At 32.1% G+C, this 69,456-nt stretch overlaps 1 protein-coding gene across 1 annotated transcript; it reads right to left on the reverse strand.

The window, feature by feature from the left end:
• Positions 1-1,662: 1,662 nt before the first annotated feature.
• LOC139523392 (HEAT repeat-containing protein 3-like) lies at positions 1,663-25,508 on the reverse strand. Its single transcript, XM_071317406.1, has 17 exons — positions 25,231-25,508; positions 20,231-20,403; positions 19,729-19,816; positions 16,996-17,096; positions 16,266-16,375; positions 15,323-15,466; positions 14,781-14,914; positions 14,167-14,223; positions 12,639-12,732; positions 11,699-11,787; positions 10,955-11,014; positions 10,455-10,531; positions 9,583-9,719; positions 7,861-7,946; positions 5,518-5,667; positions 4,393-4,566; positions 1,663-1,829 (listed from the first exon to the last, which is right to left on the reverse strand). The coding sequence occupies exons 1-17, from the start codon at positions 25,369-25,371 to the stop codon at positions 1,728-1,730; spliced, it is 1,917 nt and encodes a 638-aa protein (XP_071173507.1). The 5' UTR covers positions 25,372-25,508; the 3' UTR covers positions 1,663-1,727.
• Between the last annotated feature and the right edge of the window lie 43,948 nt (positions 25,509-69,456).

Below are 69,456 nucleotides of genomic sequence, written 5' to 3' on the forward strand. Positions count from 1 at the left end.
AGTTATAATAAGCCAAAAACTGCATTTAACCCCATGTTCTATTTTTAGCCATGGTGGCCATCTTGGTTTGATGGCTGGCTCACCGGACACATTTTTCCAACAACTAACCCAAAAGATGATTGTGGCCAAGTTTGGATTAATTTGGCCCAGTAGTTTCAGAGGAGAAGATTTTTGTAAAATATTACTAAGATTTACCAAAAAATGGTTAAAAATTGACTATAAAGGGCAATAACTCCTAAAGGGGTCAACTGACCATTTCAGTCATGCTGACTTATTTGTAAATCTTACTTTGCTGAACATTATTGCTGTTTACTGTTTATCTCTATCTATAATAATATTCAAGATAATAACCAAAAACAGCAAAATTTCCTTAAAATTACTAATTCAGGGGCAGCAACCCAACAACGGGTTATCCGATTCATCTGAAAATTTCAGGGCAGATAGATCTTCACCTGTGTAACAATTCTACCCCCCTGTCAGATTTGCTCTAAATGCTTTGGTTTTTGAGTTATAAGCCAAAAACTGCATTTTACCCCTATGTTCTATTTTTAGCCATTGCGGCCATTTTGGATGGTTGGCCGGGTCACCGGACACATTTTTAAAACTAGATACCCCAATGATGATTGTGTCCAAGTTTGGTTTAATTTGGCCCAGTAGTTTCAGAGGAGAAGATTTTTGTAAAAGTTAACGACGACGATGATGGACAACGGGCGACGATGGACGCCGGACGCCAAGTGATGAGAAAAGCTCACTTGGCCTTTTAGGCCAGGTGAGCTAAAAAAGGAAGTTATATTTTTTTCTCCAATTTTCAGGGTGGATACATCTTATCCTGTGAATCATTTTTTGCATTCACTTTTTTTTTTACAGTTTATAATCATTTCATACCCAAAATATTGTTGACAAATTCAATTGCTAATAGACCACAAAACTTAAACCTTGATCACTGATCCATGAAATTATGTGGAGGTTGGGTGAACCCTGTTTGATGGACATGGAGACTTTGATGAAATCCATATACCAAATATAGATGTATCATTACCTATAATAAGTGAGAAATCAAATGACAAAACAATGCTGTTATCACAGAGATATACTTAGTCTTTAGATTTCTGTGTTTTGTCTCGTGTATTATCATTTGTCTGGTTGTCATTTTCTTTTTTTGCCATGGTGTTGTCAGTACATTTTGGATCTATGAGTTTACCCTCTAGTATCTTTCATTCCTCTTTTACAGTAAAAAAATATATACGCTCCTTTAAATTCTATTGAGCTAATCTATTCATGAAGCAAAAACATGAAACTGAGCTTTTTGACCATGCTTGCTCTATGGAAAGTAAAATGATATTGATAGGGTAGATAACTGTTCTTAACATGCCTTCTTGTTTGCAGATCATGTTTTAAAAAAAAAATCTTGGTTGCAACGCCAAAAAAAAAGAAGGCAAAGCTGACTTAAGATAGGTTTATCAAATCTTTCTAAATCCCTTTGAGTTATACAGCTTCTATCTTATTTTCACATCTTGTGTAGTAAAAAGTTAATGAAGGTTGATCCAGTCAAGACAGCAAACAAATCAAGAACCTTTTACTTACCAATCAGTTAACTATCAATGTATAAAGAGCAAAACTTCTATAATAATTCACTTTGCAAAACAAAATGAAACCAACTAATAAGCTTGTAAAATAATATATTTGTATAACATTTGCACTATAAAACATTCCATAAAAGAACTATTTTAAGATGACTGTGTTTTGTACTTGATAAACCTGATCAAGTTTATACGAGCTGTAGAAATAACCGGGTAATGTTCACCAAGACTCTTCTTCTTATTCTGGATCTGTGAATATATAAAACATAAATCTTGATACTAGGTAATGAATGTTCTATATTATGAACTATACAATATATTTAATCTTTCAATTTGCGCTCATCACTTTTCTTAACTGACCAATCAGATATTTAGATTTTATCATTGAGAAAATTCTACATTTTAAACTGTTATGAAATTGGTAAAGAGGAAGTTTAGAACCTTTCTGTATCTTGACATCTCATTCAAAAATTCAAGATATCAAATTATTTAGGACTATTCCATTAAAATGTATGTGGGAGGGTAGGAAGGGACTTTCAAAATATCCCTATTACCAGGAACCATTTTTTTTATAATTTTGCATAACGGTAATAGATGCATACTGAAATAAGACCCATGATAAACATTCAATCATTAAACTTCCCTTCCTACCCTCCCACTTACTTTTAGTGGAATAGCCCTAGAATTGAAAAGGCCCATTGTGTTGTGAATACTTCAATGTTTTATCACCTGCAAGACTACAGAAACTTTTTAAATCAATCTAAAATCTTTAATCGCACTCTTCATAATAGAAGTGTTTATTTTTCATCGAAAAGTAAACAAACAAAATCCCTCAATGATAATGATATTGTCAATTCATAGATAAAGCATAAGTGTTGTTTATAAACATTTTAGTTTTCTTCGATATCCAGGTTTACTAATGGTTATTTTTTTTAAATAAAAGTTTTGCTCCTTTTAATAGCCATCTCTATTTGTATGTCTATTACTCTGGCTGCTCGTCAGATGTTTTATTTTTTATTTTTTTGAAATTGGAGAACAATTCTTTAATTTTCATTTTTTTATAAGTTTCAAATGTCAGCTGAAAGTAAACAAAGATCTACATTTTTAGTTTTTCAAATTTGAGGTCAGGGTTTCAATTTTTAGTTTGATAACAAAGTTGTATATGTACAATGCCCCCAAAATTATCAAAAATTAAAAAAATATGTTGTATATTAAACTTTTGTGACATTGTCTTTAGGTCAATGCCTTCTTATGAGGTAAAATTTAACTCGATACATTTAAATAACTTTGATTATTTTCTAATTTTCTTTAACGCAACATCAAAATCTTTGCATGGTTCACTACAAAAATGTAGCTTGGTGAATTAAAATAATAGAATGATCTTTTACTCATGTATTTTTTCTGTAGTACTATTCAATATTGTATTCTTAGTATTTAGGGTAATGTATAACCAAATGAACAATTGAGAAAATCCTCTCATACAGAATAATATGTCTTGCCATTGTCTCTACTCTATCAGAGTAAACCAGTAGTACAGGGTTTTATTATTTATTCTAATATGACGTGCTTCTCTCCCTTTATGAATAAACCCATGCTCTAAATCCAATAATTTTTTTTTTCACATGCAAAATATTGACTACTGCAGAATAATGAATTTCATCAAATTGGGATGCATTTAATATATTTCATTAACTTAAAACACTTTCAAACTCTTAAATGATGCACATGTTTTTTACAAATTCATTTTTTATGACTATAATGTGTTGCATTCCGAAACTGATATATTTGACCGAGATACGACAACCGTTCATACTGGCTGTTCAAAAACTCCTCCCTCTGAATAATCACAGTTCCAGCCGTTTGTTTCATAACAAACAAAAAAGGGAGGTTCATGGAAGAGCCTACACAATTGCTTTACCCTTATATACATCATACATAGAAATTACCTGAATTGTCCTAATCAGAATCGAAAATAATTGATGCAAGCTATACTTTATTGTAGTTTTGACATGGTTAGGCATTATACTCGTGTTATTTTAGCACTCACTATCGCTCGGGCACAAATAATCACGAATATAATGCCTACCCATGTTAAAACTACAATAAAGAATAGCTTGCATCACTTATTTCTTAAATACCCTGTCAGACTATAGATGTACCAAAAATGTTATCAAAATAATTGTTTCATTTAAAAAAAGTACTTTTTGCAATGTTTTTAAATCTACTAGTTTCAATAAAAAAGATTGTAGATAAACAGTAGAAATAACATTGAATTTCATTAAAATACTTTGAATAACAAAAAACTCTTAAACTAAACAGAAATGTTTTTATACTGTTGCAACAGTTGAAATAAACCCTATTTTGCAGTTAATCTTTAAATTTTTTGCAAGCAAATAGTCTCTTTCTTCAGTTATCTATCAATTTTCAGTACTAAATGATTTTGACTATTGTTTAAGGATGGCATGCATGGTGTCTGTTAAAACTTATAAACCTGCTGCATTTGTTTGCATCTGTCATAAGTCAGGAATCTGAAAATATGTTGTAATTTTTGTGACACTGTCTTTAGGTCAATATAAAAAAGAAGATGTGGTATGATTACCAATGAGACAACTATCTTCAAAAGACCAAAATAACGCTAGTCATTTTAGGCCATTTAGAGCTTGCTTTTTGATGTGAGCAACAGCTCCGTAGGGAATGCAATACTTTGACCTACAATGGATTACTTTAACAAATTGTGACTTGGATCGTGAGCTGTTTCATTGGCACACATACATCTGCTTATACCTTTAATATTAAAAGTAGATAGTCTCACCTGTGTTTTCAATGAAGGCAGCAATGTTTTAAGTTTTTCCACCATCTGTATTTCTCGCACTATAGGATCTAAATGATCTTCTCCAAAAACATCAAACATGGCATCTAAAGATTCTGCTATCACTCTCAGATCATTTTCTTTACAACATATCTCCAACAAAAACATACCTACATCCTACAAAGATAAATGAAACAGATGTTCACTGTAGAAAAATTTTAATCTTTCACAAAATTCTGAGACACAGGTCCATTGGTATTATATTTTGCATACCCATCCAGCCCTTAGTTTTCTGAGGCAGTCAAGATTTTCATATTATCCTTATCAACATCTCACAACAAACATGATTTATTGATTGTATTATTGGTATTATGAACATACATGAAATATTTGTTATAGATGTTTATAGTAAACAAATATATAGTGACTTGATAGCCCTTCTTTTTTTAACTTACAAGCATTTGCAAAAGTTATGAGTAAAAACATATCACATATTATTTAGTAAAAATTCAGACTATTTATAATATTGCACAGGGTGGTAGGCATGTTACATAGCAACATAACTTATCAACAATGATATCAAATAGAGAGACTAAATGAATAAAAAGTCCTTAGTTTTGCAGCAGTTGGCTTCTGTTTGGTAAGTCAATAAAGTGAATTTACTCCAATTTTTAAATAAGTTACCTTGTTTGGTCTTGTTTGCAAGCAGTTTATTGTCATAAGAAATTATTCACAAAGGGATTGATTCGGTGGCAATTGTCAGTGCAAGGATTAAGCAGACTTTTCTCAATAGTTTTGTCTGTGTGTTAATTGATCTATGTTTAGAGGCAGTGATTTTATTAGAGGGTTTTTGGTAACCAATCTTACTTTATATCACTCAAATATGTACCTACTGTGTTGGATAGTTGTTATGGTTTTCAACCATCCAACAAACCCAACAACCCACCATTTGCAAATGCTATCATGATTGTATTACTTCCCTTGGTAGGTTTCTGAGGAGATCATTATATAATTACATATTAACTGATAGCTTGAAAAATGAACACCTATTTAAACAATATGTGTTGGTCCAATTTGTATTGGCATAAAAAGGAAACCTTAAGTTTAATATAATAAAATGTTGATTACCTTAAGAAATGAATTAGGTTGAAGTTGTTTAGCAAACACACAACCAATGGTAGATACTATTCTAACAGCATTAACTTTAATGTCTGACTGTCCACACTGCTGTTCCATCTCATATAGAAACTGTAAATCCTGTGGTGAAACCTCCAACAGCTGAAAGAAGTATAATCTGATTACAGCTGATTGCATTGAGTTTGTAGGTAGAGGTAATATCTTTTGTTAGCTTGCTTGCTAGCTGAACAATGAAATCATTATTAGGTAAGGTAAACTACCCTCCTTGAGAAAACTAGCCCGACAGATAACCAAACTATCTGTCAGTAGGACTAGGCTACTTTAAAAGAAATAATGACTTCACCGTTCAGCTAGCAAATATATTACCTTTATCTACAAATTCAATGCAATCGGCTGTAATTTTAACAACACACTTTGTTCACTTCTAAAGATTGAAATAAACAAATAATTTCCCCTGAGGCGACAATGATAGCCTTTTTTAGATACAAACTTTAGAAAGTTAATTCTTTTAACGAAATCTTGCTAGAACTACAGAACAGTTATTCGGACAGTGTTTTTTGGTCCAAAAAAAATAGGTTTGCGTTGGTTTTCTTATCTTATTTTGTACTTATCTCCCATGCCTATAAATTTTGCACTAAAAAATTTGTGTCTCGTCCTAGCGTGAAAAGACATCTCATTTCCGTTAGGATTAAAAAAATAAAATTGTATGGCCTTTGGTATAATGCAGAATGCACAAAGTCTCTAATAATAAAAAAATAACAGGCGCACATATCAACCAATCAGGATTAGCCATTACTCTTAATTCTGAATCCATGTTATGTATGCGCCCATACAATCTAATGGTTTATTGTAATCTATAAGATTGTTGAGTTAACTCCCCTTGCAGAAAGTAATAATATAAATTAAACTTTGACATTTTTGTTAAAAGCATGAGCATTATTTTCAATGATCAGGATCTAAAATCTAAAATCATTAATTGTAATGATTTTCAGTATTCACATTTCATTTACAATTGCATTCACAAAATGTGTAATCTTTGCAAGTTTGCCCTCACTCTGACCCAGCCACGCTTTATGAAAATTAATATTTTACACTACCAAGTTTAATAACTATACTAGAGGCTCTCAAGAGCCTGTATCGCTCACCTGATTCTACTTGGGTTTTTGAAATCATATAAAAAAATATAAAATTTGGCTAAAAGTGACAATTCACAACCTCATTTATAAGGAAAGGAACATGTTTAATTTCATTCAAAAGTCCCCCACTGGCGGCCATCTTAGATGACGAATCGGCTACAAAGTAACAACACTTGGTCAGCACCTCATAAGGAACATTCATGCCATGTTTGGTTTTATTCCATTCAGTGGTTCTCTAAAAGAAGTCATTTGTATGCATTTCCCATAGGGTCCTATGTTAAACTAAGTCCCCCGCTGGCGGCCATCTTGGATGATGGATCGGCAACAAAGTAACAACACTTGGTCAGCACCCCATAAGGAACATTCATGCTATGTTTGGTTTTATTCCATTCAGTGGTTCTCTAAAAGAAGTCATTTGTATGCATTTCCCATAGGGTCCTATGTTAAACTAAGTCCCCCGCTGGCGGCCATCTTTGATGATGGATCGGCAACAAAGTAACAACACTTGGTCAGCACCACATAAGGAACATTCATGCCATGTTTGGTTTTATTCCATTTAGTGGTTCACTAGAAGAAGTCATTTGTATGCATTTCTAATAGGGTCCTATGTTAAACGAAGTCCCTACTGGCGGCCATCTTGGATAATGGATCGGCTACAAAGTAACAACACTTGGTCAGCACTCCATAAGGAACATTCATGCTATGTTTGGTTTCATTCCATTTAGTGGTTCTCTAGAAGAAGTCATTTGTATGTATTTCCCATAGGGTCCTATGTTAAACTAAGTCCCCCACTGGCGGCCATCTTGGATGATGGATCGGCTACAAAGTAACAACACTTGGTCAGCACCCCATAAGGAACATTCATGCTATGTTTGGTTTTATTCCATTCAGTGGTTCTCTAAAAGAAGTCATTTGTATGCATTTCCCATAGGGTCCTATGTTAAACTAAGTCCCCGGCTGGCGGCCATCTTGGATGATGGATCGGCAACAAAGTAACAACACTTGGTCAGCACCTCATAAGGAACATTCATGCCATGTTTGGTTTCATTCCATTCAGTGGTTCTCTAGAAGAAGTTCAAAATGTAAATTGTTAACGACGACGACGACGGACGACGGACGCCAAGTGGTGAGAAAAGCTCACTTGGCCCTTCGGGCCAGGTGAGCTAAAAAACAAGTTATATACTGAAGGTAATGTTACCTTAGGTGATTCCAGGTCGGCAAGTTTTTGGACAACAGCCCTCATACAACTAGTAACAGCTTCTAACAATTCAAGATTCTTCATCACTGAAACAAAGAAGTGAATGCTTTTAAAGCTACCCCAAAGGAACTTATATCCCCCCTTAAATCTAATACTGTCAAAAAGAGCCTTCACTTGTTCAAATGATACAACCAGAGTGATATCAGATATTTATAATATGGACCTTCAATTGGAAAGAAAATAAAAATGACGACCTTTTTATAAAACCCAAATCTCCAAACGATCTCAAAATTTAATTTCATCTTTATTATTCATGAGAGCGATGTTCATTTTGTTCAACCGCTAGCTTTATATCGAAAATCGACCAGAAGTAATGTGTAAATCCGAGTAATATTGTATCTGACTGACAAAAACAACATTGAAAACAATGCATGCCATAAACTGGAAATGAAGACAAATGCAATACAGGATCAGATTCCGGAGCGGATAAGGATAATTCCGAGTTTGCCGATCAAATACAATGAACAAATAATAATTCCAGGCAGTTGACAAAACACATCTATGATGATGAAATATAAATACTAGAATTAAAAACAAATAGATATATTGAAAATAACGAAAAAGCAGAAAATATTTTATAGAGAAACTCAAAATTACTTCTGTTCACAAATTTTGAATTACATGTCAAAATCCAATAAAATATGACAGTAATTTTCTTTAATCATTAATAAATGTTGATATTACTTGTAGATTTTTTTTATAGTGTAAACATTTTACTGCAATTTCAAGAGGTAATTTCTTCTCAGTTTTCAGAAGGGCCAATAAAAATCTGGAAGTTTCTTATTTTATTTTCACAGAGAAACTAATATAATAATATATCAACTAGATATGATCTGGGACTATTATATTATTAGTATAATAGTCCCAGATATGATACACTTAAACAGCTTTGAATTTGAACTGTATAAAATAATGGTACAATTAGTAATTAATTACCAATAGTTGAGACAACACACCCACCCACAGTGACACCCTCCCCACTACCAAAAAAAAAATATTTCAATTAATAATATACAACTACAAGACAATTACATTTATTATTAAACCTGTTATACAACAGTGGTTTTGACCATGAAGCAAGCTAAAACTAACCTAACATCAAAAGCACATTACTTTTGTATCTTACTTAGTTAGGAAATATTTCAAGTAAAAGTTGGACCTTTCAGTTAGGAGTGTTAAAGGTCCTGGACCTTCCAGTACCGAATGGTAATTTGAACCCCTGAGCTTAACTGGTAATTCATTTGTGATTTGCTAAATGGCAGGCATTGCTACAACTTATTGAAACTTAATTTTGTACATAGAATTAATGATTCATAAAGAAGAATTTATACTAAAAACATTCTAAATAGATTTGATGGAAAAAATGAAATGACAGAACTAAAACTTCATTTTGAACTTGACTGCATGGGAATATGTTCAGTAACTTAATTGTCATGACACAACATGGACAAATGTTTTGTAAATATCATATGAATTAATATTTGTTTCTCTCAACAAAGGGATATAACTCCAATTTTCAAGTCAATGGAGAAAGCCAATTTAACCATCAATTTTACCCAAATTTTACCAATCTATAAATAACATCCTACATAGTTTTAATCCAATTTGTGAGGATTCTAAATTAATTAAAAACACTTCAGGAAACCCAGGGAATGAACTTACCAATTTGCGATGATGACAATTTGACTAATCCACTCCAGACCGTGTGAAGATTATCCATTCCTCCAAGATGTGTGATCTCTAAAGAACTGACTAAGTTGTTACAACATAGCAATGCATAAATCTGTAACCTTTCAAAACTATAAAAGAAAATCAAAATGCAAAATATGAATAATTGGTATTCCTTTAATATATTGATCACCAAAAAACATGCACATATAAATCTGAAGGATTAGACAATGAATTATGTAGAATACATCATATGCCTTCAAAAGATATGCAGTCTAATTGGGACTAATCATATATTCATTCCTTTACTCTGTTGAATAATAGTTAATTCGTAAACCTCATGAAAGCAAAATTTGCATATTAAATCAAATTTAAATGTAGCTATGGTAGCTGTCCAAAGTGATTATTTTCTCATTTGTTGGTGATCTTTGTTAATCTCCTTTATATATGTGTGTCCTATACTCAATTTGATGCAATATGAATATGGTTGCAGTATGTGTCATTTCAAGGCTGGTGGTTGTCTAAAAATTGATGCAAGGTAGGATCATCACGGAAGACTTTTAAGTAACTGTCAAGATGGGGGACAGCAATAAAAGATCTGTTCCCTAAACACATAAATAGCAGTGTTTTCTGTTCACTGCAATTCAGAGCATGAAAAACAATGAGCTCTGATCAGCATGTATTGTGTGGCTATCAGAAATTGACCAAAGTGAGTTGGATGCAAAAACATTATTTTGATAGTGTTATGTTTACTTAGATTAAATTTATTCATATGAACTTGTAAAATTTTATCTTTGGAGTGTTGTTTCATGCACCTTTATCCCACAAAAACAGTAATTAGAGATAATAAGTCCATGTTACATTACCTTTTCAAAATATCAGCTTGTTTGTCTATATTCTGTAATAATGGCACAATTTCAACTGGCTCTATTTTCTGTAATACCTGTTAACAAATGGTGAAAAAGTTTAATTGGAGTCAATGCCTCTAGTTTATATTGTAAATAACTCTATTCCTCCCACTAACTTTTTTGTTAAATGATTTTTTTTAAAATACTCACAAATACTTGAAAAATAATTAATTGGAATTTGAAGGTGTGTATGTTTTGATTTGTAAGTGCAGAATTTTTTTGTTAAAATCCTAACTACTGTTTTTACCAATGCCTAAATAGTTTGTACTACTGGGACTAGCATTTTATAATAACACTGATGTTTCACTGTAAGTTAAGTTCTAAGAGCTGAGTTCATAAAAATTTCCATCATGATACAGAAGATAATTTTGTGTTTATGGCCATCTATATCTTGCTATATCCAACAAAGATATCTATATGTTATTTAAAGTAATATAATATGTGAAAACAGAACTTACTTTTGTAAATATATGGTTTGATGTTATAGCATTTTGCACTTCTGTTGGTACATCTGATGACTACAAAGAAAAATAAGTAAAAGTAGCCCATAGAGACAATATCTTTAAATTCATTCATAGACATTGCTTACTTCTTTATAACTCATCCAGTGAAAAAATTAGATGGTTAACATTTCACTTCACAGTTGTCTTTTATTGAAGACATTAAGTTGATTTCTAGATGGTTGTTTTGTTGGACCCCAATGACATACTGTATATTCAATCGATTTTGTAGATTGTGAAAAAAAGTCTTTTCATTGATACTTGAATCATGTTTTACAAATTCAATACACAAGTAAAAAGTAAATTAATCCATAGTCAATCAAATATTATTCATACTACATAGGGCTGTTAATTCTTTATCAGTGTTGCTTTATATTTGATTCATTTACATGTATATAAATTCTTACATTATCATGATTATATTCTTTTAAATACTTAAATCTTCATTAATATAAAGTGCACAGATTTACTTATCTAAACAAAAAAATGTATGCTTCATGGAACTGAGGAAAAAATTAAATATCAAGAGTAAATGTAATGCATATCTATCAAATTGGACAGACATTTAGTTTGAGATTAGAATGTCAAATGAGGGGCACAGATATTTTTTCAAAAGTATCTAATACCAACAAAACAAAGCACTAAATTCTACAATAAACAAAGCAGTAAGTTCTATCAAAACCAAATTAATATAATCCTTACTGAAAAATTGTCAGCTGTTTCCTCCATGTTAACGTCTACTGACATTTCATCAGAACTTGACTCACTGGTGTCAACCTCTTCCCAATCATCTAAAATAGCAACAATTTAACTTTATTTCTTTTCTGTGATTAAACATACTTTTAAGTGTATGATAATGAACAAAATATGATACAGTTGTATAACAAAAATATCTTAACATTTTGTTGAATAGTAAGTACTTTAATCAATCTATCTGTTTTATGTTAAACAAGTGAAACTGCGAGCTACTGCTCACTGACGATACCCCCGCCGCAAGTGGATAATATTAATAGTGTAAAAATATGCAAGTGTTCGGTAAACAGGAAGTTGTTGAGTGATGAATCTGAAAACGCATCACACGGTATAGCTGACTTATATAAATCCTGAAACCAAATTTTAAAAATCCTTGTATTGTAGTTCCTGAGAAAAATGTGACGAAAATTTTCAACTTGGCTATCATGTGTAAAATCATACAAGTGTTTGGTAAACAGGAAGTTGTCGAGTGATCAATCTGAAAACGCATCACACGATATAGCTGACTTAGATAAACCCTGAAACCAAATTTCAGAAATCCTTGTATTGTAGTTCCTGAGAAAAATGCGACGAAAAATATTCATGGGACGGACAGACGGACGGACTGACGGAAGGACAGACAGAGGTAAAACAGTATACCCCCCCTTTTTTAAAGCGGGGGTATAATTACAGAACAGGAAATTTGATCAGCATTGGTTGTGGTTGTTGCCGTACATAGATCAAATAAGTTATTTGTTTGTTCTTTTGTATTTAAATCAGACCTTTGGTTTTCTTGTTGAATTTCAATTTGTGTATAATTTTAGCTGAATGTGATTTTTTTTTTTTTCATTTTCATATTATATGCAAAATGTTTGGGTTATGCCACCAATCAAAAGATTACAGTATATACCTTCTGAACAGCAAATGTTAGTAATAATCTCCAGAGCAATCTGTTGTGCCTTCAGTATGTTTGTAACATTGTCAGTACTTCCTTTAGATTTCTTCTGTAATATATTAATGACATAGAAACATTGTTATTAATTTATTGATATTGACGAAGATACTAGTATACACATTTTTAGTAATCTTTATATTGGATCAAATAAGAAATCAAGTATACATATTAAAGTGAAAATCCCTTCCCCATAAACATAAAGTATATTTCTTTAAATCAACCCTGCTTTAATATGACAATAATGGGAAAAAATACATTTTTGCACCTGTCCCAAGTCAGGAGTGTCTTGCCTTTGTTATATCTTGTATGTTTTTTTAACTTTAGTTGATTTTTTTGTTTTCAAATTTAGAATGACGTCTATTTTCACTGAACAAGTGCACATTGTGTTTAAGGATTTTCTTGCTGTGTTGAAGACTTTTTTTTTTTTAATTTATCAAAATTGTTGAAGACTTATTGGTTGCTTCAGCTGTTTTCTGCTCTGGTTTGTTGGGTTGTTGTCTCTTTGACATATTCCCCATTTTAATTTCATAAAGAATATTGATACTTTTTTTTTTATAATAGAACAGATGTAAAGAGATCTAACCCGAGTGCTTTACCAAATATTGACTTTAGCTGTACTTGTTGATAAGCACAGAATATAATAAATACAAATTTTGTTTGTGTGTGGCATCTTAGAAAGAAATTGTACTTTCTTTGTCTTTCATGCACATTAAATTGCTCACTAATTCATATAGCATTAGAATGATAAATATATATATATGTTCCGGACCGTATGAGTATTTGGACCGTACACGTACGGTCTGATTAATATCATTAAGAAGTTGCTTAAGTTTATAAGTTACAAATGTAGTAAAGTTCATGTACAGATCAACATAACTTAACTCTCAAATTAATATGGAAAAGTTCAATTGTAATTGGAATAAAAGCTTTATTTGTTAACTAATAAAAAAATTCACGCTTATTAAATCTATTAATATCTTGTATTTAGTATGTCGATCAGTAATACATTAATTGAATTATGATCATAGATATTTACGATATCGGAAGTTAACATGATGTGGGACGACAATTTTAGAATATTAGAAACTTTACAAAAAAATGCAAATGCAAAGGAACATGAATGAAATGCAAACATGTAAATGTAAAAAATATATCATTAATTGTGGTAGTAAGTGTCACCTTGGGCGAGAGTACCAAAATAGTATTCAGATATACAATTAAATAAATATTTAATGTCAATTGTTCAATTGTTTATTTTATCCAACTAAAAGTAAATGTAATGATAACAATTTATAAAACTAAAAATAAAGATTGTGATAAATGGTTATCTCGTACTGGACCATACGCGTATACTCATACGGTCCAACCGTACGCGTATGGTCGGACCGTACGAGTATACGTATACGGTCCGGACCGTACATGTACGGTCCAAATACTCATATGGTCTGGAACATATATATATATACATCAATGAACTAAGTACCGTTGTCTTTTCTTTTTCTTTTTCCTGTTGTTTTTCAGCATGGCCATTTGTTGCTTCCTGTGGAAAATAAAATTATACTTTTCACCATAAGCTTTAAATTAATAAAAGATGTCAATTGAAGTTTTCTCTCCTATAAAAATGAATCTTCACACTTTAGTCAGTTGATATACCATGTAATACTATGAACTCGTTAAATACTTTACAAGGGAAGTAACCCTGAATAATCATTATCTTTAAAATATGTGGCCAGAAAGACTTGGAAATGGTTGCATTTTACAAACATACATGTATCCTGCATAATTCATTTGTTGTCTAAATGTCCATTCATAGCTGAAAAGGACTTTTATGTGGATTTAATACTTTCATATGATGTACAGAAAATATCATGGTTTTTAGTAGACTTGTTCATCAGAACAGATTAGTCTCTAATACATATGATATAGTACTAAAAAGACTAAATTTTTTAACAAGCACTTTCAAAATTTTGTATTGAAACAATTGTCTCCAGTCAATTATTGACTATAGACAATACTATAAACCTACTGTGAATGTTTTCCCAGAGAAAGACAAAAACGTCCCGATCACATTTAACCTTTTTAATCACAAACACTTACCTGACTATTTTCCTGTACATCATTTCTGAGAACTTCCACAGCATCAACCATTAATACATGTGATAAAGTTTGTACAACTACTGTCAGGAGGTTGTTGGAAGTAAAGTCATCATCACTTATATTGGTTATAATACCTGCAATCAAATCATGTTTATTTGTTGAATCGAGTAAAATATTTTCTAAAAGACAATAATTTTGTTGATGTAAGGAAACAAGTAAATATATTAAACAATCAACTTTTACAAGTAACAGATTAAAGCTACCAGACATCTAAAAGTCTAACAATTATCTTTTTTCTTTTTAGTTTCTCCCATGCACGAGTTTAACTCTAGTTGTCTATTCTCAGAATAGAAATCATAAATTTTACAGAAATTATTTCAAATTTATTTAAATTCAAAGGTTTTATTAAAAGTTTTGGGCATTTTCATTCCAATTCTATATATTTCATTTTCAACAATGCATATTGAGCTCAACGTTTATCATCAGCTAGTAACTTTTTATCAGCTATTAACTTATCATAGTCAACTAATCAACAACCTTACCAACAACTAAAGTTTTGAGCAATGCATGCTGGGAAGACAAGGCATCATCTGCTATAATACTCTCTAATAGACTAGCTTTGTCTGGTAATCTGCATAATGCAATCAGTTCTTTATTCTCCTCTGTCACGGTCTGCAGACACTGAGCTGTAATATGTAAAACACGTTTTATTTACTTTCGGTGCATGACAGGTTATAAGGTTGCTCCCTCGTTGTTTTAAACCATAATTTTCTTTTATATAAGGTACTTACTAAGTGATTATGTTAAATATTTGGTAATTGTGTAATAATGGATTCACTCTGAAATATTCATATAATTTCAGGCAGTTGACAAGTGGTTGAGTTTATGAATTAGAATGAAATTATTTTCTTCTGATATGTCTGCCCATAGACAAATAGATGGCATTTTAGGTTAAATGTTGTGTGATTTGGCAGTTAAATCATACTGCACAACAGGGTCTACTTGAAAGGTCACGTTAATTTTTATATCCATCCTATTTGATATTTTGTATCATGCATTTGTAATATGTATATGATAAATATTATTAAAAGGTTGATATCAAAACAGCAAGGGAGATTATATCAAGATAAGCCTGTGTGCACTATACCTATGGGTTCTAATACGAAACATAGCAAAAATTTGTTCAGTTCGTTTCTATGTGATGTTTTGCTAAACCTCATAATCTCAATTTGCTGAGATTTGTTTGCACATTCAATTTATACATTTTGTGTATGTTATCTATGTTATCTGTGTTGATAAGATTAAATAGAACACAACACAAAATGGTCATCATTCAATTGCAGTTTATTTAAAATTCACTTAAAATATGTAAGACTAGATTCTTATATTATTCACACATACTGTTTCTATAGTTCTACAGTGTGTGTTTTAAATGTATAATTGCTGTTTATTCATAGCTGGTGTATTAAACGATACCATTCTTACCAACAGCTATAGACAATTCATAGCCATATATTTTATACTGTAAACATGGCCACAACAAATGAACCAAATTTTCTTTGTTGAATATCTTCACTGCAGCCTCTGATGCTTCACTGAAAAATAATAAAAATTAGAACTTAAAACTCATACTGTCAGAGATCTTTCTTCTTTTAAAATTTCTTCCCTAACTTATTCTTATATTGCTCAACTTTCTGATATCAAGTACAGAAGTCAAATTGAGAACTGAACTGATAAGCTGAGAAAAAAATTTATTAGTGAACACCCATGTACCTGGTAAGTATGTGTCTAATAATGTGTTAGTAACCCTTCAACCTTTACCATAGAAACTTAAAGGCAACAACAATCAAATTGATTAAATATTATTTTTGAAGGGGAACAACTTCTACAAAGAGTCATGTCAATCCTGTATTGCTGATCATTTTGAGGTTTTAAGATTCTGTCTATCTATCAGCCAAGCCAACACCACCATACTATAACCAGTTTTTATGTTCAGTAACCTAGTCAAAAAAGCTAGAGATCTTTAAAACCATTGTTAATACTTTGAGTTTAATATGACTGCCACAGAAAATTGCTATACAGTATTTCATTAGTCTGTTGTATCTAAAACATTATCACAATACACTTTTCTATTTATACCCACATGAAATGGTTTTCACAATTAAGAAAACATTGATTTAGATTGCAAGTATTTGCTTTATATTATATACTGTACCATAAATTCCATAATATATGTGTTGCTTCTGTAAATATTTCTATTCTCAAATCCCGAAGCTTTTTCAAACTTATTTCATCAGGGTTCCAACCAACTTCAAACTGGAAAAGAAAAGAAGACTTAAGAAAGGGCCTTGATTTAACATTTCTGTATATTCTAAATAATCAATTCTCATGCAAACAAAGTAGCACAGTCATGTTCATGTGGTATGAATTTCTAAAAATCTGACTCCAGGTTTTTATTAAAGATATGTATTACCCCGGTACATAAATGTCAATTATCTTTAAATTCTGAGCACTTTTACAACCTCTCAGATGACAGACTATTTATAATTTTTTTAGTTGAAATCCAAGCAAACAGATGTTTACCAAATTTGTTAAGTTTTTACTGCAAAATTAACACAAAGAATAATCGAAATACACATGTAGCATACATGTTTAATACCAGTATGCATGTATCAACTTTTTGTTGCAATCCTTTCACAAAAGATGTTCCTCAAACTTACCTTGAAAATATTAACTTGAAATACTAGCACAAATAGATGTTTTGAAAACTTTGTTTGAAAGTGGTAAGATTACCCAAAAAGTAACAAAATACAAAGACAAGAGGCTGTCACAACGACAGCAAACCGGATTTATTAACATTTATTTGTGTCCTGGCAATATCACAAGAACCATTACTGATGAATGGTGAAAGTGAAAATCGTCAATATCAAATTTGACCTCCATTTTGTCATCAGTATCAACATATTAAAATTTGAAAAGCTTAGATTGAATGGTTCATGAGTAAATGCAATAAAGTGAATGGAAACGTCATTTTACGATCTTTCAAGAACCATAACTCCTGAACGGTAAAAGTCAAAATGGTCATTATTGAAGTTGAACTCTATTTTGTCATCAGTAACAACATATAAAAATTTCAAAAGCTTTGGTTGAATGGTTCATGAGAAAATGCACGGACACGACTGGAAACACCATTTTTCAATCTTTCAAGAACCATAACTCCTGAACGGTAAAAGTCAAAATCGTCATTATTGAACTTGACCTCCATTTTGTCATCAGTAACAACATATTAAAACTTGGGAAGCTTTGGTAGAACAGTTCATGTGTAAATACACGGACACGACTGGAAACTCCATTTTGCAATCTTTCAAGAATTATCACTCCTGAACGGTAAAAGTCAAAATCGTCATTATTGAACTTGACCTCCATTTTGTCATCAGTAACAACATATTAAAATTTGGGAAGCTTTGGTAGAATAGTTCATGCATAAATGCACGGACACGATTGGAAAAAACATTTTTCAATCTTTCAAGAACAATAACTCCTGAACGTTAAAAGTCAAAATCACCATTATTGAACTTGACCTTCATTTAGTTGTCAGTAACAACATATTAAAATTTTAAAAGCTTTGGTTGAACGGTTCATGAGTTAATGCACGGACAACATTTGATTGGCGCCGGCCCGCCGTACATCCCCAAATTAATAACCGACATTTTTGTCACAAAAATCCAGTTAAAAACAAATTAAGACAAATGATAAATTATGTATATTTGTACTTTCAAAGGTGGTTTTTTCTATAATTACTGTGCTTATCCAATAACCTTTGTGGTATTGAGTAACCTATTGCCTGCCCAGTTAAAAAAATTGTCAATACAATTCATCCATTTAAATTGTACAATAGGTATTGTGAGAGCTATTGTCAACAGATGGTCATTTAACTACCTGTAGATTTTCCTGGTTGTTTTTGACAGCTAATTTAAATGACTGAAAGCTAGCTTGCTTTCCTCATGCCAAATGTCCTGGATCGACTATTCTATTTAGGTATTGGACATTTTACATTTAATACACAATTTGTTCTTTCTAATACAGATATTTATTGTAAATTTATTCATTTTGCTAACAATCACAAATAAATCATTGCTGGAAAATCCCACTTTCATAATGAAGAATAAAGTACTGAATTTCTTTTCACTAAGCCATTTGTACTTCTTTTGATATATTGAAAATAAATTTTGAACAGTAATTCCAATTGAAGTAGATCCGAATATTAAATGAAACTTAGCATCACTACTATTCCATTTCAGGAATCGTAATATAACATGAAAGTATATCCCATTAGAAAACACCAAGCCACACATAATTCGTCTTGTAGAATTTTTCACAATTAGATGGGCTTTCCAAAAAATCCATTTCACAAACACTTAAATTCCATATCAGGAATCAGAAACTTAAAATATATCCCACATTAAAAATACCATGAAGCAAACATTATATATCTACTTTTTTCATAAACTGAATTCACTGATTGAAATTTCCATTTTGACTGTTGAGAGACACATAACAAATAGCTTAAGATGTCCCATATCTAAATAGAATAGTCTATTCAGGACATTGGTCATGATACATGAGAAAAGCAAGCTACATGTACATGTCATAGACTTTGAAGTTTTTTACTGGGTAGTTAAATGACCACCTGTTGATAACCTCACACAATACCTATTGTACAATTTAAATGGACAAATTGTGTTGACAATTTTTCATCCAGGTAACACTGTAGGTATTATAATACCACAAAGGTGACTGAATAGGCACAGTAAAATCCAGGTGTACTTATAATACCAACATATTCTAAAATATATAAATTTTTAACAAATTGTTCATTCATGTCTCTACAAAAAAAGATTGACCTGTAATGAGCCAATCAACATATTTTTAAAAGTAATAAACAAACCTGTGAAAACAAGGCCACAAGTGGTGTCAATACATCCTTCTTGACTAGAACTTCACATGCATCAATGCCGCCATCAACTGTTATATTCCTACAAAACAAGTTAATTCATTACAACAGATCTTGTGCAGAGATAGTTTCAGTATTATCAAGATTTAACCATGAATAATATCAATGAATATGATTTTTTTGATCAGGCATTATTGAGGATGATGAACCATAAAATGTAAATTTTGAAATGCAAGTAGTTTTTCAAAAAATTATATAATCCTGAGTCAAAAGTCGGTAATATGAAAACAGTCTATTGACCATGTTGACAATCAAAATTGACTAAATGCTGATTTTAATGCTTATTCTATTACCGTAAGGCATTTGAACTTTTTTTTTTTAATTATAAATAATGGCTATGCCATTTATTTACTGTTTTTAATATTGCTTTGATGTAATTTAATCGATTACATTATAAAGTAATTGACCCCATCCCTGTTTAATGACATGTAACTACCTAATTGCTCCTAATGCCTTTATGCTAACTTGAGGACTGGTATCTACAAATAATGGAGCCAATATCTTGATACAATCTTTCTGTAGCAGTATGTTTATATGAGCTGGGTTAGATACAAGGTTAGCTAGAGAAGCACAACCACATTCTCTGGTTTCCTCATTCACACTGGATAACTGAAAAATATACACAATTAGAAATCATAAAACTGAGGAAAACAGGAAGATTTACAATCAATTCAAATCTGCCAACATTCCCCATTTGGAATCACAAGAAAGGTCACTTATGTTGAATATAAAATATCAAACTCTTTTACATTTGATGGACCTGAATTTTTGGAACATTCAATTTACATTATCTGGAAATTCGGGTCTGTCAAATTTTACATCTGGCAAGGGTATTTTGATTTTTACTGGGACGCCTTCCTATGACGTCATAATTTTTTACGTCTGGACTTTGAGAGCAAATTTTGGAGGGAACTTTGCGACCTTATTTTGACATGAAATTTTCATTCACGGCTAGAAGTTTTTACGTAGTTACAAATTCCTACCTTTTTTGTGCTTATTGATGCAAAATATATCCAGAAATATCCAAAGGAAATGATAAAATAAGATAATATTCCATTTGAGGTGGACAAATATTTATTTTACTTTCAAAATGATATCCCAGAACTCCCAAGAAACTACACTTCCAGTGAATATAAAATAATGAACTTGGTCAAATTTAATAGACCTGAATTTCCGGAGCATTCTATTTACATGTACATTATCCAGAAATTCAGGGCTGTCAAATTTTACAAAGTTTAATATTTTACACTCTTTGAAAGTGACATATTTTCGTAGTTCTGGGATATCATGTTTAAAGCAAAATCAATATTTGTCCACCTCAAATGGAAATGTATCTTATTTTATCATTTTCTAAATGGATATTTCTGGATATATTTTGCATCAAGGTATAACTTTGTAACTATGTAAAAATTTCCAGCCGTCAATGATAATTTCATGTCAAACTTAGGTCGCAAAGTTCCCTCCCAAAATTTGCTCTCAAAGTCCAGACGTAAAAACTTGCTTCAGCGTTATGACGTCGTAGATAGGCATCCCAGAAAAAAAAATAGCCTTGCCAGACGTCATAATCATTTGGACTAGCTGAGATCAGTCTGATAATTTGTATAGACAGATGCGTAGCTGCCGTTAGGCACTTTAGGCACGTGCCTTCCCATAATTTTTTCACAAAATATTTATTTTTTTAATAAATAAAAAACGTTATCTGTAGATGAACGCCAGTGAAGTTGTCAAAACTTTTTAATTATCGAATGTCATGTGTACACTAGTCTCTCGTCCTTGGTGAATGGAATATTGGATAGAATTGAATGTTTTATATGATTTTACCTTATATCATGTATAGAATATATAGAAACTATAAACTAGAACTTTGGTTCAGACCATTTCACAAACTCACTTCTATCAACAAAAACTTGAATGAACCTCAACTAAGACACATGATTTTTTTAATTAGTTGTTGTTAGTTTTCAACTAGCTTTCCACTTTGTCTTCACCCGACCTACAATGAAACCCTTGCCAATGTTGGTCGTCCGTTTGGCTGTGCAGGATGTATAAATACGCAGTCACGTCTGGTCAGAATGGGGACATTATATCCGATGCCTAGTTGTTGAGAGAATGCCATTCTTTGAGGAGTTCGTAGTTGGTCTACTGAAAGGCAAAATGTCTGCTCCTATTCATTAATCCATCATTTTCCAATGCATGGCATTTTCAAATTTCCAGACCTTTGTCCTATACCACACCTATTACAGGACCTAGCTCCCTGTTGTATTTATTGTAAAAAAAAAAATTGTCCTGAACTTGCATAAATATTTGACACTGGGTGTTTAAAAATCAATCAATCAACTAGCTTGTAATGACCACAATTATTCAAATTCCTTAAAGCAGGTAGGGATTTTACAGTTGAGGATATTTCTTGAATTTTGTTACAATAGTATGAACAGAACAGAACTTTTGCATTAGGCATGTACATGTATGTGTTTATGTGGCTTGGATGAAGGTTTAAGAATCAAAAGATTGATGCTTGATGTCTAGCCAAAAGGATAGACTAGTTTTAATATATAGTAACATCAGTGTTAACGTGCCTAATTTTTTTTAATGAAGGATCGTCAATATTTACTATTCATTAAGTCAAAAGTATATAGCAGTCAGAACGGAATAGATAAGAAAATACCAAACCGGGTGTACTGCTTAATTAAAGGGATACACCAATCTACGCTGGGCAATGCATATTGTAAATGTTTTTTTTACATTTCCAATTGTACTGCGTTCTTTGATTCACCATTCACCAGTCAGATGTTATGGTAAATTATTTATAATTCTTCGAACTTTTCATCATGTATATTATAATTATCATGATTAAATAACCAGTAAATTTTATATTTTTGTACATAAAATTTTGCAGCAAAAACGCTAAAAAAAATTTCGTCGGGGGGCTTTTCCCCTCTGAACCCCCTATCAGGGCTCTGCCCTGGACCTGCTGGGGGCCTTAAGCGGCCCCAGACCCTCTGCTGATTAGTGCCTACAGTTGAATGAATACCTAGCTACGCCCCTGATAGACATTGTTATAAGTGAGGAGTCCCGCTAGTATAGAAAGTTCCTGGACAAACTGTGCTTTGCCTTTGGTCAGTATGGACTCCCAAGCTTGGGTAAGACAGTATTGTTATTTGGTGCTATTTACACCTAGCCTGTGCAGTGGATTGTCATGGATGAATTTATAGCCGAATACACAAGCTAACATCCTAAACGAACAATTTAAAAAGGCTTTTACTACCGAAGATACATCCTCTATGCCAAATAAAGGTACAAGTCCCCACCCCACTATGCCAGACATATTTATTAGTAATAATGGCTTATTAAAGTTACTTAAAAACTTAAATCCACATAAAGCCACTGGCCCTGATAATCTGCCAGCATATTTTTTACATAATTTTGCAGAAGAATTGTCTCCATTTTTGACATTCTTTTTCCAAAAATCTATTGATACTGGTAAAATCCCAAATGATTGGAAGCAGGCTAATGTTGTACCTATATTTAAAAAAGGTGACAAGCATAACGCTATTAATTATAGACCAGTTTCATTAACTGCAATATGTTGCAAAATTTTAGAACATATTTTAACAAGCAACATAAGGAAACACCTTACAACTAATAACATATTAAATGATAGTCAGCATGGGTTTAGAAGCAAAAGGTCTTGTGAGACCCAACTTATCATCAGCATACAAGATCTTGCTAAATCATTGGGATATGGTAACCAAATAGATGTCATACTTTTAGATTTTTCCAAAGCTTTCGATAAAGTCCCCCATAAAAGATTAGCCCAGAAATTAGAATTTTATGGTATTAGAAATCAAAATTTAAATTGGATAAATGACTTTTTAGCTGACAGGCAACAGCAAGTACTACTAAACGGTGTAAAATCTTCAAAATTAGCAGTTGATTCTGGTGTCCCTCAGGGAACAGTTTTAGGCCCAACATTATTTTTACTCTTTATAAATGACCTACCCGAACATGTAACTTGCAATGCAAGACTTTTTGCAGATGACTGTTTATTATATAGAAATGTAAATAATAGTTCTGATGCACAATTACTTCAAAAAGATTTGTCTAGTTTAGTAAAATGGGAAGAGGATTGGCAAATGAATTTTAATCCTGAGAAGTGTTATGTAATTCATATTTCTAAAAAAGTAAACCTTCCACTTTTGATTATATATTACATAATCATATTTTAGAAGCAGTAAAAGACAGTAAATATTTAGGCGTAACTATAAGCCATGATCTTGATTGGGGAACGCATATTAACAATATTACTTGTAAGGCAAATAAAACCTTAGGTTTTCTTCGTAGGAACTTAAAAAACTGCACACGTAAGGTTAAGAACCTTACGTACACATCACTTGTCCGTCCGGTCGTCGAATACTCTTCCCCTGTCTGGGATCCGTACAAAAAACAACACATCACTCAGGTTGAGCAGGTACAGCGTAAGGCAGCCAGGTTTGTCTTCAATGATTATAAAGACAGATCACCTGGAGCAGTTTCAAATTTAATAAAATCATTGGAATGGGAAAATTTAGAATTAAGAAGGAAAAAGGCTAGATTAACTATGCTGTATAAAATAAATTGGGGGTTAGTAGAAGTTCCTAAGGACAACTTAACAATTTCTGATAGACGCACTAGGGGGAAACATAAATTTAGGCAAATATCCACAAATAAAGATTTCTATAAATTTTCATTTTATCCTCGCACTATTTCGGACTGGAACTCACTACCTGAAGCAATAGGTATGTCTGACACCCTGGAATCCTTCAAAAGTGGCATATCCACTCTAACACTTGAAGGATCCACAGCAACTTATTAAACTTTAAAGCCACTGTACATAATGTATATATGTTATTGATAACGATTTTTCTTTGTCATATTATTTTTAAATTAAGTCCATATGTACATAGCACACAAGTTCCGGGAAGTTTTACACTCCTACCTAGGAGTCTACTCCCGTATTCGGAAGAAGAAGAAGAAGAAGAAGAAGAAGAAGAAGAAGAAGAAGAAGAAGAAGAAGAAGAAGAAGAAGAAGAAGAAGAAGAAGAAGAAGAAGAAGAAGAAGAAGAAGAAGAAGAAGAAGAAGAAGAAGAAGAAGAAGAAGAAGAAGAAGAAGAAGAAGAAGAAGAAGAAGAAGAAGAAGAAGAAGAAGAAGAAGAAGAAGAAGAAGAAGAAGAAGAAGAAGAAGAAGAAGAAGAAGAAGAAGAAGAAGAAGAAGAAGAAGAAGAAGAAGAAGAAGAAGAAGAAGAAGAAGAAGAAGAAGAAGAAGAAGAAGAAGAAGAAGATTGAAGAAGAAGAAGAAGAAGAAGAAGAAGAAGATTGAGAAGAAGATTGAAGAAGAAGAAGAAGAAGAAGAAGAAGAAGATTGAGTGAGTTTGAGAACATATAAAAATTATGTTAAACCTGTTCAATAATCGGTTGGAGAGAAAAGTTTGTTGTTGACGTTTCTTCAAATTCAATCTCAGTTTCAAAGTCTTTGACACTTGGAAGACCAGTTGGCTGTTGCTGCTTTGCTTTAAACTTCTTTTGTTTTGATTTTCCCATTGCATATTACTTTCATTTTGACATAAAAACCCTAAAATTAAATGATAACTTAACGAAATACAATTTTTTAGCGATTTGCATGTGGCCTGGAGAACTGGTTTTCGGTTACAAAATTCCAGTTCACTTCCGGTTGATATAAAAATAAAATATTGGATGTAAAAACACGAAATAATTCCGGAATTAAGTTAGAACATGTAAAAACAAACATGCAAAACTCAATACTACCTAATGATTTCAACGGTTGATTAGCCAAGCTATCTACATGCCGTATGCCACTTTTTGACACTCGATCTGTTTCAGTATTTGATTATATGCTTCAAGTTGACTCTGACGTCCAACGGCTGTTTTGCCAGACAAGCTGGGGCCGTGGGACGTCAGAGCTCGACCCATATCAAAAAGTGGATATTTGCCCGTCCAAAATAGATGCACTGCTTCGTCGCTTCTGGTGCCAACGGACGGCCTTGGATTTATATAAATCGGGTATCAAATTGTTCATTTTTCATTTATATTTCAAGTGAATATAAATTGAACGAATACATTTGATCTATGACACAATGTAAATACAAAATTAATAAAATAAGGGATGAGATAATACTCGGCCGCAATTTCCGAAAGCCAGTCAACCATTGCCTTGAACAAATTGCCTCCAAATAGAATCGGATGTACACAGGTAAATGAAAAAAATGTATACAGCTCCGAGAATTAAACAGTCGGAAACCAGGTTGAAATAGAACAAAAGAACCGAAGCTCTTTGTTAGAGAAGGCGATAAATGTTTACTGTATTATTTACTATAGTGACAATTTTTTTTAAAGTTAATAGAAACAAACAAAATTGCACTTGACCCATATATTTCATCTTTTAGTACTGTGATTTTTTTGTGTTATAAAGTCAATATTTCATCTTTTAGTACTGTGATTTTTTTGTGTTATAAAGTCAACTACTTTATAACACAAAAAAATCACAGTACTAAAAGATGAAATATATGGGTCAAGTGAAATACCTATCTGATGAGTCACAAAAACAGAGAAGGTGTGTTCGAATAGCTATTTTTTTACTGAAAGTACTTGACGACAGTCTTTAAAGTTGGATGATGAAAATGCATATATCTTCGAAAATTTCTATTTTTTGTGTGTGTGATAACTAGGGTTTATAGTCTTCATACACTAAAAAAATCTAGTCTGCCCTTCCACGAAATATTTAATTAGAATTTTTTTAAATGTTTATGAATTTTCGAAAATTCCACCTGACAACCGATCAGACAATAGTTTTATGTTGAATCAATGCAGACAAGATTTTTAACTGATGCTCATTAGCTAGTTGATACATTTTTCTTTTAAAATACAACTGACACATAAGGATCGATTCGTAATGGTGCAATGTGGATAAATTTATCGGTTTCCAAGAGCAAAATTGGTAGCCCGTCATCCCTACAATGGCTTCCATTTCTACGATTGTGAAAATGAACTGGCGTAATGAGGAGGTAATTTTGACGAAGTAGAATCCTGACTGTAAAGTCGTCTCAGTGTACAGTAATGCAGAACGGACATATGTTTAACAACATAAATAATTGTGTTGTCCATAGGGCGAGAACAGGAGTAACAAGTGAAACTGCGAGCTACTGCTCACTGATGATACCCCCGCCGCAAGTGGATAATATTAATAGTGTAAAAATATGCAAGTGTTCGGTAAACAGGAAGTTGTCGAGTGATGAATCTGAAAATGCATCACACGGTATAGCTGACTTATAAAAATCCTGAAACCAAATTTCAGAAATCCTTGTATTGTAGTTCCTGAGAAAAATGTGACGAAATTTTTTTACTTGGTTATCATGTGTAAAATCATACAAGTGTTCGGTAAACAGGAAGTTGTCGAGTGATGAATCTGAAAACGCATCACACGGTATAGCTGACTTATATAAATCCTGAAACCAAATTTCAGAAATCCTTGTATTGTAGTTCCTGAGAAAAATGTGACGAAAATTTTCAACTTGGCTATCATGTGTAAAATCATACAAGTGTTCGGTAAACAGGAAGTTGTCGAGTGATGAATCTGAAAACGCATCACACGGTATGGCTGACATATATAAATGTTGATACCAAATTACAGAAAGGGTGGATGTGTAGTTCCTGAGAAAAATGTGACGAAAGTTTCATGGGACGGACTGACTGACGGACTGACGGACTGATGGACGGACGGACTGACGGACGGACTGACAGACAGAGGTGAAACAGTATACCCCCCTTTTTTAAAGCGGGGGTATAAAAATGTATGGTCATATCTGGGACTATTATATATATGCGTGACTGTATTTATGCATCCCGTCATACTTTGAACGACAAAATTATTTCATGTCTACCTGTGCGAATTTCAAACGCGCAATTTTACACCAGTACCCATACCCTCCTTCCTTGATGGGTGCATTTTACATAGACAAATATAATCGTATAATATAATCAAAATGAGGATGTTAATTTGATGTATGCCTTTTTGTGCTTCTTCGTTACATTTGTTGTTTTTATAGTGATTAAGATGATAACACAATGTTGACTGCTGTACCCCTATTTTTGACATTTTTACCTATTATGTCTGTTTGTTTTGTTCACGCATCAGTGACTATATAATGGAATTTGATGCGACTGTCATACAAGTGAGAGGTTTAGCTAGCTATAAAACCAGGTTCAATCCACCATTTTCTACATTTGAAAATGCCTGTACCAAGTCAGGAATATGACAGTTCTTGTCCATTCGTTTTTGATGCGTTTTGTTATTTGATTTTGCCATGTGATTATGGACTTTCCGAATTGATTTTCCTCTGAGTTCAGTATTTTTGTGATTTTACTTTTTTTTTTATACTAACATAACTAAGTATAATAGTACTCACAGTTCATATCAATCAATTTTCAAAGCTAGCTAATACATTTTAAAAACAGAGAGACGTGATATAACTTTAAAGAAGTAAACATTAAAGGGGCACTAGCTACGAGATATATAAAAAATCTAAAGTTTGATTTTTTTTCTGTTCAATCAATAATGAAAGAGAAATAGTGAAATAACAATTCGCTTTTTGCAGCCAAAAAGGTTCAATTTTGTCAAATTACGCTAAGAAACATTGATAATTAGTTATTCACTTGCAAGTGAATAAGTCGACCTCTTTAAATCCGTATTCATGTGGTTATTTAAAGAAAAAGAATGTCAACCATGAAAGTGAAACTACGGTAAATCATTTGATTACTAATTCGATCCACATAAAATCATTCTTATACGGTTAAAAACAATGAGAAACATATATTTTTAATCTATAAAATAAAATCAAACCGACCTATAAAAATCCAATTGCACGTGTTGGTTTAATCTATTCATATCTTTAATTATGTTTACATCGCTTATATGGTCATCTAAGGTGAAATCGATAGTTAATTAGATGGCGTCTGGACTAAAATACACACGAAACGAACCTATATTTATACCCCATGCTTTGTAAACTTTTTATTTTAGATTTTTGATAGTTTGGATAAATGTTTTACATTGTTATAAATCAAATATGAGAATTTGAGTTAAATCGGTGAGCATGAATTTGACAGCTAGTGCCCCTTAAATAACAAAAAAAGATTATTACAAATTCTATCAACAGGTCAAATTATAACACGAAAGTACGATGTTAAAAACTCGCAGTCACTGAAATCTAGTTAAAAGCCAAAAACAAAGTCAATACGATGTTAGAGTACTCGCAAATGCTGAAATCTGGTTAAAAGCCAAAAACAATACGATGTTAGAGTACTCGCAAATGCTGAAATCTAGTTAAAAGCCAAAAACAATACGATGTTAGAGTACTCGCAGTTACTGAAATCTAGTTAAAAGCCAAAAACAATACGATGTTAGAGTACTTGCAGTTACTGAAATCTAGTTAGCCAAAAACAATACGATGTTAGAGTACTCGCAGTTACTAAAAGCTAGTTAAAAGCCAAAAACAACTAATAATAAAAATCATGCATCAGACACCAACATAAGTATATTTGATATGCTTTATTCTGAAAAAAATCCATACTTTTCAAACGTGTACAGAAAAATAAAGCATAAGAAAATAAAACACATGTACAAATATTAGGTAACAATCATGTATCATAAACAAATACAGCTAAATATGAACTATAGTGGAAACATAGTGGAAAATGTAGTAGTTGTTTTGATTTAATGATGCCCATTTATCCGTTAACCTTTAAGTAGATATAGGCATTGCAAACTTAATTTTTGGGATTGCGAATGGAACTTCAACATATCAAGTATAAAGTACCTGTTCAATCTCAAATTTTATTTTCTTCAAACGTGCTATCAATTTCAAAGGTCAGAATTAAAAGAAATTGAAATCGTTATCTATGCAGTGTCAGTTCTCTGTCAGAATCTTTCTCTCCTCCCAAATCACATAAGAAAGCCCCTTTTGTCGCGTTATTTTGAATTTTAAAGTAGATAAAGTAGATTATTTTTTCTAACATAAAAGTTTTCATTCAATAAAGTAGCAATCCCTAAAACATTCTTCATTTTTTACTTCAGTGTGTCATAATATATAATCCCAGTTTCGTCCACCATAGAACTAATTGCATAACAGTGTGGTCGACAGTAAAACGTTTGTAGGTTGTAACTTGTTTGTCAACGGCTATGATTTTATGCTCACCCAGTCTGTCAGAGGCCTTCCAGTGGGGATTGAAATATTCACTTGTTACACATTCCGATACATAAAATGAAACTTTCTTTTTACAAAGCTTGAAAGGAATTTGTTTTAAATATTTATTATAATCATCACATACAACCGTGTCATTTATAAGAATAATAATGTTCAGAGATGATATTATTTAATAATAATAAAAAAAAAATAGGTTTATCCATTGTAAAAAAAACTATTAAGTTGATGGGGTTAATTAACAAAATATCTCATTGATTAAGAGCACAACTACTTCTACGGTGTGATCATTTAAGAATGGCCTACTATTTATTCAATGCGTATACATATGGGTTTTGTTTGTGAAGAGTTCTGGATAATTAAAAAATCATTTGATTTCTTTGTTTAATACCATAAAACGATTCATTCTTTCAGATATTTGTCACTTTGCCTTATCTTCAAGTCCAACACAATTTCTCACGTTTCTTACAAAACTTATATTCTTGTGATGTATTCTTTTGTTGAAAAAAAAATGTATAGATATAGATAGATATAAGAAGATGTGGTATGAGTGCCAATGAGACAATAATACCCAATTTTACTATCCATACTAAGAAACTAGTATGGATAGTAAAATTGGGTATTTTCTCTGGGTCGTTTAAAACACTCGAAACTAGGTGAGACATGCACAGAAGTGATAGATATGTATTATAAATATAGAAAATTGAATATTTTAATCAGCAAAAAAAAAATCCCCCCAAAAAATCTGTATCATACACCCAAGCGCCTGTGACACCGAACAGCAAGTTATAGAGGGCCCCAAAACTACTAGTATAAAACCATTCAAACGGGAAAACCAACGAGAAACGAAAAACTCATATGAACTACATAAACAGACGACATCATGCATTGTAACTTTTAAAGCCAATTAAGTAAAAAAAATAATCTGAAAGAACGTGCGATATCATATTAGGAAAATTGATGTTCAAACCATAACAAAAAATCAAGTAAAGAATTTTAAGTATTCAATCTTTAGAGCTTGCTGTTCGGTGTGAGCCAAGACTCCGTGTTGAAGGCCATTTTTATTTATTTTTAAATTACAAAGGTTATTCCTGATTAGTATTTTTAATTATTTTATTTAGGCGTTTAGAACCTTTGGTGACCTCACAATTTAAATTTCTATGATAAGTACGTCGTGAGCAGTGGGCATTACAGACGAACGTTCACCTAATTTTCCCCAGTCAATGAATGGCCATAGCTACACTGTTATGAATTTCATACTAAATGCTAGACCATGTTTCACATAGGAATGGGACAAAACAGGGATTATATATACAACATGAATCTGTATATCATTCCGGTTTGTCCCTCCCTCTATTTTAGAAAAAAATAATTTCCATAAGGATGAAACGAAACCGTGGCTAGTTTTAAATAAGTGTCTTATATAGGGACGGGTTTCATGCTTATGCCGTTGATTCAACCGGGTTCACTGTATTCTATGTTCACTGTATTCTATTTTTGTGACAACTGTTGATCTCCAACATTTGAAGGCCAGACATATAAACGTAGGGTTTGCGACTCTGTTTATGTTTTATACATGCGTACACTTATAACCTATGTTGTTGTCTAGTTTGTGTATTATATGTACACTTGTTTTTTATCCCCCTTTTAGCATATCTTCTAAATTTGAAATATTTGTTGATCAAGTATTTCCACTATTACTGATTATTGCGGCGAACCAGTAACTTGTATCAAAGTATGCTAGTATTTAAAATCATGCGGAAGCAAAAAAAGCCAAATTATAAGAAAAAAGGATTCATCCCGTTTAGGATTTCAAATGCAGCCCAAATCCCCCCCCCCCCCCACCCCCCACCCCCCCCCCCAAAAAAAAAAAGGTGTGTTAAGGTTCATCATAAGGAATTGAAAAATATGGCCGTGTTTACACCTCCAAAATTATTATGAGTACAGACAAACTGGTACATCCAGGAAAGTTTTAATGCATGGCAGGAACTAGATATATAAAAGTTATATGAAGTCTACGTTTCAGAAAATTAAAAGCTTACCTGGATTTTGATGTTCATTTTTTTCCAGTCTGCAGAAGATAGCAAAATAAACAAACACCCGAGTTTCATTTGATACAATCCACTCAGTTACACAGTTTAAACCTGTTAAATCACCTATTGTTTACAGGTGTCTATTGTCCATCTATTGTCCATTTAAATCAATACTACTCACAACATTGATTATATGAGGGGAGCTTCTCAATCGTTTTCACTACTTAGTTTATTTTTGCACCTTCTGCGGGAACGAAAAAAAATGGATAGCAAAATCTAGAAAAGTGTTTAATTTTCTGAAACATAAAATGCATTTAAAATTTATATATCTAGTTCCTGCCATCCCTAAAAACTGTTGCAAGTGTATAGGTTAGTCTGTACTCAGAGTAAAATTTGGGGTGTAAATACGGCCATTTTAGCCAAAAGGTTATGATGAACCTTAAAAACAATTTGTTACTGAAATTTTATGACACTAAATGTAACAAAATAAACATAACTACGTACTTGTGTTTTGTGTTTACTAGTATATATAACATTACTGATTAGATAATTTATATAGATTAACACTGGACATTGTATTTTCCTATGTGAAATATTTTCGGCAAGTCATGTTTGTAAAGTTTTTAATTGTTTTTCATCTGGTTGTTACTGGAAATTGTTTTCTTTTGGACGGAACTCCAAATAATGGCGGACAAACACAAACAAACAACCAGTTCCTTACCTTGTCCGAATTTCTACAAGAAAAGAAGACGTTACAGCTGGAAACAGAAAGCTTACGTCATGATTTGGACAAAACTATTTCATTACTGACGAAGCAACTGAAACAAAAGTTTGACCTTTTGGATCACAAAGTGGAAGAAAATTCAAAGAAAAATGACACTTATCTTGATTATGTTCCTATGGACATGTATCTTGCTCTAGAACAGAAGTTTAATCAGCTTCAAAATGCAAACAGTGTACTGACAGGAGAAAATAATATGATGAAAAACGAACTGCGTTTGCTACAAAATGTGTCATTGAAACACGATCGAAAAATTCGAGATCTCCAACAGTTAGGGAACATCAAGCCGCTACAGGAAATAGGAACATTACAAAATGCTGTTCAGACTAATACTGCAACAATCCAGTCTTTATCTATGAACGAACGCGCTCGTAGTCAGGACTTTCTTGCACTATATAATTTAACTACGGAGTTTAAAAAAGATGTTATTAATCAGTTGTCGAGCATTCAGATCAATCATAACGTTACTATTGATGAAATAAGAAGCAAAATAGACACGTCAGAGAAGGAGTCAAACTCGTCAATTGCATTATTGAAAAAACGAATCGAGGAGAAAGTGGCTTTAACTTCTCACCCTACATCAGGTGGCACAGTGAAAGCTGGAAATATAATAAAATTTAACAACGTTAAATTCAGTGTAGGTATAAATAATTTGTCAACATATAAAAGCAGTGGAAAGTTTGTCTGTGAGTCGTCCGGACTGTATCTGATGTCCGTTTCCATTGCGTCATATAAGAATGGAAATCCAGAGTATGGTATCATCCTTAATGGTAACTTTATATCTCTAACAGAAGGTGGATATCAAAGCGGTGCTAACTGGCGTACAGCTACAAGTGTAGTATCTAGATATCTATATGTAAACGACACAATTTGGGTTTACGCTCGCACTGATATTTATATTGCAGCTTCAATTTGGTCACAATTTACAATTCTGAAAATAAATTAGAAACTGTCATCTTATTGGTCACACGATCAAATTTGCACACACAATTTATACTCACAATAATATTCTCTTCTGATTATTAAAACGACCGGAATAGGATCGTAAAATCCGCCGTGAATGAATTACACTTCTTCTGTAAGTTAATAATGAACGATGTAACTGTACTACAATCACCCAATCAATTAATCAATCAATCATCATACAATCAACCAATTAGCAGTAAATAAATCAGGTAGTGATTGTTCACATGTTTTCTAGAGTATTTGATATAAAAATAAAGAGATTTTTTTTTACATCAGGGGTATAATCAGCGTTCGGGACCATTGGCGTTTAGTTTTTCAATGTTTGTGTTTTTTTTAAATATTGTATGAAGATATTAGAATTGTCTAGTTTTCTTTGTAAAGCATTCCAGGTCTTAAAGCAGTATTTTTGAAGTGGTCACCTGTGAATATTTCAAGGTTTAGAAATTTTATGGAATGATTATTATATATATGTTATATTTGTCATTCTCGTGGGATTTTGTCTATATGTGTTACATTTTAGTGTTATGTCGTTGTTCTCCTCTTATATTTAATGCGTTTCCCTCGGTTTTAGTCTGTTATCCCGATTTAGTTTTTTGTCCATGGATTTATGAGTTTTGAACAGCGGTATACTACTGTTGCCTTTATTGCATACATAAGTAAACTTTAGCAGTTTTTGTTGTTTATCATTCTGCATTTTCAAACAGGATATCTGTTTCAGACACTTTTTCAACTAGTAGTTCGTCGATAGTTTATTTAATTTCTTTGAATTTTTCGAAAAACTAAGGATTTTCTTACCCCAGGAGTAGATTACCTTAGCCGTATTTGGCACAATTTTTTGGAATTTTGGGTCCTCAATGCTTTTCAACTTTGTATTTATTTGGCTTTTTGAACTATTTTGATCTGAGCGTCACTGATGAGTCTTATGTAGACGAAACGCGCGTCTGGCGTATAAAATTATAATCCTGGTACTTTTGATAGCTGTCTTCATGTCTATTCAGCGCTTTTTCTAAAGCTTTGTTTGAAGTCCTCAAATCTTAAATTGATATACCCGTCACAAGCAGATTACATTATTATCAAATATATAATAGTTTTTTTTAACATTTCGGATAAAGTTCCCTATGTCAGAAATGTACTTTTTTGTGTTTTTACTCAGGGTAGTAATAATCTAAATATGTTCCTATCCTTTCATTTTATTGGGTCAATTTGATTTCTATGAAGTTGTTTCTCGATAATGTGATGAAACACGTAATCATTGGTCAATTTGATTTCTATGAAGTTGTTTCTCGATAATGTGATGAAACACGTAATCATTACGTGTTTCATCACATTATCGAGAAACTACGGAAGCGTATTAGGGACATAGAAAAAATAAAATTGGCAGTGAACTTTTTTTTCAAAGTCGAAATTTTGACTTTTCAAATCTCGAAATTTTGACTTTAACTTGAAATTTTGACTTTTCAAATCCCGAAATTTTGACAGAAACTTGAAATTTTGACTTTCAAAAATCTTGAAATTTCGACTTTTTGAAAAGTCGAAATATTGACTTTTTTGAAACTCGAAATTTCGACTTGTTAAAAGTCGAAATTTTCACTTTAAACTCGAAATTTCGACTTTTTTAAACTCAAAATTTCGACTTTTTTAAACTCAAAATTTCGACTTTTATAAAACTCAAAATTTCGACTTATTTTAAACTCGAAATTTCAACTTATTTTAAATTCAAAATTTCGACTTTTTGTAAACTCAAAATTTCGACTTTTTTAAAACTCGAAATTTTGACTTATTTTAAACTCGAAATTTCAACTTATTTTAAACTCAAAATTTCGACTTTTTGTAAACTCAAAATTTCGATTTTTTTTTACAATCGAAATTTCGACTTTGATCTCTTTTAAAACTTTGGTGTTAGTATTCAAACACAGTTATTACAATTTTAGAAGGAGTAGACATGGACGCAAATTATTAAAGCGTCATCAACACATTTTGGTAATTTATATTTTGAAATAGGTTTTGTTCCATGTTTTAGTTCCCACGACACTGTCATAGAATCGTCATATCTGAGAACATATAGCATCGCAGTTTCAAAGGCCTGTTTGGTTTCCCAGTAGCAAGTCACTGACTTTGCCTTGTCTAAACAATGGTAAATCAAGTAGCCAAAAATGCCATGCATATTCAGGACGACAAATGAGCTGCTCGGTTTTCTAGTTTTGGAATTTTGAAATAAATAAATGGTTCTTTTTTCTGGAATATTGATTCAACTCTACAAGTTGACATTCTTATTACACAACTATTAACCATTGTCTTTATATATCAGACTGTTGAATAAAAGTATGTCGTAACATGGGTGTATCGGAATAACGGGGTTGTCTTGATACACATATCTGAAGTCCAGACTTGAAATATGTATTTGAACGTGAAGCATGTTTTATTTATTCTTCGGCAAGAACAAGATTTTCTATCTAAAATAACCTCTTTAAAATGGTTTAGTTTATAAAAATGTGCTTATTAAGTTTATGATGTATATGGCTCTCCGCTTGCTGATATAAATGACTGTGAATGTGGTAATCGCAAACGTATAAATACTTAGGAAAATTCGAAATTTTGAGTTTAAAACAAGTCAAAATTTTGAGTTCAAAACAAGTCGAAATTTTGAAGAACTCTTTGAAAAGTCGAAATTTCAAGATTTTAGAAAGTCAAAATTTCAAGATAAGAAAAGTTAAAATTTCGAGTTAAAGTCGAAATTTTAAGATTTGAAATGTCAAAATTTCGACTTAGAAAAAAAAGTTCACTACTACTTTTATTTTTTCTATGTCCCTAATACGCTTCCGTAAGAAACAACTTCATAGAAATCAAATTGACCCAATATACATGCATTCATTTTGGTGCGAATCATATCTCTGGACTTATATGTCAACAACTTCGAGGACAAAAGCACGACCATCAATTTGTATTTGTTTTTATTTGGAAACACATCAAACTATTCAGAATTAAAACGCAACATATCAACGAAGATATTCTAGATACAGTTTAGTCACAGGTAGTTTGTCCATCTATGTTATACTGTAAAACTATATATATTATTCCTGTAAAAATTGCTCTGCTGAAAAATACTTTTGTTTAATTGTTAAATAATCAATGTAATCAATATGTAATCACTTATATGAAATTGAACTTAAGGGCATACGATACAGTTACAGGGGAGGTAATGACGTTGCTAACGTTCGCGACGTCAAAACTGTGACATATCGGGAAAAGATGCATTTTTCGACTGATTTTTATCATTCAAACTGATTTAATTTGAAAACGAGTGCATGGACCCCTATTTTTTAAAACGACACTTTGTTTAATTTTGCCGGGAGGTTATGTGGACCAAATTCTATAAAACTGTAAATAGTGCAATTTTTTTAATTTTGATAAATATGTATACAGTAAACAATGACGTTTTTTCTCAATTCATGACCATTTGATAAATATGAGTTATTTCTGAATAAAAATGCATAAATTTTTAGGATACTTATAAAATCACAGAAATTACAAATCATTTAACAAAAAAAAATTTGTGATTATCTTTTAAAACAAAAAGGTTATGTCTTCCTATCGAAAGGGAAAATACGGCCACAAATCCGAATTTTGAGCAAATATACCAAATTTCGACCTCATTTAACTCAAAAAGTAGCACATGAAGGTATATTTTTTATTGCATATTTGATTGAATCAGACAAAAAATAGCCTATATGGAAATTTTCATCAAACTTTAAATACGGGATCAAAACGGTATCGTATGCCCTTAATTGTACTGCTCAAATTATTCGGCGTCATAATTGACAATAAAAAAAACTTTGTATTGTTGTATTGTATGGCTACGCAACTTCTCAACAGTAACCCTCTGCTTCATCTTTTTCTATATCGTTTTCATAACTCCATTAATAGGTACGCTCGGGCATTTTCGCACTATACGAACTTTATTAAAAGGGTGACTGTGTTACTTCCACAAAAACGACCCCAACAGAGTTATTACTGGGAAACATATGTTGATGACCGTACGGTGACGTATAGTTGTAAGTATCTTTGTCATTTTGTCTCTTGATGATTGTTGACTCATTGGCAATCATACCACATCTTCTTATTTTACTAGCATTCACATATTTTTATTTTCTTTTGTTTTATATTCTAACATCAAATTTTTTTGTTTTTTTTGTTTTCTATTCTAACATCATATTTTTGTTTTCTTTTGTTTCCTATTCTAAAATCATATTTTTGTTTTCTTTTGTTTCATATTCTAACATCATACTAAGTATTTTTGTTTTCTTTTATTTCATATTCTAACATCGGACTCGGATTTCTCCTAAACTGAGTTTTACTGTGCGTATTGTTGTGCGTTTGTTTTTTCTACATTTACTAGAATTATAAGGGGAGGGTTGAGATCTATAATAAACCATGTTTTACCCCGCTGCAATTTTGCGCCTGTCCCAAGTCATGAGCCTCTGGCCTTTGTTAGTCTTGTATGATTTTTAATTTTATTTTCTTGTGTACAATTCGGAATTAAATATGACGTCCTTTACCACAGAACAAGTATACATATTTGTTTAGGGACCAGCTGAAGGACGCCTCTGTATGTGGGAGTTTCTCGCTACATTGAAGACCCATTGGTGACCTTCGGCTGTTGTCTGCTATATGGTCGGGTTGTTGTCGCTTTGACACATTCCCCATTTCCATTCCCAATTTTATAGGTCAAAACTTTACTTAAAAAATATAAACAACAACTTGAAAGGTCTGAAGCGCTTTTCTGGATTTATCTTCAGTAGGCAAGCTAAAAGCTGAACAATTGAAGGGTAAGCAGATTCTGCTCCACATGTTGCACTCGTCGTGTTGCTCACTCGTGAAAGTGATCCTTCAGGGATAGGGAAAAATAAGCTGACGTTGGCTTACACTTTACATCTTTAAAGATAATTTACAACAAATATATCCCAATGAGCCAGTTCCAGGCGAAACTAAATATGAAGAATCTATAAAAACAAGTCTGCTTTGATTAGCAATCATGAGCAGTTACACCAAATAACAAACCAGAATAGAAGTTTGAAACTTCGTCTGCTGTAACTATTAGGATTTTTACGCATCACATTACCAATTAAGTCAAAATTAAAAACCAATTCTTCAGAGAACAATTGAAAGTCTTTCCACATCAAAGAAATTTTGATAAGAAGATAGTTTCTTCATACTGATGCGATAAATAATGGATTAATTATATTTTTGAGTGATTATATGCTACTTCCGGTGAAATTAATGTCACTTCCGGTCTCATATGATAGCTTCTTTCACACTGATTAAAAAAATATATAGTTTCTATATACTTTTGTATGTAGAATGGGAGATAATTGGTCACTTCCGGTTTGTTGGAAGTAATTTTTAGTCTTCAGTAATCAGTTTATGTATCTATATGACAAAATATATGGATTCTGAGTACTTTTATATGCAAAAAGGCTACTTCCAGTTTTCTCAAGGTCACTTCCTGTAGTCATTTTTCAAGGTCATTTGTCACCTAGCCTTTTGTACAAGGTCAAATGCTTTTATAATAAACTTAGTTGAAGTTATAATCAAATAACCTCATATCAAGACATTTCAGGGGCACCAACTCCTATAAGATGCCATTAAATTGTATCAGACTAAATGTAGCACATCTTCATTACAATAAAGCAGACATTTTGCACTTGTTCTTTTATATGTATCTTTCAAAGTGTCGGAAAAAATGCAAAAACAAGCAAAAGTCACAAAAGAGGGACGAAAGATACCAAAAGGACAGTCAAACTCAGAAATCTAAAATAAACTGACAACGCCATGGCTAAAAATGAAAAAGACAAACAGACAAACAGACAAACAATAGTACACATGACACAACATAGAAAACTAAAGAATAAACAACACGAACCCCACCAAAAACTAAGGATGATCTCAGGTGCTCAGGGAGGGTAATCAGATCCTGCTCCACATGTGGCACCCGTCGTGTTGCTTATGTTAGAATTGAGAACTTGACCTTGACCTTTGACCTTGACCTCATTTTCTAAGTTAGGACCTAGGTATTTCAAATAAAAACATTCCAAGGTTATACGGTTAACTGTTTAGGAGTTAAAAAAACATACCGACAAATTTATTTTGTAAAGGTAGATAACTCCTATAAAATTTCATCGAATCGCAACAGAAAAGTGGAAAGACTTAATTAAATTTCCCATGTTTACTAATTATTTCCCTTTACCGGTATTATTGATAATGTATTTACTTGTTTCCATGATAGATATAGAAATCAATTCATACTTTCGCTAGTTGCAGTAAAAAGCACATACGGTGAAAACTTTATTATATTGTGTTTTAAACAGTTATTACATTTTCAGCCTTAACGATTGAATGAATGTTGACTTTCTGTCCAGAGTAAAATTAAACATTACAATTATGACTGGAAAACTCTCAATGATTTACTGAATAATTAAAACTAGAAAGCTTTTTTTCTGCAAACATATTAAATTCTTCATCGACGTATGGACATGAAAAACACTAAACAATATAGTTTATATATATAACCCATCGCACTTCAGCATAACTACCAACGTACTTCGACGAAGCTATTATCAACATTGCGTCACAATGCCACTATCGCAGTTTAGCGTAAATTATAACATACTTCATCATCAATCCATCGTATTTCAATGTGACCATAGCAGTTCGAAGTACCATAGCGGTTCAGAGTCCAACATATATATCATTTATTCTTATAAAAACCAATACTAATTATAAAGTAAAATACAAAATGAGAAAGTAACAAATAAAATTGCAACCAATTACAGTAAATTATGAATTGAAATGAGAAGTAAAATAATACTTGAACGCCAAGGACAACGCCAAGGAAATTTCAAATTAATGGAAATTCCCTTATCAAATACAAAATAAAAACCATAATGTACATCTCGGCCTATAGTAAGATTTCTAAAACTTACCTGTCAGTGCGTTTAACTAGATCTTACTATCAAAGAAATAAACTTACTTAGTATTAAAGTTACAAGGATTGAACGTGACGCTCGAATCCTAAACAGTTTAAGAGACCAAATAGATTACGAAGTCGAAAAGCATTGATGACCAAAACTTCCTTAATGTTTTACAAAAAACATCTAAGGTAATCTATACTACTGCAACTGACCCCGAAAAAGATGCTTTGTTAATGAGTTTAATATTTCTGAGTAACACACGGCTCCAAATTGATTTAAATGATAGAATAATATCTATATCTAATTTCCGTTTGGTTGTAAAAAGTTTCTTTGGTCACATTTTTGTATTTTAGTCCTTTAATGGGGGTACCCCTAAAATTACGTTTTTTTTTAGTTAACTTAAAATTCCAAAACAAAACAATATTGTTAAATTTCCGGCTATTTTCATAAATATTTTCGATGCACATATCATCAAGGATCATTGAAATTTTTCTTTGAAAACGAGAAAACAGGATGATTCAAAAACAGTTATTCACATTGAGGGAACGAAATATATTATTGCGATAACTGCCTGCAAATTTTGTTTAGAAAATTCCGCGTCTTTAAATTAGAAACAACAGAAAGCCAAATATGTGATCAATCGTATCCACATGTATCCTCACACTCAATGTTAAGACTTTCAGAATTACACCAAGGAGTGTCCGAAGATGTCAAGGATACATTAAAGCTTTTTTATAAGGGTCATGGCCGACTTTGACTAACAATCTTTGCAAATTTGCATTACATTTTATTTTCCATTACTTCCCTAAACAATTGATGAGTCTACACTTTTTTTACTAGGATAATCCCACTAAGTCAATGTTCATGTACCAAACTGAGTTTGTTTTACACTCAACCAACTGCTAAATCAATGCAAGTCACACTTATGATTTTTTTATACCTCGCATTCAAAGTTGACTTTGCTATTTCTTGTGTTAAAATGATCTATTCAGACTTTGCAAATACACACTATTTATTTATCTATAACTAGATACTAATTTTCCCCAACTACACAACCTTTTAGATGCAAAATGAAAAACACTGATTAAGCGCCCGAATTTTGTTTTTTTCAAAGATAGAAACAATATTTAGCTATAATTTGATAAACTGGTGTTTTATAGTTTAGAAAATAATTCTGTTATATACTGTAGTGAAAAATTAGTAGAAATATGAAGATTTATGGATGTAAAAAGGTCAAGGTCATTTCTACTTTTGCTATGTCATAAATGGAAAAAAAATCAGAATGTTCCAGATAAACGCCATTTTATAATGGCAGCTTTTCATATAAATAGTAAAATTTGACGTTTTAACATAATTTGCAGCATATGCTTATGATTGATAAGTTTTTGTAACATTCTGATGAATAATATCAGAAAATTTATCCTTTTTGTCCTTGTGTTTAAAATATTGATATTTTTCGGCCCGACCTTTGACCCCATTTTCACAAAAATGTGACTACTTTGGAATTTTACGACCAAACTTTTCTTATTGTACCCGTTTTCTTCTTTCCATCGATATATGATTTAGGTCTTCTTCCGGAACATTAAAGTTTTAAAAAATGAACTCTGGTTGCAGTGCTACTATTTCAGAGGTACACACTCTCCTAATAAACTCACTACTGTAGTTAACGTATTTGATCATAATTGTTGGAGAGAAGGCTGTCAAAACATGACAAAATACAGCAATTTTTGCTAAGGTTCGTGTTGTTACAGCTTTGTTTTATATTTTATTTTCTTGGCTTTTGTATGTCTTGTTTATATTCAACACGTCGATTGAATCGTTCAAGGCTTAATAGACCTTGGGTTTTTGACACTGTTGAAATGTTTATCCGTGAACTAGACGCCAATGCTTTTTTTTGTGGTTGTCTCGTTTGTGTTTTATACACTGAAGTTCAACGTTTGATCCCTCTTTAATCTTAGTTTCGAGAATTGAAAATATTTGTTGATCATTTCAACACTTACTGTTTATTACATTGAACCAGGGACTCGTATCAAATTATGACTGTAGCTGAAATAAGCCGTTAGAAAATTTTATTTCTTCACAAAATACAAAAAATACAAAAAGGAAAAGTATATTTAAGACAATCTGTTACTGAAATTTTGTAACATCATTATAAACAGAATTTACATAATATAACTGTACTTGTATTTATACTGATACCTATTATCGGAAATGAAACATGTATACGCGTATATGAAACATCATTGTTTGCACATTACAGATTAGATACTTGAGTAAGTTTAACATTGGACTTCGTATCTTTCTATGTTAAACACTTTCGGCTAGTCATGTTTGTTAACATGGTTAAGTTTATAACTGTTTTTCATCTAGTGGTCACTGGAAATTGTTTTCTTTTGGATGGAACTCCAAATAATGGCAGACAAACACAAACAAACAACCAGTTTCTTACCGTGTCCGAATTTCTACAAGATAAAAAAACGTTACAACAGGACACAGAAAGCTTACGTCGTGATTTGGACAAAACTATTTCATTACTAACAACGCAATTAAAACAAAAGTTTGACTTTCTGGAGCACATAGTGGAAGAAAATACAAAGAAAAATGACACAAATCTTAATTATGTTCCTATGGACATGTATCTTGCTCTAGAGCAGAAGTTTAATCAGCTTCATAATGAAAACAATGGCATAAAACGAGATTATGATTTGATGAAAAACGAACTGCGTTTGCTACAGAATGCAACATCGGAATACGATCGAAAAATTCGCGATCTCCAACAGATAGGGAACATGAAGCCGCTACAGGAAATGGATACATTACAACATGCTGTTCAGGCTAATACTGCAACAATCCAGTCTTTATCTATGAATGAGCGCGCTCGTAGTCAGGATTTTCTTGCTCTTTATAATTTGACTATGGAATCAAAAAGTACATATGCTATATTTAAAAAGGATGTTATCAATCAGTTGACGAGCATTCGGGTCAATCATAATATGAATTTTAGCAATTTAAGCAGTGAAATCCAAGCTAACGAAAAGCACAATAATTTAAGCGTTGCCCTTATGGAAGGTAAATTTACAGATATTAATAACACATTGGTTAACATTGAGGCTAATCATAACGTAACTGTAATGGAAATACAAAGCAAAATAGCCAAGATAGAAACACAGACAACGTCGACGATTTCATCTTTGAAAAAACGAATGGATGAGAAAGTGGCCTTAACTTCTCATATTACATCAACTGGCACAGTATCAATTGGACAAATAATGAAATTTGATAAAGTTGCATTCAGCGTAGGTATTGATAATCTGCCACTGTTTAAAAGTAGTGGAAGATTTGTCATTGAAACAGCTGGACTGTATTTGATATCTGTGTCAGTTGCGGTACATTTTAAAGGAAACCCCGAATTTAGTATCATGCTGAATAGCAATTTTATATCCGAAACAAAAATAGGGCAATCTGCTACTACTTCTTCGTGGCGAAGTGGAACAAATATGGTGTCAAGATATCTTGTTGTAAATGACTCAATTTGGGTTCAAAATGTAGGTTTTGCTTTTGCACCAGCAACTGGTGAATGGTCACAATTTACAATTATAAAAATAAATTAAAAACTCATGTTATTGAACCAGGTAACCAAGTTCACGCACTTCAAATAACTAAATCAAATAAAGCCATTTAATTTTATCATTTTTTCACCACTGTATTTCAGAGTTACAGCTAATTTCAAGAAATGATTTTTGTATTATTCTAGCCGTTTTTGTAAACATAATTAACTTATTTGTGACAGTTTATACCAAAAGTATTTTTTTTGTATATAAATAATAAGTAATGTATGTGAATATGTTTTTATCAGAAACTCCATCTCTGCCAACATGATTTTCTGTAAACGAGTTGAATTAAACATTGATGATAGCATTCTTTATTTCGCCTAGCTTGACTGGGTCAAGTAGATTTTATTTTGTCTTATCATCCAATTTATCAGATATTGAATGCATGTACATACCTATGTTACATTTCATTAAAAAAAGATGTCTTATTCATAAACGAAATTTATCTAGCTTGCCAGAAGAATTCGCTTCTTTTACGTTGCCTCTACTAAAAACAGAAATTGTCTTCTATGCCTGCCTCTGTATAACGTTGACGACAGTGATAACGCAATCTAAATAAAGAAAACTTGAAACGTTTATTTTTTCATTTATATATCTCTGTTACAATACTTATAAATTCACATCGTTAACTTGTTTCATTTGAAAAAAACAATATCATCGTAAATTTTCAATCTATGCATCTTTATTTTGAAGAGTCCTCTTTCTATATGGAGAAAGATAATATTTATTGTTCTGGGTTATGGTTTCAAAAACTGTAAAATATACTTAATAGTTTTCATACGGGTGCATCATCTCATGGATAAGCTATCATATTTGACAACCCTATGCGTTTGTATTTGGTGAAATAGATTTGTATGGTATCCCTGAGACGAGGAAAAGTAACAACCGGCCACTGCAAGCTTGATTTTTATCGAGGCTAGGTGGTCGAGTAGTCTATCACGCTGGGCATAGTGCAAAGCGATTAGGTTCCAATTATTTTCAGTAGCATGAGTTCGTATCCCGGCTAGGGAAGAAAAAAATTTGCGAATCTAACATTGTTAGGCTGTTATCTTATGGCAAAATCAAAGGTACTTTATTCACCACGTGACTTTGGCCCTTTTGATTAAATTACTTCCCTTAGTTTGCGATTGAATATTTAAACTATATCAAATTTTCGGACAATCTAGTCCCTTTCCGTCATAGATCTAAATCAAATGTGTCTTTGAAAACTTCCTTTGGCGGATATTTACAAACATGTTGTATAATTCAAAAGAAAAATGCTAAAAATGACTTTTTACGAAATGGGAAGGTTGAATTCATTATTTTATTTAAAAGAATTACTTATAAGAAAGCAGAATAATTTGAAAGTTATATAACTTTAAAATACAACCTACAAGGTATTTCCTTATATGCGGGCAAATCATGAACAACATCTTTTTGCATCTTAATTTCTGTTTGAATCTTGCTTTTTTACGATTTTTTTGCATTTCATATAGCAATTACTACGGTTACCAACTGGTTACGCTTCAGATTGTCAAACTAAAAATGTCGAAAGATATCAGAGTAGACAATGTTCATTTGAACACTAACAGAAGTCTAGAAACGTGTACCATTCACCAATATGGGGAAAAATTGTTGATTTGATATGGGAATTGACATATTGGCATTTTTATTAAAGGGCATATATAATCCTATTGTAATGGCTGACATCATGATATGGCAAAATGGCCGCTATGTAAAAGTACCCCAAATTTTGCCATATGTTTAGACGAATTAGATATACAGGTTGTGTTTTCAGCCTGGTATCACCATCACTGTGTTCCGATGGATAGAATATGTCGTAGAGTTGTCACTGGTTCAAACGTACATGTCTCAAATATCGTGTACGGTGTTACGAAGTTAGATAAAAACGACGAGGAAAGGTAACACCCGGCCTACGGAAGCTTGAGTTTTATCGAAACTATATAGCCGAGTGGTCTAGCGTGCCAGAAGTCAAGATAATCATCGCTGGCATGTCAATTGCGGGTAGGAAGTGACAACTTCAAAATCCGTTTTTTCTGTAAATAAGTTCGAATTATCTCTCTTTTTGCACACTTTGAAAGTTATGAGGTCGGTCATTCACCTGATACGTAACCGGAAGTTTAGAATCGTCTGGTTTGTTTACATTGCGTATAGTTTTAAGAATGGCCCCAAAACGCAAGGAACTGTCATTGTCTGAGAAAAAAGCCATTGCAGCATTACATAAGGCTGGTATGAAAGGACTGATATTGAACGACAAACAAGACATCCACTCCCAACTTATTATGGGGTTTTAAATAGTTTTAAAGGTCGAGGAGTTTAGAAAACAAGGAGAGAACGGGAAAGCATAATCTTCTTACGTCAAGTCGGATAGAAAACGTGAAGTAACTGCTGTTTTAATGAATCTAAAGAGGAATCAGTGTCTAAGCGTACTGTTAAGTGAAAATTGTACGAAGAAGGGATTAAAAAGCGCTTTGTAAAATAATCCATCCGAATTCGTGCTGCAAATGTCAAAAAGGCTGGCATGGAGCAAACTGAACAGGCACAAAACTGTGGAAGCTTATTGGATGAGGGTCGTATATAGGGATGAATGTTAGGTGGAAGTTGGAATGTATAATCGTGTTTTAGTCTGGAGACAGCCCGATGAGGAGTCCACTACTTTTAGCTTAAATCCTGGCCGTGGATCACGACTGAGTTTGAAGATTTGAGGCTACATTACCTTTGAAGGTGTTGGTACTATTTCTGTTGTAACTGGTAATATTAATGCTTTAAAGTATATTGAGATTGTTAACAATTTTGTTTGACCTGTTTGCACGTCATTTCCCCGGTGACAATTACGTATACCAAGATAAAAATGCACTAGTTCATAGAGATAAAGTTGTGAAACAAAATGACCTTCATGGTATGGAATGGCCAGACCTTAATATTATTGTGGCAAAAAATTTAAATCGAGCTGCAAAAGCAGGCACATAACATCACTACAATGGCTCAAATGGAGACAGCAATTCGGAACATATGAACAATTTTTCCTTAAAATTCATAAGAACACTTTATAATTCAATTCCAAGACGTTTGAAGCAAGTGATAAGGGCAACAGGAAACATCTGAGTTCAGATAATTTTATTAACATAATTACATGAGTTGAAAAGTGACAGATACTTAACAACAGTATGTGCCAGCAATCTTGGAATTATCTTAACTTTTTGGCACATATAGAAAACATCTGGATATTAGTCAACAAACTTTCTTTCTTTCGTATGTACAAAATAAACAAATTATACAAATGCATAAAAAGTGTACAAAATAACACCAACAATTAAAAAAGAAACATTAAACGAAATTATCTATACATATTTCGAATTATTAGTAGTATAATATATTTGAATCATATCAATCTCCGCTCCGTTTGTTGTTGCAATTATAATTTTTAATATTCTTTTTATATGTAAAAGTAAATCTATAACATTTTAGTTTGAGGCAACTTAACGTATACCATTTATTTGTTTTATATACACATGGAAAAAAGTATTGCTACACCAAATTAAAATTCAAATTAACAAAACACTCTTTATTTTTTGTGATATAATTTGTTGAAATAGAACTAGTTAAACATTATTTAAATACCATCTGAGTTTTATCAATAAATATCGACTCGATAAGTTCTTATCTGCGCATTCAGCTACTGTACTCGTAAACAATAAAACAGATGTTTTAATCCTCATTGTTTTCAACACTTTAAATAATCAAGTTTATAAAGTTATGTGATTGACACCTTGTAATTGGTCATCCACAACTGGTAACTGCAGCATGATAGCAGATAATCAGCATGAGAGAAGCAGGTATGTTGCTGTGACAATTGCACGTATTGTTGGTCATCCCCATTCCGCTATAAGTCATTTTGAGAATAAAAGTCAGGCAACAAACGATGTTAAAGACCTTCCGAGATCAAGACGACCCCCTATAACATCTGCTAGGGAAAATCAAACATAATGAAGGTTGGTCAGAAGGAAACCCATTCCAAACAAGACAATCCCAAAAAAGAGAGTGATGACCATACAGGAGCCTTTAAACAAGAACTGTTCGAGATCGGCTCATCGCTAATGTTCATCGTACGATAAGACCATTTCAGGGACCTTTGCCTACGAACAGACACACAGTTGCCCGTATCCAATATAGGGCAGAGCTCGCCAAAATTAGAAATTAGCATCCTGGAGGAATATCCATTGTTCCAATGGAATTCGGGTTATCTTCCTTGGCCCGAATGTAGCCCGAATTTGGACCATATCGAGCGTATATGAGACAATATTGGGCGTAAAGTGCACGAAGGACACCCTAGGTCAAACTAGTCATGAAATAAACATTACCCTTCGTCAGGAATGGTTGCTGCTACCTTCGCAACAAATTAGTCGACTTATAGCAGGAATAAGAAGAAGTTAAGATGCGGTTATCCGTTTGAATGGGGGCTGCGCACAAAGTACTTATTCTTTAGGTATTACGATCAATCATGATGTGAACAATCATCTAAAGATTAATTTTGAAATGTCTGACGTTGTAAAGTTCGACTACTGTAAAAGTTGTAAAATGCATTTTTTTGTACTAAAAACACTTTTTTTTTGTTAAAAACATTTTGGTTAGATAAAACATTTTTTTTTCATATATTTTGTTCTGTTCGTTTTAATGCCAATGTTATCATTAACTACATTTCAATATTATTTTACAAACATTTTATCATATTCCATCCAAAATACGAGGCTGATTTTTCAAGTTTTAAATAATCAAGGTGTTGCAATACTTTTTCCATGTGTGTAGATTGATTTAGAAGAAATGCCGACATATAGCTAGATAACACTATTAATTATCTAATTACTAACACAATTTTATATTAATTAAATTGTAATTGTTATATTATACATCAAATACCATAATTACAAACTGATTTTGAACCATATCAAACTTTAAGAAAATTTACCTGTGACGTCATTTTGAAGCGTTATCTAGTCTGTGACAATGCATGGTGTTTTTTTCCTGTGTATGTGCTTTCCCATTTGTTTTTTACGTTTTCGTTTTTATTATGTGGTTAGACGCCACTTCGGTGTTGAAATGAACATCATATTATATGAACAGTTTTATAAATTCAAATGTTTTCATATATTTAACACATGTTTTTCATATTTTTGAAAACATATGTGTAAACATATGTTTAGGCACGACATGAAAACATATGTTTTCGAACATATGAAAAACATATGGAAAACATATGAAAAACATATGTTTTTAAAATCATATGAAAAACATATGTTGCAATTTTTCCTGTATAGTTTAACAATCTTGAAATTATACAACTGAAACAATTAAAACTGAACACAAAAACGTTTGTAAAAATCTACTTTTTAAAAATGAAGTAAGTTATTTAGCTATTTACAACAGAGACTGCATAGGCATAAAAACAGTTATGTGCGGTATGAACTGGTAAAATTCTAAAAATCAAAGGTGACAACAGTTAAGGTGTTATAGCAACGACTGCGTGAGAATTATTTATATGCATTGTCTCTATATGCCTTTTTGTGTTTCTTTACATGACGTGGCTCTGTACTGATAAATTCCGTTATTGTGTCATGGTAAATGTTTGTAAACATATTTATTTGTTTTTATAATGATTAAGATAATAACACAATGTTGACTGTTGTTCCCCTGTTTTTGACATTTTTATCTATTATGTGTTTTTGTTTTGTTTACACATCGTTGTCAATATAATGGAGTTTTATGCAGCTGTCATACATTTGACAGATTTAGCCAGCTATACAACCAGCTTTTATCTACCATTTTCTACTTTAGAAAATGCCTGTACCAAGTCAGAAATATGACTGTTTGTTGTCCATTCTTTTGATGTGTTCGAGATGTTGATTTTACTATTTGATTACAAATGGGTTAGGGACTTTCCGTTTTGAATTTTCAACGGAGTTCAGTTATTTTGTAATTTTATTTTTTTAGTAGTTCAGTTGCAGAACAAAATCGCTTTCTTTTACGGTTACGGAAGAGATGCCTGCAGAAGGAAAACAGTGTTTGGGGAGATAACTCCTACATAGAAAATTATTCAATTAAGCAATGTAAATTTCAAAGGCGCATAAACTGTTCGATATCATATATCAAATATCTTAGCGACATATTGCGAAACAAATATTTATCACAAGAACAAAATTAGACAGAAGAAAAAAATCAAAAGAAATACAATAGGTCTTTCCACAGAAAAGTGGAAAGACCTAATAATGAACTGCGGTCACTGCAGAATGAATCCTCGAAACATAGTCGAACGATTGCAGATCTCCAACAGATGGGGAACATTATAACGCTACGGGAAAAGGAACATTGCACATTCTGTGATGACTAACACTGCAACACTGCAACTATTCAATCTTTATATATGAACGAGCGCTCGTAGTCTGGAATTTTCTTGCTCTTTATAATTTGACGATGTAGTAAAAAGTAAACACGATGATGATTTAAAGAATTTAATTAATCAGTTAAAGAACATTCGGATCAATCATAACTTGAATCTTTGCAATTAAATCACTGAAATTCAACCAACCGAAACGCTTAAAAGTATTCCTGTCACGTACGTAATGTTGTCATTTTAGCGTTATTTTTCAAATTGCCATATAAGTGAGAGGTTTCGCTAGCCATAAAACCATGTACAACCCACTATTTTATGTATCGAAAAAATGTCCTGCACGTATACCAAGTCAGGAATATGGCAGTTTGCTTCTATATATGCAACAATGAAGTTTGCTGTTGTTGCACTTTAGTGTTTATGTTGTTCCGTTGCATTTCTTTTATATGTGTTGCTGTTCCATTAATTTCAGTTTATAACCCAGATTTGTTTTCTCTCAATCAAGTCATTACTTAAAGCTTTTGAACAGCAGTAGAATAATGCTGTCTTTATTTATTAATCTTGCAGTTACCCTTCTGCAAAGTAAATTTATAGATATAATTACAAACATAACGCTACTGTCGTGGAAATAAGAAGCAAACTAGACAAAACAGTACAACAGACAAGCTCGACGATTTATTATTAAAAAATCAGATCAACGAATAAGTCACTTTAACTTCTCCTGTTTCACCATCTACATAACAAAATATAATAGAATTTGATAATGTTGCATTCAATGAAAGTATAAATAATCTGTCACCATTTATCGGCAGTTGTAAGTTTCTCTATGAATCGTCCAGACTTTATATGCTGTCTGTTTGCATTGCTACAAGTGTGACAGGTAATCCAGAATATGGTATCATCCTTAATGGTAATTATATATCAAGAGCAACAATGGGACGTGAAACTGCTCGTGCGTGGCGCAGTGAAGTTCGAACAAGCCTAAGAGCTTGACAGATGGACACAAATGACAGTGTTTGTATATTCTTATCGTGACTTTTCTCTGAAAGAAGATGAATGGGAGCAATTTACAATTATAAAAATGAATTTAAATTGTCAATCTGATAAACTAGTAATTCGAAATTGCACAATAAAAATAGCAGGCATATGCTAATCGTTAACGTCAATCACGATGCTTGAATTATGTTTACATTTTAATTACATGCCTAATGATAATATATAAACTAGAAATCTAATGATTTCAATTTAATTATATACATGTTTTATTATTGCTTGCAACAAGAACATGTCTTAAGAATTCTTTCTGGTTGTAGCTCAATCTTTGCATTTTTATTTTCTCATCATCTAAAGAATACATTCATTATACACGTTATATATATAAAAAAAGAAGATGTGATATGATTGCCAATGAGACAACTGTCCACAAGAGACCAAAATGACATTAACAACTATAGGTCACCGTACGGCCTTCAACAATGAGTAAAGCCCATACCGCATAGTCAGCTATAAAAGGCCCCGATAAGACAATGTAAAACAATTCAAACGAGAAAACTAACGGCCTTATTTATATGAGAAAATGGACAAAAAACAAATATGTAACACATAAACAAACGACAACCACTGAATTACAGGCTCCTGACTTGGAACAGGCACATACATATAATGTGGTGGGGTTAAACATGTTAGCGGGATCCCATCCCCCCTAACCTGGGACAGTGGTATACCAGTACAACATAAGAACGAACTATAAAAATCAGCTGTAAAAGGCTTAACTCATCAGATGCACAAAAATACATTGCCTTTTATATATAGCCTTTTATATACTTAATAATAATTTACGTTATAGTCATATGTATATATCTATGTTGTTGTTCGTAAATAACCAAAAAAAAATTATTAGAACTAGAGGCTCTAAAGAGCCTGTGTCGCTCACCTTGGTCTATGTGAATATTAAAGGAAGCAGATGGATTCATGACAAAATTGTATTTTGGTGATGGTGATGTGTTTGTACATCTTACTTTACTGAACATTCTTGCTGCTTAAAATTATCTCTATCTATAATGAACTTGGCCCATTAGTTTCAGTGGAAAATGTTAGTAAAAATTTACAAATTTTATGAAAATTGTTAAAAATTGACAACAAAGAACAATAACTCCTAAGGGGGTCAATTGACCATTTCGGTCATGTTGACTTATCTGTAAATCTTACTTTGCTGAACATTATTGTTGTTTACAGTTTATCTCTATCAATAATAATATTCAAGATAATGACCCAAAACAGCAAAATTTCCTTAAAACTAACAATTCAGGGTCAGCAACCCAACAACGAGTTGTCCGATTCATCTAAATATTTCAGCGCAGATACATGTTGACCTGATAAACAATTTTACCCCATGTCAGATTTGCTCTAAATGCTTTGGTTTTTGAGTTATAAACCAAAAACTGCATTTTACCCCATGTTCTATTTTTAGCCATGGCGGCCATCTTGATTGGATGGCCGGGTCACCGGACACATTTTTCAAACTACTAACCCAAAAGATGATTGTGGCCAAGTTTGGATTAATTTGGCCAAGTAGTTTCAGAGGAGAAGATTTTTGTAAAAGATTACTAAGATTTACGAAAAATGGTTAAAAATTGACTATAAAGGGCAATAACTCCTAAAGGGGTCAACCGACCATTTCAGTCATGTTGACTTATTTGTAAATCTTACTTTGCTGAACATTATTGCTGTTTATAGTTTATCTCTATCTATAATAATATTCAAGATAATAACCAAAAAGAGCAAAATTTCCTTAAAATTACTAATTCAGGGCCAGAAACCTAACAACGGGTTGTCCGATTCATCTGAAAATTTCAGGGCAGATAGATCTTGAACTGATAAACAATTCTACCGCTGTCAGTTTTGCTTTAAATGCTTTGGGTTTTGAGTTATAAGCAAAAAACTGCATTTTACCCCATGTTCTATTTTTAGCCATGGCGGCCATCTTGGTTTGATGGCCGGGTCACCGGACACATGTTTTACACTACTAACCCAAAAAATGATTGTGGCCAAGTTTGGATTAATTTGGCCCAGTAGTTTCAGAGGAGAAGATTTTTGTAAAATATTACTAAGATTTACCAAAAATGGTTAAAAATTGACTATAAAGGGCAATAACTCCTAAAGGGGTCAACTGACCATTTCAGTCGTGTTGACTTATTTGTAAATCTTACTTTGCTGAACATTATTGCTGTTTACTGTTTATCTCTATCTATAATAATATTCAAGATAATAACCAAAAACAGCAAAATATCCTTAAAATTACTAATTCAGGGGCAGCAACCCAACAACGGGTTATCCGATTCATCTGAAAATTTCAGGGCAGATAGATCTCCACCTGTTTAACAATTCTACCCCATGTCAGATTTGCTCTAAATGCTTTGGTTTTTGAGTTATAAGCCAAAAACTGCCTTTTACCCCTATGTTCTATTTTTAACCATGGCGGCCATCTTGGATGGTTGGCCGGGTCACCGGATACATTTTTTAAACAAGATACCCCAATGATGATTGTGGCAAAGTTTGGTTTAATTTGGCCCAGTAGTTTCAGAGGAGAAGATATTTGTAAAAGTTAACGACCATGTCACATTTGTTTATGACGTCACAATATGAAATTCAAAAGAACGAAGAAAAATTAACATCATAATTATATTTCGACCAATCCTTTTCTAGAACAGTTATTTCACTAGGGATGATAACAATTTTTCACAATCGATCGGAATGTGTGAAATTAGTGAACAATCCGGAAAAAATAACGATACCATTGACTGGAGGAATTTTAATGAACATTATTCTACAATGGACCGTTTGTGTGTCCACTGAACAATACGTTAAGGGGAGTGCCTATTTCTATCTAACAAAAAAAAAAAAAAATATTAACGACACATGTTCGGTGTCGATGAAATGCGTATCGACGTACATCTGACATATCTTTTGACTCATTTCCAAATTAAGTAAAAAGTTACAAAAAAGGAAGCATTAGAAACTTTTTCAATGATTTAGATTACAAAATTAAAAATTAGTTTGAGTTTTGTAATATTCTAACTGATTGTTTTCTATTTTCTCCATCAAACCATAAAATGTCTAATTTCTTTCTATATAAAACGTAATGGCACTCATCTTATGGTTATATGATGTAATTTCCTAAGGCATGTGTGTCATTTATTGCATCTTAGTGTTTGCAATCCGGAAAATCTTTAATATCAAACTAAATTACTTCGACTTTTTCCAACAGAATGAGACTTCTATTTTGATGATATATACATGGTGTATTATTGTGAATATTTCATCAAGAAGAACATTGAAAAATGCAATTTGGTACTTGCACTGAAATGCATGAACACCTTTAATGCACTTTATATCTTACCTTTAACAATTATTACAATCATTATTAATAATAAATATAGTATTCTAGACAGTGAGTGGTTGTGAAGAATAACACAAGTTTGGAAAGTTAGTCTGTTCGGCTACTACTACTCCTAGTTATAAATGGAATTAATATATCAACAATTCTAGTTTATTAAACAAAATTTTTAATGAAGGAGCCACAACAGTGTATTGAAATTGTAGTAAATTACAAATTCACAAACCAAAATCGATAAAAATACATCAACTATAAGACGAAAACACAAAACAACAGCAACACTAAACTGCAACAAAAACAAACGCCAACATACAATGAAACGTACTATGTTATAACATCCGCCATTTAACTGACTTGGTACACGACATTTTAAGTAAAAAATATGGTTTCAACCGGTTTTATGTAAGCCGAACCTTCCGCTTATATGATAATGGCAATATTAAAAATACTTCTTAAATGACAACATTACCTGACAGGAATACCGTACAAATGAATGCAAGAAAATTCAGGACAATTTATATTTGACTTATCAGTTTGATTGGCCCCTTTTTAGATAGGATTTTCATTCCATTTGTTTTATCTTAGAATTTGGTTGAACTTAACATTGTTGGCAACGAAAATGTATTGTTTCCAGCTTTGAAAACTAAAAACACTAACTGTTTTGCACAATAACGAATCTGAATATTTTCAGACATGTATTTGACCTGCGATGAAACAACCATTTTTTTATAATAAAAAAAAAAAAAAAAACAACAACAAAAAAACACAAAAAAACAACAACAGCAGACCAACCAACAACCACTTTCAAGTTCCAAGTCTTGTAAATAATTTAAATAACTGATACATCCAAAAATGTGTAATTGTGTTCATTTGCATCATTTACTGTAGAAAGGAAATAGTATGTCTTAATATATACAGAATATATTGGTCTTATTTTTCGCTCTTGAAAATAATCCAAACTATAAATATATTGATCAAATAAAGACACAAGATATATAAAAATAGAAATTCAAGAAATGGATTTCACATATTTTCGTGTTTTTATAGTGATTAACATTTTTATATAAATAATACATAGCTGAGAAGGCGATAGAGGAGATTGTTACCCCGAGTAATCGTTGTCAACCGATGCAAATCAACGATTGACAATGCTTTTGTCGAGGTCCAAACTGCTGTATCATCCTCTCAGCTTGGTATTATTTAATTTATTATACTGAATATTGTCTTTTACAGTTGGATTTTTAATTCATACCATTTCTCTTTGACGTCAAGTATATAACAACGTTACAGGTATTCAAAATATAAACAGAAGTGAAGCAAGATGTTTATTTTTTTTACTGTCAACTAAAAAGTTCTGTTCCAAAACGTTGAACTTAAGCATTGTCTTTATTTACTTGATGCAAATTCAATTCATTGTCGATTTTTGATTAGTCTTCTCCAGATGGTGACATTCAAAACAAATTGTTTACCGCTCAGACATGTGATAGAGTAAATTGTCTCTATCACATTAGCCCATCAAAACCTAGCATTTTAACTTGAAGTATAATAATACACAATGTTTCCTGTTTCCCTATTTTTGACATTTTACCTATTATGTCTGAATGTTTTGTTCACACAACACTGTTAGTATATTGGAATTACATGCGACTGTTATACAGGTGAGAGGTTCAACTTGCTATTTAACAAAGATTTAATCCACCATTTTTTATATAGGAAAATGTCTGTATCAAGTCAGGAATATAGCAATTGTTGTCCATTCGTTTTATGTGATTGAGCTTTTGGAATTGCGATCTGCTTAGGGACTTACCGTTTAGAATTTTTCAAATAGTTCGGTATTTGTTTTATTTTATTTTCTTTAGATATGTTTTATATCTAACAGGTGAGAGAACCCTGAAAAAGTTAACACCATTACCAATGTTCATTATGTTCGTTTATCGATATATATTAAGGATGTATCTTAATTAATATTGAAAATTAGATTGAATCAAGTAAAATGATCTTAAAGAGTTAAAACAATTCTCTTTGCAAACAGTGACATTACCGGCGAATAGTGAAAACACACAACTAATTTATTACACATTAGTCATCTATATTTTATAACAGAGAAAGCTACTCAATAATAAATAATGTAAAGATGCAGAAAAAAATTGATAGTTATACTTACAGTTACTGGGCATATTACAATGTGACAGAAGTGTACAGGGTCCTGATTCTGCAGTTACTACAGAGAAAATTGGTACACAGCACAAAATTTTTCAGTCCCGTGTTTTTCTGAACTATTTTATCCCTAATGTGCTATGTTTTATCATTTAGTGATTCTGTGTTGATATGATTTTTTCTCTCTATTTCAAATTACACTTTTTAATGAGTGTATGAATGCTGAGAACTAACAGTTAAGTTTAACTTGGTCTCAGTTAACGGAATACCCTGCAACTTGATGAAACACTTTGAAATTTATGTTTATTTCTTTCAACAGATAGTGATAGGTTCTTGAATTTTATAATGTATATCGTGCGGGGAATTTGAGTTTAAAGTATATTTATATATGTATTATTCTGCCTTTCAATTGAAAGTCTAGTTTTCGTTGATGGGCTAGCCCGATTTGAACTGTAAGGATGTTTGGTAAATATGCTTCTAATATGTAAAACATACCAATCAGCATCTTTCATGTCTAATTCCGTGCAGTTTCGTTAAGTGTTTAAGTGCGTTTAGTTGCGAAATTTGTCCATTTTTTCTTATTCTATTGATTTATACACAACATTACAGGTGTTGCGTTGTTGATTCATCCAGCCCAATTCCTTTTCTATATTGGAAATTATTTTTTGTAACTTAATTTTCTCGACATTTTGACCAATTTGACGGATGAATAACACCTTTTAGATAGAATAACTAACACATGATTTGATCTTCATTTATTTCTTAAATGTAACGTTAGCTACACTTATAGAATAGAATGATACTGTGATAGATATACGGCGCCACCAGTTCAGTTGTCATTAGATGTAAATTAAAATATTCAAATTCCTGCAATCTCAGTAAAATCAACCCTTAGTCCTTTTTGCTTTTATGTTGCAAAGTCCAAAAACACTTTCAACATCAATATTTTCTTTTCATATTTAACTAATGTTTAACTAAAACTTTATTGTCGAAATTCATAGTAAAAAGTATAAGAAGTTCTTTAAATGCAGTAACTATTTTTTATAATTGGAGACTTACATTTTGAAATTTTACTCTAAAAGATTCAAGGCAGATCATCATTAGAGTTTATTGGATAGGCAGTCAACAGCGTCATCATTATGTCGTCTTATATCTTCGTATATATAAACACAACTTTGTACTTGTTTGGCTTTATAAATATTTTAATATGAGCGTCACTGATGAGTCTTATGTAGACGAAACGCGCGTCTGGCGTACTAAATTATAATCCTGGTACCTTTGATAACCAATACAGAATATCGTATTTTTCATCATTGTGCATGACGTTGCTGCGCAACCAGTCATTGCAACAGCTGATATTAGAGTCTAAGGAATGCTTTCTACGTCAAGAGAATAAGTATTCAAAGTTAGCTTCAGTTATGGGAGCACTTTTGGATAGGCTATACATAGGTTATTATGATATCTTTGTTTGCGTCTTATATTCCACAGGAATTATATTTAATTACACTCTTATAACTACTTTGGTAGTACGTTCTTCTGGATATTTTTATTTATTCTACCATGTTTTTTGAGAGTCTGAAGTTGATGGTTGATCTGTTATAGTTTTTTTTTATTCATCTATAACTGTTTTTACACTTACGTCAGTTTAGAACTTTAAATTCATTCCTGCATCTGCAAGTTCATTCGTCGTTTTCTAGATAAATGCAGTGACATTTAATCGTTGCGAGAACTTACGAGGTTACCTAGTTAGACCGTCAGGCTTCGGTTAAGTGCAACACGCAATCAAAATGTGTGGTGTACAACTGTATCTACGTCCACCTTTCAATATTATTTTTCAAGTGGTCTTCAACGGAATGTCCTTCTAAATCGATTGATGATATTTGAACAGCGGTATACTACTGGTACATTTGTTAACTTTAACCAGGTTCCTTCAATAAGTTTAGTTTATCATTTATCATACATTTGTGAAAAGTCTTTAAACTACTTTTCAAAATAAGTCAATTGCCAATTGACATGTTGTTCCATTTGTATTTATTAGAGAGTTCGATCGATACAATGTTATCAATTGAAATCAATGTGTGTTCCACTACCAAAATGATTGTACAAAAATAATAAAATAACAATCTTTGAGATTCACATACAAATATATGCATTACAAATAATTTAGTGTGAATAATGAATATACATAACCACTAATGCGCATATAAATGTAGATTCTATTACTGCACTCGAGATAGTTAAATTTTCAGATTAACGCCACAAGGCTCGCCGTAATACTTCATCACTGCACCAAATTCTAACATTAAGTGTCTGACCTGTTTCATTTGTTTATCATACTAATCATAAAAAAAAACGTATTGCACAATAATTTTAAGTGCAGGCTATAAAAAGACAAATAACAAAGATACCGAACTCCAAGGAAAATTCAAAACTGTAATCCACAATCAAATGTCAAAATCACAAGCCCAAACACATCAAACTAATTGAAAAGAATTGTCATATTCCTGGCTAGGTATATGCATGTTCTTATGGAGAAAATGGTGGATTCGAACATGTGTTATGACTAGTTTAACCTCTCACTGGGACATGTATGACAGTCGCAAAATAAATGACAAATATAAAACTATTTACAATACATACCAAACAGGAGGATCAAAACTAATAAACGAAGACTCATATCATTCGCCAAAACGCAGGGATATAATTTCGAATTATAATATAAAATATAATTAGATATAGGAAGATGTGGTATGAGTGCCAATAAGACAACTCTCCATCCAAATAACAATTTATAAAAGTAAACCATTATAGGTAATGTACGGCCTTTTACACGGAGCCTTGGCTCACACCGAACAACAAGCGATAAAGGGCCCCAAGATTACTAGTGTAAAACCATTCAAACGGGAAAACCAACGGTCTAGGGTACATTTTATTCGTCCATTTTAAACTCACCACACAGAGAATGTCTTACATTTTTCTTGATATGGAAGTCATAATGACTACAGGAGAACTGATTGTCCAGACACTTAATCAACATGCAAAAGTAACAAGCCATGATGAACATTGATATGACCATTTCTACTTTAATGAAAATAAATATGACTTTAATCTTATATACTTTATTGATTTCATGTCCATCATGTCTCTGAAAGACAATCACGATACTGCTTACAATTAATGATTTTGATGGACAGAAATATACATATGCCATGATTTATTGTTGTTTTGGACTTCGATGTCATTTTCAATCACAATATACTTCCATATCGTTAAAAACTTAAATAATAATGATGGTCATGAAGAACTTCTGTCGGCAAGATTTATGAAAAGGAATACAATATGATAACAGGTCATTAGAGACCAACTGGTCACTTCGGCACAAATTAATCAAACACTTAATGATGATTGGGTACATATATGGTCAGTGATGGTCAATGATATAAGATTTATTGTTGTTTGATGTTACCATATAGTGTGTTAATACAAGGAAAGAGTTCATAATATTTTTTGGTTGACCGATATCAAATTTCGGTTATACAGATAGCGATGGATGTGTTCCAACTCTTGTAGCCACAATACTTTTCCTCGAAATTGACTAACCAAGTAAGACTTATCACTGGATTTGTGCTTACATAAACAACACGACGTGTGCCACATGTGGATCTGAATATGTTTACCTTCCCAGAACACACGATATAAATTCAGAATTTTGGCAAGTGCGCAAAAAAATTAAAATCATCACTTTTCTTGCCTATTGAAAAAGAAGTTATAATTTTTACTAGCCAATTAGATAATAGTTAAAGGTAGAATTCATTACCTGTTGCTTCCATTTGTTTCGATAAAAGCAAGTAAAGAATTCATGTACTCCGTGAACTTTAAACCTAGTACAAATTCAAACATTTCAATTGTAATGAGCATCAGGCAGTAATTAAAAGGTTCTGTAAGACATAACACCCTGAAAGATAATAATACACTAATGTTATGCCAAACTTATTTCAATAACAAACAAAAAAACAATTACAATTATTCATTTTTTACATTAAAAAAAAGGTTAATTTATTTCCAAATGGATATTTGTTCTGATGTTGTACTGTTACACCAATGTCCCGGTTTGGCGCCAACAAACTAGTGTAATTCCGCCACATTCTGAATGTGCCTTTCCCAAATAAGGAGCCTGTTTTTCATTGCTTGTCGGTGGTTGCTGTATATCGTATTTATTTTCGTTCATTACTTTGTACATATATAGTCTATATGTTTAAGGGTATTAACAGTTACTTATTTGCAATGAAATTGTTCGATTCGAAATTGAACGATAGAAAAACAAGATATTGTACAATATTGCAATGTATGACATAATTCTTATAAATAACATCTTAGAATACCGCCTGCTAAATGTATTATGATATTTAATTGCAATTGAACTGCAATAAACTGATACTCGACCATCTTCAAAAGAGGTTGTGTTTTTTATACTAATATTCAGTAAAATTACCTATTTATATTAGTTAATGAGTCTTGTAATGGCTACATATCAATGTTATCTTGACATGTTATACATCATCAGTTTTATTATAAAAACATGTAAAACACATGTATCATGTATATAACATAAAAACGCATCAAAGATACCAACCATGCTTTTAATTTTGAACGTTAGACGCAAGTTTTTTAAAAGTTTTGTTAATGGCGCTCAAACAAAAAAAATTGGATGGTTTAATCTAAATACTAATTTGAAAGGAAAAAGTCAAAACATATTTAGTATGTAACAATTAAGACAATTGAATAGATTAAAACATGTGTTATATGCAATAACTACTTTAAAATGCATCTGTTTGACAGATTCCATATTTTTGAAGTATTATAGATTTTATTTCGAACACCGCAAAATTTCTCCAATTGAACATTTTAAGCTTTTATCCGGCTCTGTTTAGATATATTAAAGAAGTCCTGATAAGAATGATTGTTTTCTGTTTCAATTAATAGCGTGAAACAATTACAATGTTTGTAGCTCTTCATTTACCAAAACTAAGTAATGTCTTAGTTATTGCATTATATTCCAAAATATTTCAATAATTTTCAGTAGTCAACTCTTCGGTGTTGACATGAATATCAATTAATATATGGTCATTTTTATAAATTTCCTTTTTACAAAACTTTGAATTTGAAAAAAAAACTACGGATTTTTTTTATCCCAGGAATAGATTACCTATGCCGTATTCATGGTATTTGGCACAACTTTTTGGAATTTTGAGTCCTCAATGCTCTTCAATTTTGTACTTGTTTGGCTTTATAACTTTTTTGATCTAAGCGTCACTGATGAGTCTTATGTAGACGAAACGCGCGTCTGGCGTATTACATTATAATCCTGGTACCTTTGATAACTTTTTTTCAAATTACTCGTCTTATGATCTTTTATGATATTACTAAATACATCCTTAAGATATTTCAGACAAAATTTTCATTAAATAATACTTATCTGACATTAGCAAGTCTTAAATAGCTCATTCTAGTTATAATGTAATGTTATTTTCCTTGAAATTGACTATTTTCTGTTTCGTTTGCTTATCATCAACCCATATCAAAAAGCAATTTTTTCTCATAATCAAACTACTCAAGCGACAATGTTAATTTTCTATTCGCAAATTTGATTTTCTTTTTCAATCTTGTTGCTTCTAATCATATTTTGAAAGACAATTTCTGTATAAATGAGAAAAGAGAAGACAAAACTCCAATTGTGGCAAAGTAGAAACTGATGTAATTTTTATTCCATTTCAAGTAACCAACCATTGTCATAAAAAAATTTAAACGTCTTTTTCTGTCGATGGAAACACCAATTACAACTATGATTGAATATATAAAAAAAAATCGTGATACCAGTTGCAAAGGGTTCGAGATGATATTTTACTACCTTTATCTGAAAACGGTAACGTAACCCTTATCAAGTATGCCGAGGTAATATGTTTAGTATAATATGTTTGGATTCAGCAACCTAAACAGTTGCGGATCCAGAACTTTTCATAAGGGTCAGCTGACTCTGACTGACCTAATATGACGTTCTTCAGGTTGGAACTTCGTTAGTTGTAAGTTCTATCTAAAAATGTATTTTTAACAATGGCTACTCTAAGGACCATGGGAATCAGTTGGAAAATCCATCATCCGAGTCGATATCAACTGGTATGATGAGTAGTGGACGTAGTCATGAATAACTACACCCAGCCTAGTGAGAATCAAATAGATAAAGTGTGAGTGCCAATGAGACAACTCTCCATCCAAATAACAATTTATAAAAGTAAACCATTATAGGTCAATGTACGGCCTTCAACACGGAGCCTTGGCTCACACCGAACAACAAGCTAGAAAGGGCCCCAAAATAACTAGTGTAAAACCATTTAAACGGGAAACCCAACGGTCTAATCTATATATAAAACGAGAAACGAGAAACACGTATAAATCATATTAGGATAGGTGCAAACATTTGCAGCGGGATTAAACGTTTTAATGGTACCAAACCTTCTCCCTTTTTCTGAAACAATAGCATAACATCACAACATGCCTGCTACAGGAAAATGACGATTTATTTTAGGAAATAACACTCCCCATCTTGTACAATCTGTTTAGAAAGCAAATGAAGAACCACTTTGGACCATAAACTTGCTTTTCCAGTGTTGAATGTGATTTCTGTTGTTATAAACAATTACGTTTTTTTTTATGGCGTAAATACAAAATTTCAATCCTGGTATCTATGAGGAGTTTATTTACAACCACTGGGTCTATGCCAATGCTGGTTGAGTTTTTATTCTTCGAGGGTATCTCCATCCCAGTAGTTAGGACGTCTGTGTTGACATGAATTATCATTGACATGGTCATAAATATGAATTACATGTTTAAAAAACTTTGAATTTTTGAAATAAGAAGACTTTTCTACCTCAGGAATAGATTACCTTACTGTATTAGGCAAAACTTATAGGAATTTTTGGTCCTTAGTGCTCTTAATTCAACTTCGTACTTTATTTGGCCTTTATAAATTTTTTATTCGAGCAACAGTGATGAATATTTTGTAGACGAAACGCGCGATTGGCGCTAATACTAAATTCCAATCCTGGTATCTATGACGATGTTATGTACAACATATCTAACCAAAAACATCTAGTAACTGTTGGATAATGATGAGCTGACCTCGCATGAACTCGTAACTGAATGAATATACTGTTTCTTATTTTTCATTCCCCTCTTACTGAAGCATATGTTGATAGCGATTGATGTATCACTTTGATCCGTCCGTACTTTCTACCAGTATCTCAACCTATAAGCAGTAACTGAGAGAGATCGAATTTTTCTTACCCAATAACACTGTGCAGCTTCTATATTATTATTATTTTATTATTATTATTATTATTATTATTATTATTATTATTATTATTATTATTATTATTATTATTGTTATTATTATTATTATTATTATTATTATTATTATTATTATCCATTTCGTCTGCATGATCTTGGAAATTCTCAAGACAAAATACGTAATTGACAACATTCACAAAAAGTGATAGATATATCACTTTTTGAACATCTTCTTAATTTCAATGAAACGTTCACATTATCCTTCTTATACTGTTATATAGTGCCACAGTTATATTCATTTGGTACCGAGGATATGAATTTGTGAACTCTGCTCACAATTTATCTAGAAAACATATTAACTTAATTCGCGTAGTTGCAGGGTTATTTAAAAAGATGCTACCGAAAAAAAGTAAAATAACAAAAATACCGAACTCCGAGGAAAATTCAAAACGGAAAGTTCGAAATTGAATGGCAAAATCAAACGCTCAAAAAGCACATACTCCATAGAAAACCGTTTTCATGAAACAGTATATCAACTACAGTTAAATATAAAAAAAAATTTCATTTCAAAATATATTAACAAACGGCAAGGTTAACTAATAGGAGGCAAGTCAATAAATCTGACAAAACCAAACGCTTACATTTTACTATATCAACTGACGGAATGACTGAAAACCCGCTATCATATTTCTGATTTCGAACAGGTATTTTCCGAAAACTGTGGGTTGAACCTGGTTTTATAGCTAGCAAAAAATATAAAATTATATTAAACATAGTCTAGTAAATCATTCTTAAATAAATACGTATTTGATTATGAATAGAGATAACGACACACATACGAACGATGTATCCATTGTAGGAGTGACATGGTTAAATGACCTATTGACCGGTAGTTTCCAGGAAAATCTACCTATTAATAATCCCGGCGTTGATACAGGCATGATTTATTACAAAAGTCATAAACATTTGATATATCATTTATAACGTATAATTTCACTTGATTAGTTTATAAAATTATCAGTGATATTCAGGCCGCAATTCCCTTAGAAAAAGGTGATCGTAAACGTATTTGACTACTCAGCTTTTTCTTCTAAAAAAATGCCTGCAATTGTTTTTTTTTAAGGTATAATAGTTTGAACCTGGTTTTTTAAATTCATATACACACTGGATACCATCAATAATTCAACGCACTGATTGTACTTCTATATTGATATCTCAATTGTAAGCAGAGCCTTTATCGCTCATGATCACAATGAACCCTTGTTTACGCCATGAACTTAACATATTTTACTTTCATTCGCCGTTTTGTACCATTTGAATGCCAGCTCCTGTCTATTGTTTAATACTATATGTTGACTTCTTTATGCATGTCTTGTTATTTCTTTGTTGCATACACCGACATTTGACTGTGGTATATAATTATGGTTATCTGGCTATCTTACAATAAGATTGTGAGCTGTTCTACCGAAGGTGGTTGGTGCTGTCCGGGAACTCCGACTTCTTCTACCACTATAAACTGATGACAGCCACGAAATAGGTCAATACTGCGAAAAGTGGCGTTTTTCACCATAAAGACCAAAACATAAGACCGTTACATTCGGGCCAAAGAGCAGCGTCTGTTTGGTTGTGTAGGTGCATAGATACGCAGTTACTTCCACTTCATGTATTGAGAGTTAACAAACGATAGCTCATCAAGGCAGGGTCTCGTGATCTTCACATGTATTAACACATAGTTTAGGTGTTGTATGTAGAATAGTGCCAAGGAAAATTTCTGATTTCATCCAATATTATACCCGTTCGACCATTTTTTTGAAAAACCTACATCTTGAACATATTGTTGAATTATTCTCGTCGTATTTAGCCAATAGGAATGAAATATTTGCCACTGAATGTTAAACAAACAGCCCTTAACTAATCTCTGATGTATATCACACATCTCCAATTTTTCTGGTCCTTTTTTTTTCTCTATTATATAAAAAAAAAACGAGAGTATGGGGTATACCGTATACGTCAATATGTTATATCAGGTGTCGAATTTAAGCTTTTTTGTGTACAGCCCAGCCGGGCCAGTGGACTCATAAATAAACTGGTCCAGCACCAAATCTACTGGTCCTGCTAGAATGATATTTATATGAGAAATGAATGAGGCTTACAAAATTACTTTCATTTCTATCCTCCCTCGAAAAATACCAATCCTTTTTTTTAATGACCTAATCGTGTTTCAGTTTTCATTCTGATTGATATCAGTCATCCTGGAGCTTAAATGGCAAAAAATACAAATCTATTTGAAGATTTTTTTCACAATAATAATCTACTTTAAAACAAAAATCGTCTTTTGTACAACAGAGAGAAAAAAACGTCAAAACAACTCTAATCTTCTACTTAATGACTACTATAGAGTTTATTTTCCGATCATATTGTCTTGCTAATATCCTTGATTTGAAATGCGATGACTTATTAGTTCTGAAATGAAGTCCACTTCACCAGTTGTTCAAACGGATCATGAGAATAACAAAAGTTTCCAATAAATTCTATGTTTGATAATCAATATTAGAAATATTTCAAGGACTCTTGACAGTCTCCTATATTGCGTGTTACATTTTTTTTTGTACATTTTGATAATGTTATTGGTTTCTATAGGTTGATTTGAGAGGATAGAATATTCGGTGAAATATACAATTAAATTGTGGTATAAACATAATTATCTACAACAGGCCTATTTACGTTAGATTCTTGTCGCCGGCCTTATCAGTTGTGTTTTCACCTCTTGGACTCGACTAATAATTTGTTCAGACTCGGAACGGTTTAGATTGTGACAGATTATCTGTACAGCTGTCTGCTGTTGAAAAGTTGTCTCTTATAGATAATGAAAAAGTAAGAATATGGTGTATCATATCGTTATAAAAAAGCACATGAAAATAAAAACCCTCAAGGGAACAACGCCGATCTAACTGTTCTTCATTTCAAAGTCCCAGTGAGGCAGCTATGAGAAAATACTATGACCTCACTGTAAGTTCAAGTTAGATGTCTCTGGGTTATACATTGTATGTGTCTTCGGGTTGCTGTTTAATTTGCACATTCTAGTAATCTCCTCTTATTCGTTGTATATTGGCTACACGTATTTATTCATATTTAATTGTTCATGGTTACTTTTACAAATGTTTATCACAGAAAATATTCAGCGTGCTCATCATCGAGTACTGCATGGTTCTTATTCCTGAATTATATTGTCCTGTTTTGTGGGATTGTTATCTTATTGACGTCACTGCCATGCTTCTCTTTTCTTTCATAAGAAAAAGTATATATTTCCACATGTCTTCATCCTATATTAACATTTGCATTGTTTACCGTTACTTTGAAAGATCTAAACGCAAAACATCACCTCATGTGTAAACAACTACAGAAAATATATGGACAACAATATGTTTTGTGACTACATCAAATTTAATTAAAATTTCTTTTTATAAAATTGAAGGTTAATTTCAAATAGGTATAGAATTTAGTTTGACAAACATTACGATATGTATTTACACTCCGTGTCACGATAGAAAAAACATATATTTCAAAATGCAAATTGATGCAAAATATGTTAAATATATGGACCAAAATAATATGTCCTTTGTGCATTCACTTTCAGGAGGTGAGTGGTATCTAATTAATCATGAACTGATGAGAGGAAAATACCAACTTTTATTTGACTTTCACATGAATTACAATACTTCAATATTAAATAGAAAATATATATCTTACAGGATAGGTGTTACGCATAGTACTGCATGCAAAGTGCAAACCCATATTACTGTTCTGCATGTATTACAAAATATTTTGTAAAAATATTTGAATTTCTAGTGTGTACAGTAGAATCGACATGTATTGTGATCTTAAATAAATACCGGCGATCCATTGCTTAAATGGGAATCAATAAAATTGAGAAGGGAAACGAGGAACTGTGTCAAAGTGTCATTTATAAAAGGCCCCGAAATACAATCTAAAACAATTCAAACGAGAAAAGTAACGGCCTTATTTAAATATAAAAAAAAAATGAACGAAAAACAAATATGTAACACATAAATAAACGACAACCACTGAATTACAGGCTGCTGACTTGGGACAAGCACATACATACATAATGTGGCGGGGTTAAATATATTTGTTTCCAAAATCTACCGCCTGGACCTTTGTGACGATTAAAAAATACCAGTAGGTTTAAACAACTTCCGTTTCTAAACATTGGAACGATGGAATTGGGATGTTCTATTACGTGGAATGTTACTTGATTAAAAAACATGGCCAAAAATTGTACGGGCGTCTCAAAGACCCCTTATGGATGTGTGAAATAAGTCGGACATTTAAAAATAAGAGTGATAAGTGTGGTCCTTTTAAATGATAATGTATGTATCAAGTATTTGTACAAATATACCCCCTCCCCAAAAACAAAGTCGTGAAAATAATTGCGTTTTAGAAACACGTTTAGTGCGCATGATATTAGTAAAGTGAAACCTGTCTAATCCGGCCCCCTGAGTATTCCAACATCCTGCTTTAACCGACACATTTTCATGGTCCCAAAATATGCATATCCTTGCAGAAAAAAAATTGCCCATGATATTCCGACACCCTGTTCAATCTGACATTTTTATCTGGTCCCTACTGTGTCGGATAACACAGGTTATACTGCATAATAATACTTATCTTACCTCCTTTACATTTCTAGAAATATTATTGGTTAAAAGCGTCCTCGTGGAGACCGTGGATATTCAATATTAGGTTA

Source organism: Mytilus edulis, chromosome 5, assembly GCF_963676685.1.
Source record: "Mytilus edulis chromosome 5, xbMytEdul2.2, whole genome shotgun sequence".
In the NCBI taxonomy this organism is placed as follows: Eukaryota; Metazoa; Mollusca; class Bivalvia; order Mytilida; family Mytilidae; genus Mytilus; species Mytilus edulis.

What these genes read in the sequence shown, in the direction of transcription:
- LOC139523392 (XM_071317406.1), bottom strand. Translation starts at nt 25,371, where the DNA reads ATGGGAAAATCAAAACAAAAGAAGTTTAAAGCAAAGCAGCAACAGCCA. An exon ending in AAGGCATTAGGAGCAATTAG is followed by an intron (nt 19,817 to 20,230) that starts GTAGTTACATGT and finishes CTTGTTTTGTAG; the next exon opens with GAATATAACAGTTGATGGCG. An exon ending in CAAACCATATATTTACAAAA is followed by an intron (nt 10,532 to 10,954) that starts GTAAGTTCTGTT and finishes ATTTGTTAACAG; the next exon opens with GTATTACAGAAAATAGAGCC.